Genomic DNA, 71,287 nt, shown 5'->3' with positions numbered 1-71,287 from the left:
CTTTTCATTTCTTATTCTAATTTTTTTAAGGACTCCTTAGTTTCTGGATTGATGGGCACAATAAACATAGTTTGGCTGAGCTGTAGTTGTAGTGAGAAGCTGTTTTGATAGGATCATTTAATGCTGTAAAAAGGATAACATGATAAAGAAGGTTCCCTGTTCAGTTTACAGACATCTTTATTTCTGTGGTCTTAATTTTCCCAGTTATTTGGTGTAAGATTTTTTTCTCTTGTCTGTGTCTCTTATGTAAGAATGTAACCTACAAAATTTTGCAATTCTCCAACTATATTTGCTAAACATGTTTGTTGAAACAAAGTTCTGAGGCTGTTTGAACTCTAGATGAATGGAATTCGATTTTGAGAGAGGGGAGGCATTTAAACGTCACAAATATGGACAGAATAGAAAAATAGTTATGTCAACAGGAAATATATCAGCAAGACAGCTGACACATGTGAAGTGGCTGGCATACAAGAGAATGGCAAAAGACTGTTTGCATCTCTTAATCCGAAGGGCTTGCTCCAAGGAAGTGTATCATTACTAGGATCTGTGCACTGGCACTACATTTCTATAATGGGACTAGCCTTATTGTGCTAAAGGGGGTGTGCCTGTTGGAAAACTGCCACAAGTAGTTACAAATCTCAGGTTGTGTTCAGGTAAAGAATAAGAACTGTTAAAGTATTGTTGTTATTCATACCCACTGGATGTTTTTTCCAGATAGGTGATTTGTTACTCTATGGCAAGAAATGAGTTGTTCTACATTTAGTTTCTCTTCTCTAAGGGGAAGTTAATTATTTACTAATAATGTAGAAGAACAAGTAGAAAAGGAAGGCATATAAGAGAGAGGATGTCTGTGGTTTGGATGGCAAAATGTAGCTTGAGAGAGGAGTTTTCTGTTTTGTGGTAATACAAATTTGCTGCATGTGCAACTCGAGTGAGTTGCTTAACCTCTTTGTGTCTAATTTCAGAAGGGATGCTGGGAGCATAGCTCAATATTTATGAGACAGATGTCCAAAGAGCCATATTTGTAAAAAATACTTGGCTAAATATCCATCCCAAATGATTTCAACAAATTTAGATGCCCAAGTGTATTTGTGTGCTTCTCTGTGTGCCCACTGCTAATAAAAGGGCAATTTTTAAGGCACTTCTCTGCAGCCATAAAGATTCTGTGCATGTATCTCTTCAACTGAGTAGGAGATTTTTCCCTTCCTTTTCCAGTACTCTCTTCAAAAGTAGACAAGGATCATAATTGGATTAATCCTTTAGGAAATTCTCCCAGCATGTCTGGGACAGGATAGTTCCCACTGAGCTGCTACTGTTCTGAATCCTCGCTACTTTGCCAGGAATATGTACTCTGGTACCATGTTTCACATAGCTGGGGGTTGGACCAGGTGACCTCTGGAAGTCCCTTCCAGCCTCAAGCATTCTGTGATAGTTCTGTCCTATGCATTATTTATACATCTCCGTAAAGATGGTTTTAATTTTTTGTGAGGTATATCCCAGATTTCTTTTCTCTTTCCACGGTCATTCTTACTGTGGCACATCTTGTTGACCCGCCAAGTAGTTCTGTTACATTATTTGTCATAGTGTAGCACCTGAGAACCTCAGTGGTGGACGGGAGTGCTGCTATGTTAGTTGCTGTGCACATATAAAGTCAAAGACATTCCTCATGCTGCAGAAGTTACCATTCAAAGAGAGATGAGGAAAATAAAGGAACATGTTAAGGCAGTATTCATCAGCACAGTTAACAGAGGTAGCGGGCCAGCGGTGTTTTGGGTATTGTAATATTTTTGGGTAGAGGGTTTAGGTGTCAAGACAAAAGAGAGTTCATGGAGAACAGTTTTAGAGAAAATAAGTGAATTTGCAAATTATTTCAATGGAGTTTGTCTAAGGCATGAGAAAAAGCATGCATGTTTGAACTTAAACTAATAACCACTTTGGCCAACTGAGCATGGGAGTCAGCGTGTCATCAGCAGGAGGATAGGCCACCAAATGCTTTTAAAATGAGGAGAGGAAGTTTATATTATTTGCACTTAGAAAGCAGAAGGGAGCTGAAGGATCTTGAGAAAAAAATTGGAAGGGTCAGAAGAATAATTTCAAGAGTGTCTTGAAACACTGTGCTGAAAAGATATGAATGATGCAAGACTGGGTTGGTCAAGGAAAAGAATTCTGGATACAATATGAATCTGGATGAACAGTCTCTTATGGAGGCTATACAAGAAGATGTGGGGACCTCTGGAATGTCAGGATGTGCAAGAAGGCTGGGTTTGCAAGATTACTCGCACAGTAGGCCTGACTAAAAGGCTGAACGTGGCCTTCAACGTTCCCTCTGACAGGGGAAGCGTTGCAGCATCTGTTGATGGTTTGTTTCTTTTTTTTTTTTTCTTTTGCAGGCAGAGGATAGAATGCTGTAGAGTTAACCACCCGCAGGGAAATGTTACAGAAGCAGGACACAAAATAGCGTGTGTTACAAAATAGAGCCTGAAATAGGCAGTTATAGGAGTTAGCTGAGTGAAGACAGTGAGTAATGTACTGAAGTTGTTGTACAGCCTCGAGGACTCCCCACATTTAGCAAAGAAGGACATCTGTGAAGATGATTCAATAATGCTTTTCAAGCTGTAATAGTATTTTTTCCCAGATCAGTTTTAAGATTCTTGTTGTGACTTAAAATGGTGTTTAACAGAGAGAGCTACCTGAAATGTAGTCAGAATCCTTTACGACAATATTTGATAAGAACATCTCAAGTACATATATTTACACTGAGTCTTGAACCTTATCTGGCAGGGATCAGCATAAGCCTGAACTACAGTGCAGTTATCAAAGAACTAGCTCCTAGGAGCCTCAAATTAACAACAGAGGTTGGAAGGGGACATCCCATACTCTGGGGAAGGAAGGAGGGGTAGAGAGAAGTAGTAGGAAGATGATGGGAAAGAAACGGTTCCACTGAGGGAATACTGAGTATTGCCTTTAATTGTTGAAAATTAATATCGCCAATAGTAAGCTAATAATCAGATATTGTAGTCATACAAATGCATTAATACATCGTTTCGTTTTCCAGTGTACATCAGCATTCTGTCTACAGCTTCTTGCAGCTTGCCTGGTAAGAGTGTTTATTGTCTTTCAAATGCTTTTCCTAACACAGGTAAAAAAACTTGCATGTTGTCACCAAGCATAATTTTAAAACTTCGTGTTTTTTGAAGAAAGAACTTAACAGAAATATAATACAGGAGGACAGTCCTTTGCATTGTTGTTTTTATTGTGCTGAATTCTGTTATATGGTTGCTTTATTTCTGGCAAATATTGGGCTGCTGTAATTGGGTTTATTGATTAGAATTGTTGCAATCTCACATTTGTTTGTTATTCATGTTGGTGGGTTGTTTTTGGTTTTTTTTTTTTTTTCCCCTTTCTAGAAAGGTTTCTGGGAGGGCCAGCTCACAACCTACAAATGAAATCTCACAATTTTCAGCACATTTTGTCCTGGCAGGCAAAAAGTGATCCAACTGGGCCAACATACTATCGTGTGCTATACACTGACCGCAGGCAAGTCTTATTTTATAAGACACAGATTTTACTTTTAATGTTTATTGACTCAAACTGTTACCGAAATCGGGAATAAGCCTCGTAATACTGATGTAGTGTTAAAAGGCAGGCATTCTTTATTCATGGTGCCAGATGCACGGGGAATTGCTCCTCCTAACATGCATACCTTACACACCTTTCACATGTGATTTACATAGACCAGAAATATATGTATTCATTTTATCCATACATAGTCAATATTATTCTCTTTAGTGATTGGCACAAACTTGTTCACTTCATGTGTAAATTATTGCGCAGACTCAGTTGTCTTTTCCCATTGTTCTCTTTTGGGTAGGTGGTCTGTGAGTTGGTGGTCGCGATCTCCCCCTGCCAGAATTACCTTTTACCTACTTGGCTTTTAATCTTGGCAGTCCTGGCCAGTTTTCTCAGACCACTACACAAAACCACATTTTGTCATCCTCTTCTGACAGAAGCACATTGTCTATTTTTCTGTTCACATTAATGATAACCTAGAGACTAAAACACAGATCAAAGAATACACTGACTGGTATACTCCATGTCTCCAGACTTAATGTCCCATTGGATAGGGCTGTACAAGGAGTATAGCGACATCCATGGTTGGTTAATTCCATTGCTCTGGTTACAAAAGTACTAAGGCTGGGGTTCTCTGGCTTGTTTGTCTGTTTTGCCACTCAGAAATGCTTTTCTCTTCCTCCCCCCACCCAGTGCTTTCATGTATCAGAGAATTCAGAGAGATTATTTTGATTTTTTTTAACTTGCTTTGATTTACAGGAACTGGAAGACTGCTGAACAATGTTCAGCTATTACACAACTTTCTTGTAATCTGACAGATGATTTTAAAGATTTGTCAATCGAGTATTCTGTATTTGTTCAGAGCCTCATAGGAACTGAAGAATTCAATTCTTCTGTACTTCGTTTTCAGCCATACACTGACAGTAAGTTCTCTGCCTGCATTTGCTCATTTGAGTAGTTTTTATTCGTAGCTGATGCGCAATATCATTTTTACAAGCTTTACAGTAAGACACTCCAAACTAACTTGGTTGGTAGCTTATTCCTTTATCTAAGAGAATATGAATTTGTATATAATCTATCACATATTAGTTACAAGACATAGAATATACAGACAGCTTTCTAAAGTTAGTGGCTACAGTAGTTCTGATAAGTGGACATGGCTTTAATTTTGAAATAAAAAATATATATAAATATAGAGGAAATAGCATTGTGTCAAGCATTGACAAGCACAAAGTAAAAATCTCTAAGTGCATAAGATGCATAACTTAAAAAAAAAAAACATTGTTTTTATGTCTTCAAGTAGTCAATGATAAGAGTTAAAGAAATACCATGTCTGCACTAAGTGTAGGGGAAGAGATTTACTTGTTTGTTCATCAACCTGCTCTTTCCCTTTCCTTGGTGAAAGAAGGTGTTTATCTCCTGTGACATGCTAATGTGGCTTCGCCCTTAGTTTGCTTAGTATTCAGTTTTGAAGTAACAGAGACAGAGATTGAAGAACAATTGGAGGACTATGGAGGAGAAACAGGTCATGTCATCTTTGAATTCAGCACAGAGGTAGCTGCTGCTGTGTCCACTTACAGGCTCAGAAATGATGAAAAAGTGGAGGGCGTGGGGAGAAATAGCCACAAGGATAGCTGAAGGATTTGAGAACATCCCTCTGAGGTGGAGGCCTTCAGTCTTTCAGCAGTTAGTTTAATAAAGAGAAGGATCAGAAGGTGCATTGACCACTAGTTAGTATGATGTCATGCTTCTTCAGTCTTGTAAACAAAGCATAACAGCATGCCCTGACTGGAAGCTGAAGCTAGATAACTTTTATCTAGGAACAAGAGGCATATTTTGAATTGACCACTGGAACGGTCAGGTGCTCTGACTGACTGGCCATCACTGGCAACTTGTAAATTGAAATTGGATGCTTTCACAGAGAATTGCAGAATGGTAGGGGTTGGAAAGGACCTCTGGAGATCATCTTGTCCAACCGCCCTGCTTGAGCAGGGATGCCAAGAGCAGGGGGCACAGGAACGCATCCAGGCGAGTTTTTAATGTCTCCAGGGAAGAAGACCTGCCACCCTCACAGGAAAGAAGTTTTTTTCCTCATATTGAGGTGGAACTTGTGCCCATTGCTCCTTGGCCTGTCATTGGGCACTATTGAAAAGAGCCTAGTCCCATTGTCCTGACACCCACCCTTTAGGTATTTATAGGTATTGATGAAATCCCCCCTCAGTCTTCTCTTCTCCAGGCTGAACGAACCCAAGTCTCTCAGCCTTTCCTCATAACAGAGATGCTCCAGCCCACTGATCATCTTGGTCGCTCTCCGCTGGACTTGCTTAAGCAGTTAAAAGCAGTGTGCTAGTACTCTAGTTCAACCCAGAAGCAGTTAAGTCATGTTTTCCAGGGCACAGGACTTAGATGAACCCTGTAGTCCTTTTTTGGTTTACAGTGCCTAAATAGGAAAGAATCAATATTCTGAGATATTTCCTTACTGGGTGTAGTTGATATCTACCTTCTAATACCTATGGTGGAATCTCACGCATGTGACAGACAGATTGAGCAAAGGCAGAAAAGCTTCATAACAAAGAGCCAGGAGAATAACCACGTTTGGCTGTAACCAGATTTAAGCCAATGTTTATTTGTAACTTACTCCTTTCTAATCTTTTGTTTTAAGTGTGCAACCATTTGACTAGGACATGCTTTCCTGTTTGAGGGTAGATGAAAGTGCACATTTGTTCTAAGTATTAAACTTTTTTTTTTGCCTTCAACCCTATTTCAGGAACAGAAGTACTTAGCAAAGGTATATTGTTTTTTTTTTTTCAATTTTGCAGAAGTTGACAAACCAGTCTCCACCTTGAACAAAATGTCCATGTTTCTGGAAAAAAACAAAAGTGAAATGCAAACTTTTAATTTTTGTGTGCTTTTCCTCCACAATGCACTACGCAGAAGGGGGGGATTATGGAGATAGTTTGTCCTCACACCGTTTTCCAACATTCCTACTTCTTTCCTGTGCTGGAGAAAAGAAGATTTTAGACTTGATTCACTACAGAAGTTCCTCTGATCTTGATGGATGTGTAGTTTTGGAGAGATGAGACAATTGGTGTGCATGGCTCTTCAAGCACATACATGTTCTGAGGACCTGAACTTGAGAGATTACCTTGAACTCAGTGGAAGTCTCACAGAGGTGTAACTGTTTCGCTAGGTCCTCTGTCCCATTGTCAGTAGAGTTTTTAGTCTTTGGAGCTCAGCTGTCAAGTTTAGACATATAGCCTTCCTTGCAACCAGTATGAATGTGTGCAGGTCTACACACTGCTGAATTTCTACAAAGATTCCTTCCAGGGAGTGACTAGAAGATGATGATGAGCAAGAAAGTAATCAGCTTTTCCTACACATCAACCTCAGCTTTCCTCTCATGTAGATAAAAAGCTCACATCTCTGTGGATCTGAAGCAAAACCTCTGCCACCTTTCTTCTTCTTACTGCCCCTCCAGTGCTTTCTGTTTTTAAAATCTAGTCATGTGGGAAAAGATTGTTTGACTGTGGAACTTAAATGTTGCAAAGCCTTGTGGATTTACAACAGTGACATACTCTGGAATTTGATTAGTCAGCTATATATCCATCACCGAAATAGAACTGGTACTGAATGCATAGTGTATATTTTTTCCATCATTTTTTTCTCTTTCTTTCTTTCTTTCAATAGCATCCTTGGGACCACCAGAAGTGAATGTCAGTTCCTGTGTAAACTGCATAAATGTCACCATAAAGCTGCCAACCTCTCACGTCAGAAACAATGAAAAGTTACTATCTTTACTTGATATATATCAAGAGCTTGATTATGGTATAACACTGAAAACACTTGATGGAGAGCATAAGGTAAAGAACTTGTTGTTTTATTTGTGCTTTAGGGGAGAAATACAGAAAGCATAAAATGGCTCTGATGGTTAGCAGATTCACAGAAGCAAATGTGTGAATAAAAGCTACTTAGAAGAAAACAAAGAGGATGGCCAATGTGATCTTAGCTTCCTTTTACTGCAGAGAGGCAGGCCTAGAAGAGGAATGCTAGTTGTCTTGTATCCTTACTTGAAATAAAGCATAGGGCACTGGCTTAAGTGATTATTCTCTGGGAAGACAAAGGAAAGACAGTTCAGCAGAAACTGCTAGCACATGTATACACGCCTGATAGGAAACTATGTTCAGAAAACAGTTTCGTTTTCTGTCAAACTGGAAAAATGTATCTGGTTAGTTTCTGAAACAACCTGTTCTGGGTCTGGTGTTTTTTTTGTGTGTGTGCTGAAATAGAGAGGTAGGTAGGCATGCTTGCAACTTAAAATGATCCTCACAAAATGGAGAAATAATCTTAAAATAATAGGAGATAATTCAATAAGGACAAGGGCAAGGCATAACACTTAAGAATAATCGTCTCTGTAGTAAGTAGAGGCAGCAGTTTTGCCAGAAGAGATGAAAGCATTCTATAATATTACAAGCTAGACACGACTCACGTGTTGCTGAGAGATTAAAAAAAATACATTTTTATGTACTCAGTGCTTGTAAAGCCTACCTACCCCATACCAGTCTGGGGTTCAGAAAAGGCACAGACCAGTTGAGCAGGATCCAAAAAGGAACAGTGGGGACTGTGTGGGACCCTGACAGGTGACCTGTGAGGAAATGATGGAATAATAAGGGACTGCTTAGTGTAAACAAGCAAAGCACAGTTAGAGGCCGGAGTCTCTGGGTATGTAAACATTTACTACAGAAAAGGAAGAAATAAACCACACTGTGACTGTGACCAAGAACAGTGAAGTGAAATGAGCAGTTGTGCAGACTTTAGGTTAAACATCAAGAGAGACATTAATACCTGGGCTGGCAAAGCACTAGAATAAGTTGCCTAACTAGAGCATGGATGACTGCCTATACTGGAAGTTTTGAACAGCAGGACAGAGAGGTATTTGTTGAGAATTTAATCTAATACATTCTGCCACAAGTCACAGAAGAAGGACCACAACTTGCCTGCCATGGATGTTCTTCCTCTGATTGCTGAATCAGAATATCGCTTGCAGTTTCAAATCTGTAGAATCTATGTAAGGCTACTTCAAGGGGACGTCTAACGACCAACAGTTGGAGACAGAAGGCAGTTTATCTTTGACAATACGATATTTCACAAACAGGCCCAAGGTAGGCATCTTGACATCAGCTAGAGCTAGAGATGAAGCAGTTGTCTAGGTAAACCACTGAGTTACTCAGTTTTTGCATTTTCACATGCTACTGCATTTCTCTGAAATAGCCATGCTATTTTGTCAGTGGCTAGGGATCTCTTTTTAGGTAAACAGCTAACTTTAAAGCATTGTCTTTCGTGGCAGCGGCCAAGTGAAAGAATCACTGAAGAAATTTTTAATACTGTCATTGAAGAATTGTATCCAAATAGAAATTACTGTGTGTCTGTTACGGTCACTGCACGTCAAAGCAAACATTCCATCCCATCAGCCTGGAAATGTGTAACTGCAGACTCTGTAGCTCAACAAGGTAACCGCTGCGGTGCAGGAACGGATTGTCTGACTTAATTGTGTGCAAGTGTTTCCTTTTTACGTAGGAAGATTTACAAGTCAATTAATCCCAAAAATAATAAGAGATAAAGTATCTTCAAAGTTATAAACATTGTGGGGATTTATAAGTGAAATATAAAAACCCATCCACTTTGGGGCAACAAATCTGTTGTTAATCCTGTGTGCCATACAAATCTCTACTAACTGCATAAATAGTTATCAAAGATGGTGTAATTTCTTTCCTAATTCCTGAATCTAATTTGAGATTTGGTCTTGTTTTGACTTTGGACCAGATGACCTCCAGAGGTCCCTTCTAACCAAAATTATTCTGTGATTCTAAATAGCTGTTCTGAATGTGAAGTATGAAACGTGGTCATTGGAATCTTCATTCATGTATGTCTGTTTGTATTTCATTTGCAGATTATCATATAGTTGCAATCGCAGGTGCTATATGTTTTTCACTAATATTAGCTGGTGCTGTGAAGTGTATGCATACAGGAGGTTATATTCTTCAAAATAAATCACTTCCACATATGTTGGTATGTATAATTCTCATATTTAACCTTCTTGGTTGGGAGGAGGAAGTTTACCACCTGAAATTTCTAATCCTGTGCATTAGGTGCAAGTTATTTAAGTACATATAATGTTTTCATTTGCAGTTTACTTATGTAAAAGGTAGCCACTAAATCTTGTCTGTTCTGTGGAACAAATATTCAGGCTATTTCAAAACCATTTCTTGCTACTTCTGTGGCAAGTTACTAACAGAGATAGAGATGTGATCATCCCACCCTACTCAGCGCTTGTCAGGCTGCACCTGGAGTACTGTGTCCATTTTTCTACAAATGTATCCAGAGCAGATTGGTATCACCTTTTTCTAAGACTTTTTTCCTCATGTTTCTGTCCTTTGCTATGGCATTACTTTCATATCCCTAAGATTGCTGGACGTGACTTTGCCAAGTGGTGTCTAAGGTTAATTATTTCTATTGTCAACATTTTCCTCCTAATGCTTTGACTATTCAGTAATCCTCAGAAGTACAGAGTAAAACAGAAAACAGGGCTTAGGATGTTACATAGTGAATTGCTTCAAATGGTACGTTTCTAAAGGACATTAAAATTGGTCAGTTGCAAGACTCGCTTCAAGATGTATTTCTAAAATGGGCATTTAGTCTTAGAAAGACATATCAAAAATTAGAATTAAAACACTTCATACCTGACACTGCTTGGCACTAGTGTAATTTCTCTGAGGCTGTGCAATGCTGTGTGTGTTGATTTGTAGTCAAGGCTGTCATATTTACAGGAGTGGAGAAGAGGGAACAATCCCAGATGCCCTCAAATCTGCAGAAAAAGCCAAAAATGTGGCACAGAAGGAACCATTTGTTTGACAACATCATGATAGGGGGTATTTTTTTCATATGTTTTCTCTGCATGTGTGCAAATTTGGCTGATTTTTTTTTTTTTTCCCACTTTGCAACTTTAGGTATTTATCAGGACACTAGCCTATTCACAATGGACATTGGCACCTGAAGAAACAGCCCCTGTAGAGATCGTTTACAAAGAGGTTAAAAAAAAGGCAAATGAATCCAGTGGTGGTGTCAGTGATGAAGATGACAGCGATGACAGTGACAGTGATGCCATAAGTAATCATGACTATACAAGGCGTGATATGATAAGTAGAGCACCACAGTCCTCTGGCACTCCAGATGTATTCGTGCAGTACTCTACAAATAGTACATGTGACGATAGCAGCAGCCAGGCAAGTGAAAATCCAGACACTAACCCAGAAGATTTTGAAGAGCAGGAGGTGGGCATTAAAGATGACAAAGACGCAAGTAGCGAGTTACTTAATCCTTTGTCTGAGGTAAATTGTAGCTATTCTGCTAGGCAAAGGAACAGTGTTTGCTTTACCATTAACTTAAAAACTGTGCTGTTGGGAGCCACTGAGGAGAACATGGATAGTTCTGCAGCTCTTCTTTCTTCCCAGGAAGATGCAGTTGAGTGGCAATGTACTCGTGCTTTTGAATCAAAACTCCTGGGTGACACAGAAAGTGTGCAGAAGCCACACTGTCGTAATGGCTCTCATGAATGGGAAAATTCCTCTCTTTCATCTGCAGAAAGTGACTCATCAGATTCAGATGTGGACCAAAAAACTGAATACATAAGAAGATGAATAAATGAGAACCACTATTATTTTGTAACATAGGAATTTATATTGGCCAACTTTATTTCTGGACTCAGCATTACAGATCTTGTCTTTTTATTTTTTTAGCATTCTGTGAGTATATGCCTTGGAACACTGAAAACATGCAACTCTCATTTTTACAAATATTTCTGTCATCTCTCCAGGTTGCTCCAGGTTGTTCAGGTTGGGTTATCCACAGAGAAACAAAAATGACTGTTCAGATGCAGCAGAAAGAGTAGTTATTTCATTTTGCAGTTTGACAGTGAACTACACCTTTTAGCTGTTTCAGAGTAAATCTTTTCTATAACTCAAGTGAGAAGTTAGTTTGTAGTACTGTGAGCTGTGAGTGGCTAGTCTCTCAACCAGACGACTTTTTGAATTTAAAAGGACTCTGCTATTATTCTTTAGCTCTGCTGATGGATTACTCTGGAACCCGTTTTGCTGGTTGGATTGCTGTATTCAAGTCAGTGAACTAACTTCTACGTTTCTGCAGAGAAAGCTGTTCAAGTAAAGGGGCAGAGATAAAGAATGCTCTGCTTGCAAAAGAGTTCTCTTTACAGCCAATCAAGTCATTAAATGCACCTTTTTGTATTTTTAATATAATTTTGTGCAATTATTGAATACTACGCTTTTTAAAAAGTCTTTTTATGACATCTAAAAGTTACTGCAGTGTACAATTTAACGTTCTTCATAAAAAGGAAAATTTTTCATACGACTGTCTGAATTTTTACTGCGGCTCCTATGTGCCTTTGAAAAGCTACATGAGTTAGCCTGCTCTGAATTTATTCCTTATGGGGTGGCTTTTAGGTGTCACATAGCTGAAAACAACAGCTTTTTTTCACCTTGTCTTGATCTGCTTAGGTACTACTTTTCTGCCCACGAGCAGTTTCTGGCCCCCACGCCTGGCAGTCATTCTTTTGGTCAGGATAGCAGAGTAATTTCTAAGGCGCCGGAATATATTCCGCTGCTGCGCCGCTGTTACGAAGGAAGTAGGTGTACGTACGTACCTGACAGCTTGGACCTTGACAGGTTAACTATTTGCAGAGTTACGCAGCCCTAGAATTAGTGGCTGAAGCTTCCCCCCGCGGTGCCCCTGTAATGCTCGGCTGTTTGTGGGGTGCAGCTGGGGCGGTAGGGGCCAGGGGAGCCGCGCGTGCATAACCGACGGCTGTGGGGCTGCGCCCAGCCCAGGGAAGCCCAGACCTGCCTCGTGGCCTCCTTTAATAACAGGAGGTGATAAATGGGCCAGAAACAAATGTATTAAACCCCCACAAAGAAACTGGTGTTTTCGGCTGGCAGCAGGAATAGCTTGAGAAAGAGCGTGTTATACATTATTTGTTTATCGATCCACTTTCTGCTGACCTCCCATCTCCTGCCAGGCTGTGTGCCAGGCGTCTCCAAGGCACGGTAAACCTCCGCGCCGCGGAGCAGCTTTCCCAGCCCGCGGGCAAGGTTGCGGTGCTGGGCGCCCTCTTTACGGGAAAGGGGAACGCGGCCCCGGCGAGCTGGGGGCGGGCGGCAGGGCTCCGCGAAAGCCCAGGGCGGCCGCCGTGCCCCCGCCCCGCTCCGCCCCGCCGCGCCGCGCCGCGCCGCGGGAAGGCGGAAGGGTTTCGGGGCGGCCCCGCTCCTCCGCCTGCGAGGGCAGGGTCCGGGGTCATGGCGTGGTGCCGCCGGCACCTCCGCTTCTGAGGGAGGCCCGCACCGGGAGCCGCCATGGCCGCCGCCCTCCGCTGCGCCCTCTGCGGCTGCCTCCTCCTCTGCGGTGAGTCCGGCGGGGGGGGCCCGGGGCCACTAGAGGCGGCCGGCTTGCCTTCTTCTCCTCCTCCTCCTCCTTCTCCGGGGCAGCGCTGCCCGCGAAGCCGGGGCCGGGGGGCGCAGTAAGATGGCTGCTCCGCGCCGGGACGGGCCGAGCGACACCGACAGCCTGGCGGGGGGCCCGGAGCGGGGGGGTGCCGGGGCCCGGCGGGGCGCCCCGCTGGCGGGGGCACAGCTCTCCCGCCCAAGGCCGTATCCGCGCTGAGGGACTGGAACACTCCTTTTCTGTTTTGGGCGCCCGGGCACCTGCCGGCGCGGTGACCCCGAGCCGTGGGGGCGTGGGCGCGGCTGTGCCGGCCGGGCTTCTACTGCTGCGGCCCCGGCGACGGCGCCCGGAGGGCGGCCGCTTAAACTGGCCCGGGCTATTCGTTGCCCAGAAGAGGCCGTATCTTAAGACCGTGATGCGAGCTGCGTGCAAACCTTTCATTTACAACGTGCAAAACCACAGGAATATTTTCGCATCTCTTTGGGTCCACAGTGCTGAGTAAAATACTTTACCTGGAGGCTTTTCGAGTAGGAAATGCTGTCAGGGAAGCGAGCCTTCAAAGGCATCGTGCTTTCTACTGGGAATTTACAAACCTACCTCAGACCTTTGGAGGGAGCTTCCTCAAAGCGCGGGCGGGAGAGGAGAAATCAGATGCCTCGTACTAGCCAGATTTTTTTTTTTCAGCCATGTTGTTCACGCTGAGTCTTTGCAGTCTGTTACCTGCACCCATCTCCTTAGTGTTCTGCATACCTGGGATTTGGCAGGTAGGAGAAGGTGCGGGAGCAGGAGGCCAGAGGTGTCTGCAAAGGGACACGGGACAAGAGGAAATGGCCTCAAGCTGTGTCAGGGGAGGTTTAGATCGGATATTAGGAAAAATGTCTTCACTGAAAGAACGGTCAGGCATTGGCACAGGCTGCCCAGGGAGGTGGTGGAGTCACCATCCCTGGAGATGTTCAAAACACGTGTAGATGCGGCACTTCAGGGCGTGGTTTAGGAGCCATGGGGGTGTTGGGTTGGCAGTTGGACTTGACGATCTTAGAGGTCTTTTCCAACCTTAATCATTCTATGATTCTGTGATTCTACAGCCTGTGCACAGGCACACATCCCTGGAGGCCAGTGCCCAAGGCGGGTACCAGTGAAGGCACGTACACACAGGGACGCCATCTCTCAAGGAGGTCCGGGTGCAGGGGAGCAAGCAGCTTCTGCTTTTGTGGTGCAAAGTGTGCTTGAGTTGATTTGCTGGGTGTGAGGGTAACATTGTAGCAACTGAGCTGTGAAATAGTGTTTATGCCGGCAGGGTTTAGACTTACAACTCCTGTCTGCTAAAGGTGGGTAACCAGCACGTTCATTTCATGTGTTTATGCATCAACTCATCAACTATAGACATATAAACTAGGTTATTTATCTTAGAACATATGTCATTAGGTTTTACTCCTGTGACATTTAAGCACCAATCTGATCTGGCAGGGTTTGTTTGCAGTAACGGGCCAAAATCTTTTCTATTTTAGCTTCAATAACAATGGTTATTTTAAAATAATTAAATCGTATTAGTAATGGACTGTTAATCGATACTACTTTAGGGTTTCCCTTTTTCAGTTTCAATAAAGCAAAATAATTGTGTTTTCATCACTGGTGAAGAGTGCCAATTAATGATACATTTATCTGCATGGTATATTTAATAACTCTCTTGCCTTTGAAGGTACTTCTTGTTTATCTCTGCCTTTCAAAATGGTGGCTTAATAACAGAATGAGTAAAACATTTTAAATGGCAATGTTAATCCATGCAGTGATGATATAAGCGTGCCTATGGTGGGTTTTTTAATTACTTCAGTATTATACCCAGGTCTACGTAGAAAGACTGGTTTTGCTTCTCTTCAGGAAAAAAGAAAACAACAACCCAACAATCCACACAGCCATATTATTTCCATAGTGCCACTAGACCACTATTAAAAAATTTTATATGACAATCTCAGTGAGAGTTCATGCATGTAGCCTAATGGGCCCCAAGACTTAGGCAATAACAAGTCAGTCATGCATAACAAATGATGATATCATAAAGACTGTACTTACTGGAAATCATTGATGATGGGTAATTTGTTTTTCTTGTGTAAGCTCAGGTGTTAATTATATTAAAGTCTGCTTTAAAAGAAGTCTCTGAGGCAAGGAAGAAAGAGAAGGCTGTATTTAAGTTTTGGATGACTGAGAAGTCGCTGGAGGAACACATGGGATCTCATCACCATGTACCAGTACTTAAGGGGTAGCTACAAAGAAGACGGAGACTCCCTTTTTACAAGGAGTCACGTGGAGAGGACAAGGGGGAATGGACACAAGTTGCTCTTGGGGAGATTCCAACTGGACACGAGAGGGAAATTTTTCACAGTGAGGACAGTCACCCATTGGAATAATCTCCCCAGGGAAGTGGGTGACTCAGCCACGTTGGACACTTTCAAGATTCAGCTGGACAGGGTGCTGGGCCATCTTGTCTAGACTGTGCTCTTCCTAGGAAGGTTGGACTAGATGATCCCTGAGGTCCCTTCCGACCTGGGATTCTGTGAACACATACTAAAATGTTTGTTTGTTTGTTTTTGATTGCTCCCGCAGTATCTGGAATAGTGCCAAAACCCCAAAACGCAAGAGTTATGTCAGTTAATTTTCGTAGCATTTTTCAGTGGGATGCACCTAAGTTTTACAAAGGGAATATAAGTTACACTGTCCAATCTAAGAGGTAAGTCTGCGGGAGTTGTTCTTTCTTTAATTCATTCACATTTTACAGCTGCATGTGTTTGTGATTTGTTTCCTTTTTTTACAGGAAGATCAGTAGCTGTCCCTTTTTTTTAGCCTGTGAGAGGCTTATCTTCTGAGCTAAATAACAGGGCAAAGGCACTGTCTATTCACACCCAAGGCAGCTTTGTACATACTTCTTTTGGAACCAGAAACATATTTTAACATTGGCTGTTATTAGTGGGGTGTGCGTTTTTCCCTCTGTCATGTAGCTGTTACCTGTGATTCAAGAGACTAGTCCTGATGAGTGTTAGGACCTTATCTGATCTTTCACTCAGCAGCGTTTTGTGCTCTGCCACCAATGCAGCCAGCTTGCCTGCGCCCTTAGTGGAAATGCCCAATGAACTGCAGGCTGGTGTCTCACCCGTTCAGTGCCTTAAACTGAGGACACATTTTCTGAGGTCTCCTTTTGTCAGTTTTGGTGGGTTGATTTAGCTTTGATTTGGTTTTGCCACTCTGTCCTTCCGAGTTGGTCTTTCCTGTTGGGAAACTGGTCTCTGCGGTTGTACCGAGGAAGATGGCCGCTTCCCCAGCCCAGCGGTGGGCTCCCTGCCTGCCTCCATGCTTGACAAGGAACCACGTCATGGGCCAGAGGTCTCGCGTTCCTGCTGAAGGTTGAATTCTTTGGCCAAGATAGGGTAGGATGTTAAGCGGAGATAATGGCACCCACAGGCAGCTGCCTGCTGGGGAGAAATCTCCAAACTGAGGGTATGGGCCACCTTAGTCAGAAGGTGGCTTTTCAGGGTTCTGGTAGCAATTACCTGTTGATCACTACATTCCTAGGTGGGTCTTTGATGCAAAACAGAAAGAATATAATTTATTATATGGTTCCCAGTCAGTTGTCAGGCTGTTTTCTCTGGCTTTTCCTTATATGCATATCTTAAAGACGGTTCTGCACAAAGTCCGAGTTAGACGGCAAAGCCATGCATAGTGATATTGTCTTAATATTTGCAGACTTGCCTGATAACTACTGTCTGTTGAATCAAGTTCTGTAACCACTGTTAAGAAAGGGGCATCCATTTACTGAATCATAATTTTAATCTCTAACTTTGTCATGGATTTATAGATGCATATGAAACGCTTAGTGTGTGTGCACACACTAGTAATGAAGTTTCTTATACATTGGATTTATTTTTTTCTTGTTCACGAGTCATAATTGGTTGTATTAAAGAAGAGATGTGCTACTTTTCCAGTTAACTAAGAGGAAAGACGTTTAGTCAGTTATAATTTACACATCATATGCATTTTGTTTCTCTTCCATACAGCAACGTTTTCCATGGAGGCACATATGAAAAAGAGATCACAAACCTGAGACTCACAGAATGTGATGTCTCTTTTCTGTCTGCGTATGGAGACTATATTTTACAGGTCAGAGCGGAGTCAGAAAATAACCATTCAGACTGGGCAACCATCAGATTTAAGCCTATGGACGACAGTAAGCCTTTTCCTAATCTTCCACAAAAAATATTGTCTGCTATTAATGCACCTTTACAACTTGTCTCTATAAGAAAAGCGATAGCATGCAGATCATTTTTAAATTTAATTATATTGAACTATAAAATTTTAGTTGCAACACTTTAATTATTTGAAGGCAGAAGTTGCTGTCAGAAAGCATGGTAGGTTCACTGTTATAGTAGATGTTAGTATTGGTAGTTGAAACATCTTTTGAGGAGGTTTTTAAAAAAAAACTCCCTCGCCCACGCATAGAATAAGGCTTTGCTTATTTTTTTTCAGCCAGGGAGAGCTTTTCTTCAGGAATTCAGACTTCCTTATATGTAAATAAGTTCAACTCCTTTCTTCATTGCTATGTCAGGCAAAAAGCTTTCTTTTTTTTTTTAATTTAAAAGATTCACAGTGAAAGATTAATTTTTAGTCAAGAAGTCTTCATCACACAACATTGTCATTCTCTTAGTAGCGCTTTTCAGTTCTCTGTGAGAGATGGTTAGACATTGCCTTGCATTAGAGTGCACAGCAGAGGTGTTAATCATGTTGCTGTGACCTGAGCTTAGGAATGAGGGAGTGTTTTTTACCAATGAGTGTCCTTTATTTTGTACGTTTTTACACCACTCGTAAGCAAAAATGAAATTATTTTAAATTATGTAGTCAATGTTACCCGAGGCTTTTTTTCTCCTCACAGCTGTTAACACAAAACCTGCAGGAAGCTTCTGTTACACCTCATCTTTGAGCAAAGACTTTTAAAAATCATTTTCTTTCTTGTTCTGCCTTCATTTGCTTGAATTTCATCATTCTGTTCCTTGGATTTCAGCGTGTAATTTTACAGTTTACAGCCTTGTCTTTCAGAATGCTTTTATTGATGATGTCTCGACAAAAGCATAGTCTTGATATAATTTAATCTGCCTAGAATAGAAGCACTGAAACATACCATAGAAAAAAGTTACAACATTGCAGTTATAAATTACAACCAAAAAAAAGTGTAATATAAAAAGTATGGGTGGACTCTCAGAGCAGAGAGCAAGCGTGTAAATCATTAACAGAATTGTAGTTTGACATATATTTGAAAGAGTGTATGGCCTTCAGAGCAGGCTTGGCTTTGGGAAAGGAGCTTATTCCTGAACGGGGAAAATATGGATATAAAACTACCTGGAAAGAAAGACATGGGAGTACTGGCCAACTGGCCAAATCGCTGAGGAGGACATGAGGATTTTTAATGTTGTCATAGCTGATATGAGCAGGGCATCATGGTAAAAATATCTGGTATTCCTTTCTGTGTTCTTATTTCTGCTAGTGCTTTTGTTAAGAAATTCCACACTGCATTGTTGGAGTACCCTAAGTAAACCAGAGTGACCAAGACCCTCCTCACTTTTTTTTTTCTTGCAAGTTCAACAACATATTAACGAGCATTACATGAATGCATGGTCATTTTAGTTTTAATTAAAGAAACACGTATTTCTAGAAGAATGCAAAATTATCTGTATACCAAGCTCTTCCTTTCTTACACACTTTATAGTGTGGCTGTAGCCAGGCAGAATTGTAGTAGGGGCAGCCAAGGCAGAGCTGTTTGTTGGAATTACAGGAGACTTTAATGAAGAGCTCATTGCAGACATAATGTAGTTGATAACTAAGCTACTCAAGAGTTAATCTAGGTAGTGACATAGAAACATACGGACAAGCCATTTTCAAAATACAAGAACAAAATAGTCAAAGGAGCTCAATCTTTAAGATGTGCAGAAATAATTCAAATGTTTCAGTTTTTCAAAGTGATCACAGTGAAAGAAACATTAAAATACTTTGCTAGAGGGTCTCCTCAGAACAGGCAGATGTTGCAACATCTTGGCCCAGAAGGAGAAGTGAGTAGTAACCTGTAGAAATAGTCCTTCCTCTCCCAGGAGTCACCACAGGTGGCAAAAGAGAACTGAGTATGAGAATTTAATGTATGAGAAATGTAGTCTGCAAAAATATCCGTTATTTGACTGCAAAAATAAATCCCTTTCGAGACCAGTTCTATAAGGAAAGGATTTATTTATGCCTGACCCATGAAAGGAAATTACTTTCTTTTAATGGATAAAATTATTTGAAGCATGAATTGTGATAGGTTGCATAAAAATGTCAAATTGAAAACAATGTGACACTGAATCGCATTCTTTCTTCTCTTCCATTGTGCTAATATATAGCAGTTGTTGGGCCACCTGATGTAAAAGTGAAGTCTGAGTCTGGGTACCTGCATGTGGATTTCATAGGCCCTTTTGCTGAACATGAACATGACAGGTGGCCTCTAAAGCACTATTACGGCTCATGGAATTACAGAATACTGTACCGGAAAAAAGGCAGCGATACAGAGGTAAAGTCTGCTTCCTGCATGTTGTGACACCATGACTTTGATAGATGCTGTTCTTGGTAAAATGCCATACTGATGAAGTTCTGAAAGCTAACAGTATTGAAGTAAAAATGTATCTCTACTATTTACAGCGTAATAAAGTCTAGTCACAACAACTGGTATTCAGAGCAAATAGCAGATAGCTGTGTCATTAAACAGTAGCGTGGATATAATGGCTATAATTTGCTCTTCCCGTAATTAGAAGTAACTGCTACGTTATGAGAGTTTATTCCCTCAGTTGATTTATTTGTGATGCCGTCTGCCCCATCAAATCTCTGTATTTCACACATACAAAACTTAGAAGCTGTAACATCAGCAGTATCTGTGATCATGGCAATAAGCTAATGTAGATTCAAATCTCATGTCATTCAAATATTTGTCATCTTCATGGGACTCTGGATGTTGAACACCACCATGGCTGGGGCCTTATGTTAACTGTGGTCACCTTCACCTCTTCAATTTCTGTCAGCTGTAATTTGCTTTCTTCCTCTCCTGGACAGCCTCTTCCACAGACAGATCTGGTACTCAGCTCAAAAGACTTCTCCATACAAAATGCATGGAGAAAGATCATAAATAATAGAATAATCATAGGCTCATGAGATCTATTACAGGAAAAAAGAAAGCCCTTTACTGAAAGGTATCAGTCACAGTATAATTAGTGCTGTGTACACCTGTACAATTTTCATATAATAGGACTCCACTATATATAATTCTGATTTGTATTTGTTACCTTGCAAAATTCTTTGGCATTCAATTCCAGAAAATGAGGGGTCATCGTTCCCAAAAAACAGATTGGTTGTCAATTCCCAAACTAAAAGAAATGAAGGTATTTGTATGAGAAATAGTGTGGCCAGCAGTAGGGCAGTGATTGTGCCCCTGTACTCGGCACTGGGGAGGCCATGCCTTGACTACACTGTTCAGTTTTGGGCCCCTCACTATAAGGACATTGAGGTGCTGGAGCGAGTCCAAAGAAGGGCCACAAAGCTGGTGAAGGGTGGTGAAGGGTCTGGAGCACAGGTCTTACGAGGAGCAGCTGAGGGAACTGGGGTCGTTTAGCCTGGAGAAGAGGAGGCTGAGGGGAGACCTTATCACTCTCTACAACTACATGAAAGGAGGTTGTAGAGAGGCAGGTGTCAGTCTCTTCTCCCGAGTCACTAGTGATAGGATGAAAGGAAATGGCCTCCAGTTGTGCCAGGGGAGGTTTAGATTGGATATGAGGAAAAAATTCTTCATCAAAAGGGTTGTCAAACATTGGAACAGGCTGCCCAGGGAAGTGGTTGAGTCACCATCCCTGGAGGTATTTAAAAGATGTGTAGATTGGTGCTTGGGGACATGGTTTAGTGGTGGACTCAGCAGTGCTAGATTAACAGTTAGACTCAATGATCTTAAGGGTCTTTTCCAACCTAAATGATTCTAGGATTCTATAAATTTCCATAGGGATCAAAGAAGCAAAAGGCATAGACTATGTAACTTCATAGGCTGTATTTTGAAGTGGATCCTTGCGTAAAATGTTGAAACCTAGCTATAGAGTCTTCTTACCCTTGAGAAAGAATCTGTTGCTACGTAATGGGGCATGTTGTAGGGATTCCTATACTCTGCAGGGACTGTATGGTTACAGGGACGTAACCAACCATGCCTCTAAACAGAAAGTTGCATCTTCTGTCAGTCATGTAATAGCTTCCACAAGCCTTTTTCTTTCTCTGTCTTTCGCTTTCTTATGTCCAGATCATCCAGCCTACTTGCTCCATCTCAAATTAAATGATGTTTTACTATGACAGCACTCTTAGCTGATCTCATTTAGTTAGGCAGTTATTTCTGCAAGCAGATCTCGTTTATCATATGTCCGTAGGTCTCTTCAGCCTAGAACTTCATTAATGCTGCTAGAAGTAGCCAGAAAGTCAGCAGTATGAGTGGTCTCACACTCTTAACAACAGGTGAAATCAATGTCAAGTTATCAGTTACGTGACACAGGTAGGGCACTTCATTCTACCTTTAAAAGCCTTATTCATATGGCAGCTATAATTGCTTGGATTTGTCCTGCTAAATGTGATTTTAATTACTTAGCTAGTCCATTCACTGGACCAGTGCTCTTCAGATTTTTTGTATTCTTCTTTGTTACTAGGTAACTCATGTAGATACTAAACATAACTCTGAAATACTATCTCAGTTGGAGCCGTGGACAATATATTGTATTCAAGTGCAAGCAGTTATCCCTGACTGGAACAAAACAGGGGAACTGAGCAGAGAGCTTTGTGAGCAGACAACCCACAACGGTAATACCTGGTGCATCACAATGGGACATGCGCTGTAGGGAACTAGGAAATGTGCAAAGCCGTTCAAAATGAAAATCGGTGTAACGTGTAAACCTTCCAAAAATGGATGTCTTTGTTACTTTAGTATTGTTTGCTGGTTAATGCCTGTGCATCTTTGGAGCGGAGGAGTTGGAAACGAAGTGAAAACTATAAGCAATATAGCACCAATGGCGTGATGCTTTACTTTGCTGAAGAGGCCTGAAAATCAGAGTTAAATGGAGCATAGGCTCTTCACTAATCATACTGTGTGCCTGAATTTCTTTTACCATTAGCTGTATTCATTATCCTGTGAAAGCCTTTGTTCTGTATATCTGTAACTGAGAAAGAAATTGGACCCTGTGGTGCAGTCTGCTTCATCTGTGGCGACGTTGCCAGTCTGCCATGAGACTAGGCCATGATGTGCTTTCTCTCTGACACACAGCAGTTATTAATAATATAAATAATTATATAAACAATTCTTTTGTCTCAATGCTTTCCTTTTCATTTTGAAAGTAGTTAAGTACCAAAGCACTTTCCTTTTCCAGCCGTGCCACCTTAGCTGCAGTCTGTGGAGTCCAGCAATAACCACCACACGGTGTGACCCTGTCGTCTTAGCAGGGAACTTTATGTCGCTAGTTAAAAGAAAGGATAGAGTCCTAGATACTGTCTTTTTCACAGGAATAATGTGTATTTCAAGTAACTTACACCCTTGGATAACTTGTGGGAAATCAGAGACACAAGTTGATGAGGAAGCCATCTGGGGGAAGCCTGGGAAGGCTACAAGTCTCACATGTTTTTTCTCATAAAATGTTTCCTCATATATTTTTCCCACATGTATATTACTTGCATGCACTGCAGTTGAACTGCAGGTGCATTTTTGTGGTGGTGTTGCTTGCTAGTTCGTGGCTAGAAGAGTTCTTAGCAAGCGTAGGTTGGTTTAAAACACTTACACAGTGCTGTATGGATACATCTTTATTCCCATTGCCTGTTGTGAAATCCCCCTGCATGACATAATTTTTTTAAAGGCTCAGTAGTTCAGAATTTTATAGAGTTTTGCTCCCTGCTGTCTTTACTTTGCTGCCATTTTTACAGATTTCTTTAAGAGAGAAGTGGCAGTCTATACTCTGGTAGTGTTATGTGTCAACTCCTACACTTGTGAAACACCAGAAAGTGTGCAGTAGCTTTTCACATATCACTTTGTGGGTGGTTCGTTGGTCTTTTTTCCTTTAATCATTTGGTTAGTATTGCATGTAAAGTCACCAGTATATGTAACTGCAAAGGTGTAAACAGGATGGCTTGTAAGCTTACTTTAGTGAGAACTTCCTTAGCCTATCCATACTAAAAATTTGAGCTAAGAGGTATTTTGCATCTGGAAACAATTACTTATGTCTGCAGTTACAATTTTGTAATAGTTTGGTTTTGGGTGGTTTGGTGTGGTTTTTTTTTAATTCCATAGAGAAAGTGATAATTTGGAAAGAATATATTCAGAAATTAATAATCAGAGATTTTTTTTCTTATCTCTTGCAGGTGTAACTCCCGTGTGGATAATTGTGACCATTCTAATAGGATCAACATTGGTTGTTGTAATATTTGTTCCTGCTTGTTTCTTCTCCTTTTTGTATCTATATCGACTCACCAAACGTGTTTTCTGCCCTTCATATCTTTTCCCACAACACTTGAGAGAGGTTTGTTTTCCACCTAACACAACTAAAATCAGCCTTTTCCAGCAGAACCGCCTGCCTTTCAAAGGCTCTCTGCAAAACCTTTAGAGCTTCTTTTATTTTGCCTTCTTTCATTTGCACCTGATTGCCAGCCGTCTGTAAAGCACAGATATTCTGAGCGGGTTTTAGACTGTGAGGAGCAATGCTGGTTATCTGTTGTTATATAGTTATTGTGTATGGTTAAACTCAACTCACTCTTCTGCCAAACATAAGAAGCCATTAAAATAAGCATAAATGATGAAGTCACGAACTTTGGAAAAAGCTGACAAAGGAAGGTACTTTTCAGTGTGAGAAAGGTGGTGGAAGTTAGTTCATTTCATATTTAAATTCTGGCATTATAAGGTCATAAATTTTGCATTAATGTTACCTCATTTTTTGTCATGTTTTGTGGTGCTGCATAGACATAAGTAAGAAGCAGTGAAATAAGACTTCCTTTTGAAGTATACTGATGTATAACGAACTCTAAAATACTTTCATTCTGAATTGTTCTGCACAGAATGGTCCAAAATATTTAAAAGCTGAACAACTTAAAAATTTGGCATAGACTTTTAACCCGAAAGCAACTGCCTAATTTGTAATATGAAGCTCTAGATGGCTTAGAAACAGGATGTTTTCTTTTGTTCTGAATTGAGAGAATAACAGGTGTTAACCTTCAATTCCTCATTTTAGGTAGTGAACAACTATTTGTCTTCACTGTCTCATTTTAGACTTAAAATTGGACGTTTGTTCTTCTGAAACAAAGTCCTTTTGCAAATATAATACTGAGTTTTAACTTAAGTAAAGAACGCAGTGAAATCTGAAAATTCAAGATGAAACAAGAGCAATGAATGTTAGCCATTACTGGGGGGGAATACCGCTGGCTGACCCTGTTACCCCTATAGCAACTTTAAAAGGCTATATCAGAATCTCCTCCAAGAAACAAGGCTATACAGAGTGTTACGTGGGCTAAAGTTAGCAACCTCTACTCTTCTGAGTTTTCTGCAGTTTCTCTGGGTCTTTCATTTTGACTCATTTAGAGTTCCGCAGACTAAGGCTTTGCAGCTGACCTAGCAGTCTGTCTTGTGCTTCAAGTTGAGCGCATGCTCAGCACACAGTAGTTTGCTGAACCTGGAGCTCAGCTGTTGGGAAGGTAGCATTCCTCTGATCACCACAGGATATGGTCAAATTTCATTTTGCTTATAGGTTTCTCACAGAAAAGGAGAATTTTCATTTTGTGCTAGTGGGTTATAGTGCTTAATCACAATAATCAAAGGTCAGTCGTGCTTACCTAAAATGATACTTATCAAAGGCAGTGGTTTCACTACATGAACATCTGAGATTGCAGGTTACTGACAGAACATTTCAAATCACAGTTTGCTAGGAAAAGGTCTAATAGTAATAATATTAGTACTTACTTTTGTAATTACCGTGAACTGGACTCCTGAAAGAGCAGTTTGTTTCTTACGTAAAATGCACTAAAGTAATAGACAGGTCACAGAACAAAATGCAGTTGTACTCCTCCAGCCACTACCAATAAAATGAACTGCCACTTCAGCTGCCAAAATGAGTGGTTGACATGTTATTACTGTGTTGAGTAGGTGTGCTGTTCTTGTGCTGACATTCAAAATAGAGTCAGGACATCCTGTGAAGTCCATGTTGATTCTTGAGGCCAGTTCCATGTTATCAGTAGAACAGGGAGTGGGAGGAAGTTGTGATATTTCGGTACTAAAATTAAGTCATCTCTCTCTCACTGACTGCATAGCCCTGCAAATCTCCCTCCTTCTCCTTTACTTGACTAAATGGTTATGGTTTATGTTGACATTTAAAGCGTCACTATTTGATGTCTGAGCAGAGAGCTCCCTGAGAAGGCAGGAACAATTCACATCTTTAGGAGCTATTTGACAAATCTGTGTGCAAACTCCTTCACCTACAGTCATGTCACCGTTTTTTGGTTTTGTTTCCAAACAAAACCTAGGTATTTTATTTTTTTAAGAAGGTTTATATTCCAAAGAAGTCGCTAACCCCTGGCATATCTTCTTGCAAATACAGGCACTTCCAACTCGCTTCCAAATCTTGCACAGGATGCTTAAGCTAGCAGAGAGGTTATGACATTGTTGCCACTCTAGGACTTCTAAGGTTTGAGAAGGCCAACCAATGTGTGGAAAACAATATAGAATGTATTTCTAAGCAAACAGGATAGTATGGCTGGTGCAGCCTAATTCTCATTTCCTCTTTCCTTCACAGTTTTTGAGCAAGTCTCCCAGTGGGTCACAGTTTTTTTCTCCTCTTCCACAAGAAGAGCATGTTTTTTACGACAAGTTAACTGTCATTTCAGAAGAATACAAAAACCAAAGCAATGAGACAGGGGATGAGGCCAGCAAGACAACAGAGCACCTTCAGGACTCTGAACAAGAAGATTCTGATTCAAGAACAGTGCCAGCCTCAGAAAAGGCTTAAATGCACTCCTCATAGGTCACTCGGACCAAAAGAAAAGCCAATGTGCTGTTGAGTTTATCTTCTTATTGCTGAATTCTTAAGACAGTAAAAATTCGTAGATGATGATGTGTACACAGACTTTTGACAGACTTTTTTTTGTTTTCAAGTACAAGAAACTTGAATATAAATGAGAAATTAAATGATACGTAATTTTTGCCACTGTTTGGAGTGGCTCACTGTTAAGTTGTAGCAATACCTAGGACTGTATTATGACATTAATTTAAAAAGCAAATATCATAGATCTAATACTAGTTAATTTAACTGTGATGGACTATTTATTGCAAAAGCTACTCAAAATGACATATACTATAAGATTAGTAAAAGAAAATACTATTTTGTAAAGAAAGACCCGATCTAACTTTTTTTAAATGAGAAATTGTGTGTATTTCTTAAGGATATCCCTGGTGGCATAATCTTTCTCTTGAATATTTTTCTACCTGATGCAAAATTGTGAAGTTACTATGATGGTATGAACTTGACGTGAATAAACCAAACACAAATATTTAGTGTGTTTTGCATCGTGGGGTGTCGCTCATTCATCACTAAGGATAATGGGAACATACCAGTGCTCTGCCAGGTAGCCCTGTATATTCACACGTTGCTCAGTTCCCTGAGCCTCTGCCCTGCAGTTTCTATGACTAATTAAATTTTGCATACCTAATCCAGAGTCCACAGAAGTCTGTGGAAAACTTTGCAGCTAAAGCGGGAGTTAAAAGGTAGGTTTATTTTATTTACCTACTGATATATAATTCAAAAAAAGTAAATCCAGGTTGATATTACTCCTACGCTACATAATACAATTTCACCTGCATAGCCTTGTTCATGCATGTGAGTGTTATGTCCATGCCACCACTGGGGCATATAGTGTGACCTTTGCACTGTGCGCTAATTTTGTGAGTGACAAATTTTTTTGTTGTGTAGTATTACATCAAAATGAGTGTGAAAAATCAAATTCTGTCAGCAAAAGTGACTTGCCATAAGTGAAGTTGTGTGTAAATCATAAGTTGATGTGGGAATTGCAGAATTTTTGTTTATGGTTTTGAGGTTTGTTAATCCATAAACATTCACTTCTTGGGAACTGTTGCAGGAAGAAAACATAAGGCATTGATTCTTTGTACCACCCAGCTATATCACATTTTCTTCTGTACTTTTTAATTTTCATCATATTTTGGTTTAATGTGGAATATGGAAAAAATGGGGAAGCGTTTGGATTTTGGTTTTTTACGGTATTTTGTTTCATTGATGCTTTTTTTCACCTCTCACCAAAGCTGCTCTGTGAGTGCTGATCCTAATGTAGGCCCATGTCCTGTGTCTGGTACACCTCTCCACTGTAAAAATTCAGCTCCCTGTGTGTTCCCTATCCCTTCTTCCACAGTAGCAGCTGCTTCTCTTTTTTTTTTTTTTTTTTTTTGGCTTTGAGAAATGCAGTGCATGTGCTAGCTGGCTGGCCAGCTGCTGCCAGAAGAGAAGACGGTTGAGATTTGCCTGCTTTTTCCTCACTCTTTTAGTAGAGCTGCTGTCATCTCTCTGGTGGCTGACTTTCACGGAAGAGCAGGGAGTTACTGTCTATCAAATGTGACTGAAATCAATCAGCTGCTTCAAAGGTTATGATGATGGCACAGGTAAGGCAATCCCATGTGCCATGCCACTTTATTACAGGCTCATTGGTAAGCTAAATCGGGAGAAAGAAAAAAATATTTGTCTTGGCTCTTCAGAGATACTGTCTTTTCACATTAAAGCAGGAAGAATGTGTGCAAAAACGTAATCTCTGAAAGTTTAAGAGTTTGTCCTCCCCTATTTAAAAAGAGGAAGCATTTCCCCTCATGTCTTTGCCAATACTGACTGTTGTGCTACCCATGAGAGGAAAGGGGAGGATTCTGTTCTCAGAATACCACTTCCTCTTTCAACACAGCCAGACGTGGGGAGAGGAAGGATTCATACTGACCACTTTGTTTAACTTGTCTTTGATATGGAACACGGTGTCTTTAAAGAAACAGCTATTTTAAGTTCACATGAGCCCAACATTAACCTACTGGCTATATCATTATCAAAAAGCCTTTACATAGCAAACTCCAAAATAAAAAATACATTAAGATTCCAGCTGCACCATGACTAGCATGAAGTAGGAATGAATTCCTCAACTCTGCATCTCAATAGGTTGCCGAAGTTTCCAGAAAGTCCAGAGACACCTGTACAACCCTAGCAAAAGTTCAATCCTCAATCATACCATGCTCCAGTTGTCTGAGGACATCGAGCTGACAGAGCTGTTAGACCACACCATTGCTAGCGTTATTCTAATGCCAATAACTTGGTAAATAAAGTTAGGAGGCTATATGCTACACAGAACAGAAATGAAGGCTCTGATGCAGAACATATTTAATAAAGATCATCCTGAAAGGGCAGAGAGACATTCTGCGAAATCCTGATTTGATTATTTGGTGCCAGAAGTATTGCTTTGTGTAGAGCTAACCTTGTAGTCAGGGCATCCTCTAACACTGATGTCTGCTTGCTTGTCTGCTCTCCCTTCAGACATATAAGCATCCAGAACGTGGATTTGTGCAGTGTAGCAAAGTATCGTTTGTATTCCTATTTATAAAGGAGTTTAGAAGTAATGTTAAATAATGATTTGACCTTGTGGAGAACTGTGATCAATGCCTCATTTCTGACTTCTCACCTCAGGTTAAATCGCTTAGCTGTATTGTCCTTATAATGAGGATTATGGTATGCGGATACTGCAGTGATGGGTGAGACAGAAGCCCCCTCAGTAAGCAGACGGACGTCATGTGCATAACGACAGAGCAAGCAGGAGAGGAGTGAGGCCTGTAGCTAAGATGTACAGCACATGAGAAATCTCAGCAAGGCTGTTCAGTGCACTGTGAGGAGGACAGGGGAAGCTGTACATTCAGCGACTGTTAGAAGACAGATTTAGCTTGCTGAACCAGGCAAGACATTTCTTGGATGGCTCCTACTTTCTTTGCTAAATTTCACTCTTCTGACCTCAGAAGAGGGTTTATGACTAAAAAGATGATGATAAGCAGTACTTTGGAGCTCCTACATGTGGTGCTCATTGAGACCTGACTTGCGGTGAATGTGGAGTGTGTTCACCTCCAGGCATGATCCACAGCAGTTGAAGCAACCTGCCACAGACAAAGGAGGTTCCTCCTCCACACACGCAATGGACTTCATGCAAAATTTCAGGCACGTGATACGAAGCAGAAATACAAAGCAATGCAACAAGGATAGGAAGAATTCACAGCACTATGAAAAGGGAAAGTCCGGCTCATTTTTCACTTCTGACTTCTCACCTCTGATGTGTTTTGTTCACCTCATTTTGTATTAATCTGACTAAAACCCAGCTAAGCCATTAATGTCTACAGCTTTTACTCACATGTTGCTATGCATCTAATCCTGGGGATTTCAGGTTTTTCCAGTTTTTTGTTATTTAATGATCTAAGACTCAGTAAATCAGTTACAGTTAGATAAAAGGACTAAGTGACACGGGGTGATGCATTCAGAAACTCTAATTCTAGCCCCATGAGGCCAATCCTTCAGGCTCTCCCAAGACAGTAACTCCTTCAGGAGGCAACTGCCTGGGATCCTTCTCTGGAAGAGTATCTCTCTCCTTGGTGACTACAAAAAAAACCCCTAGGCTACTTTTTCCTCTTAGGCAATGTTAGTCCATACACATACCTCTTGGACATCTTGTATTCCTTCTTTCTGTTCTGCAGGGAAGTCAGGAATCTAATTGTGACCGGCACTGAGGCCAGGCATGGCCAAGGTCAGATATCACAGTGCCACTTGAGAGGAATTAAGCTGACTTCTGCTTTTAAAGGTCAGCCTTTCCCAAGACCTCCTAAAAGCAGTCAATTTTTTTTTTCTTCAGACTGACCTGCAGTTTGGTTTGCTTCAGAATTCTTCCTGTTCCAAACTGAGTCCTCACAGGAAGGCATTTGTTAGGTGAGAGCCCTCTTCTTCAGCCACAAAAGCCACAGCTTCACTGAGATGTGTAAAATGAGCCAACAGGCCTAGGGACAAGGCACAGCCTCTGGCTGTACCCAAATAGGCTGCTGCATGGCCCCACAGGTACCCCAGGCAGTACATGGTACCCAGTGCCTCTTCAGAGGAGCAATAATTTAGAGGAGAGTTGATCTTGAGCTAAGCTTGTGGAGAGTATGATGAAAATGAATCAATAAATAGGTGAACTTTAAACTGCAAAGTATGGAAGTATGCTGCTAACTTTGGCACAGCGTGCCAGGGGTTTTGGCAAAGTGATGAGTAAAATAGACTACTCTGAAGACCTGGGAGTTATTGGAGAAATATTTTAGACATGGAATGCAAAGCAGAGCAGGATGATTAAGGAATGGAGAAATAGGGGAAACTGAGGGAGCGCAGTCTAGGCTTGTGGTGAACAAGACAGATTATAGAAAAGGACAATAAGGTAAGAGAGTAAGAGAAGGAACAGGAGTTTAGCAGGCTCCAGTCAAGGGAGTGGAGTGAGCATTTCAGGGAGAAGGGGAACAGCAGAGCCCAGGGCTAACCCAGGGACTAGGGACGCAATTACCCATCAGCTGCACATTTTTCTTTTATCTCTCCATATTGGTAACTTTGTGTCTTCCCTCCCTAGCAGGTCCTGGAGGCATCAGGGAAGGCTGGCTTGCTGCAGAGCGCAAATCCACATCTGCTGGCTACCTGGCCAGAAAGAGCCCTGCTGAATGGCATAGACAGAAAGGCTTTCAGAAACTTTAACTCTACATCCATTACAAGCTACAGAAAAAGCTTTTAAATAGATTCTTAACCAGAAATACAGCATAAGAATTTGTGATATTAACTTACCCATTTTCTTCTGAGACAGGTTGGGAAATGACCATCATTACTCGGCAAAATGTAATTTTCTAGTAAACACCGGTTATTGAATAAGTGGTATCGAGTGTCTGTGCAAACCAAGAATCCTTCCGTTGATATTGCACTGTCATGAAAAAGAAAGGTCAGAATAGCTGTTTTACAGAAAGAACTGTGAATAACCAATAGGCTTAGCTGACCATCTATATGCAATATACTGGAAATTGCTCATTTGCACTTCCTGATATGGAGTCTTTTCTTATTTCTTCCTTACAAATTGGATTTCCTTAACTTAATTTTGCATGCTTTCACACAATTACTATAAAAGACTGAAGGCATGGAATGATAATGATACCAAAAAGACAAATAAGAAAATGCTGGGGAAATCTTACACAGAAAATCCTGGCTCCAGCAGCACTGACTGCTCCAGCATTCACTAATGTTAGGATTTCATCCTGGAGAAAGCACCAGACCACAGAATCTGTTTAATAACTTTCAGCTCTTCCACTTTCCCACCACTCTGACATGGCGTCACTCAAGTATTGTCTCTCATTTCTACTCCCTTCCCTCAGCTCCTGTTGTTTACATTACACTTTTCAAAACTAGACTGCAAGGTCCTCAGAGCAGGGGCTTTCTTTTCCAATCTATGTAACATAGTTACAAAGACAATGTAAATCACAACTGAAGCTTTGCACATGGGTTAGATTTTTCAGACATGCTGATGTAATGGTACAACCAGGCTCCAAAACTCACCCTAATCAAGCACAACTTGCTAATCACTATGAAATATTATCTATGAAGATGAAAGCTGTAGATGTATTATAGTTAGGCATTTTGGAGATACTAGATAGGTCTCCACAGGCTCTAAAGAGACAGGTTAACAGCAGGCTTTCCACATTCTTTCAGCCTGGTTGATGCAAAATATGACACCTCTGTCCCTCAAAACCTGATGCACTGTTCTGACAAGATACCTGTGTTTTATCTACCTGAGTTTTCTCATGCGCTGAAAATATTCAGCTGTCTCATAGCTAAAAACATTTCTGATGCACAGAGTGTATCTGTCCCAAACCCAACTTTGTAGATCTTAGGGTAGAGGGTCAAAAGAAAAGGGCAAGAGCTGAACCTAAGGGTCTTTCTAGAACTTAATGAGTGTGACAATAAAATACTAATGCAGGAAATATTCTCTGAAATACACTTAATAATAAAGTCCTGCAGTGTAGTGCTATCAGCTCTGAGCCTGACCTTGCTCATTGTATCCTGCTCCTTTCTGGAAAATGATAAACTGGTGCCTGCGGTGCAGTACGTCCAGAATACAGCAAAGGTGAGGCCAGAAGGGTGCACAGAGCAGACACATGGTGTCTGCAGCATCCATGTTTGGTTAACTTCATCACCCTGGTTACACTCTCAGCACCAGAATGGGAGCAGCTGTGAGAAACAAATTACTTTAGCTCTTGTCTTTGCACCGAGCCTCTGCAGAAGCAGGGACTGAGGCCTCCTGACTCTTATGCAGCAAGAGCCACTCACCACTGCGGAAGCCTCTCCTGTAAGCGAGACCTTGCTCACATTTTTCCTAAAGAGAGAGGGCAATGTGCTAGAGCAACTAATAAAAAAGATTAAGACTGGTGTCAGGCATTGTCCTCCTTACCCTAGAGGACTCGCTTGCTCCTCTGCTGGTGGCTGAAGCCTTTAACAAGACACCTGGACCATACGGAGGAATTCTTTACCCCTTAAGAAGCTGCAAAAGAAAAGGAGGTGTGGATTGCAAGCTAGAGGATAAGCACCCCCTGGAAGGCTTAAGTTAGCTGATCAGTTCTCATCTCAAATTATAGCCATGTCCTGGACAATACCAGCAAAAGTCAGGGAGAAATTCCCACTATGGTACAAACATGCAAAGATACAGAAACCAGTATCAGAAAAAAGGGATGTAACACCCCACCTTTGCCACAATAAAAGCCCCAGAGCAGTTGGCCAGACTGAAGTGCAAATCAGAATGAGAAGGGACATGGAAATATTTTGGAAAATTTGAACGGCTGTTTTGTAGCCTTCCGTGATATGAAATACCCAGTCCCAATGAGATTAAAGTCTCAGTTTGTTTGTGGCACATGAAGGAAGAACTTTGACAGAAGAGTTTACTTGTGGAAAATTCCTCAACTGTAGCCTTGCTACGTGCTCATGCCATGCTATTTGGAAGTGGGGGGGAGACTCACCTACTTTTCTGAGGTGGGGTTTCATGTGAGCACAGCAGCCCAACCACACTTTGTCCAAGAAATGTGGAACAGAACCCAAATGTCCAAAGAGGGAGCTGAGAAAGAAGCAGGTGGGTTTTTAAATATATATTTCACTTGTAATGTTTTTGGCTCCCAAAACTGTGTAGAAAAATTATCACTCAGGTGCAGAATATTAAAAAAAAATTGATCTAATTGCTTTCAGTGAATGTCAATGAACTTTGTGCACAAGGCAGAAGTGGTAGGTTATAGTTTGCCTGTAAATGAGTCAATGTCTCACTATTGTGAAAGAGGCAAATGCCATCCAGGATACACAAACTGCACTAGAGTCCATGAAACATGTAAAATAATCCTTCCCGCTATTTAGCACTAGTAAGGCCATGTGCAGATCTATATCCAGTGCTGGAAAAAGTCAGGAGAAGGACAAAAAACATGCTTTGTGAATGGAGATGGTATCACGTGGGCTGGCAAAAAGAAGTCTGATGGCAACATAATGACAGTCTTCCAAAATGTAAAAGGCTTCTGAAAACAGGAAATGAATAATGTCATGTACAGCCATGACAGCGAGGAAAACAGTTACAAGGCTACTACAAGAGAGACACAAGGAAAAGTTCCCTGTGATGAAAACAAAGAAGTATGGGAGATGTTGCCTGAGAAGTGGCATATTAAAAAACAAAACAACAATGACTAGATACAGCTTATGCTGCCTTGGGGCTGTACAATGAACCACTGAACTCCTCACGGTACTTCCTTCCTGAATCTGCCTTTCTACACAAGATGAAACAAGATGAAATACTGTATTTGCTCCTTTTATCCTGTTCCAGAGTTGACATGAGAAGAAACAAGCAAATGATTTCTCCTTTGCCTGTCAGCCCACTAAAATAAATTCAGTGGAGCCTGCATGTCTTCGTTTCCTCCATCACATATATGTTTTAGTATTGACACTGATGACCACAAGAGCACACATTGTCTTCCCTTCTGTTTGGTTGCTTGTGTACTGGAGATATCTTGTAACAGATTGTATCAACACCAGTTTCTGGTTCTTTCTTCTATAATATCAGAGAGGAAGTTGTATTCACACATATTTATTAAGTTACTAAATACTTCTAATGGTAACAAACCAGTAAGCTATCTGTAGCTCATGATCTAGACCACAAAATGGTTACCCTGAAGTGTGGTTTACATAAATAACTTGCCATAAAAATGTTTCCCTATGTTCCTTAAATGTTTCCCTAAACTGCCTGAGCACAAGATAACAAATTATCGTAGAATAAATCTGACTCAAGGTCAGAAATGCCCTGCAAGAATATATCCCCCTAAGCATCGTGTTATATCCATGGATTTATCTTACATAGGCTCAACCATAATGCATCACTGGGTTCAGTACCAGCCCACTCTTGACATGCAGAGTGGATTTTTTTTTTTTTCTGGCAAGGCTTTCATAGCTGAGCAGACTTCGTCATGATCAGCTCTGCCTTACAGATGTTTTTAACCTAACGCATCACTTAGTATAACAGTACCCTATATCTTGCAAGAACACATTTTGCATAATGCCTGCAGCCAACTCGTAACTTTACAGGGCATAGTTTTCTTCCCACTAAGATTGAAAAAAAATGTACCAAGTACACCTCTCAGCTTTTAGCACTTCACCACTGTGCTGGCCAAGAGCTGGCAGTCACATACTCTCAGCCACCAAAATCTTCAGTTGTCCAAAGCCTTCCCCTCATCATGTATCAAGAGCTGCCACCACAGCCTGTAGCTTTGGGCTCCCTACCTTAGTTTCAAGAGTATCTCTCTGTGTGGGAAGCTAAGACAGGCCACAGGAAACACTCTGATAGAAGCAGCCTGCTTCTACCCACCCTTCTTCCAGGTGTTGCTCAGTTCTCTGGAGCAACAGGCTGCAGGCACAGAAGCAGCATGCTTCTTAGAGATGTCTGTGTTCCGTAAGTGTGTGTGCACCAGAAAATAGGATGCTTCCAGGAAACAATGAACCTTGTGTTCATGTACGTTGTACACACGGTCTGCACATGTACAGCAAATCCAGCACTCCTGGGAAAGGGTGGAGTGACCCTTGGGGACAAATCTGATGCTTATACGCAATAATTCCCATTTTATGATGGGAAAGAGCTGTCTAGTATTGGCTCTGTTTGACCCCACGAGACAGTGGGTGTCTTCCTCAACTGGAGAAGCATAGCATCAGTGACACAAAAAGTGAAGGCCTGTTTGGTGTCAGCCATTAATGCTGTGGACATAACAATAAGTTATTTGGGTTCCTTCTCAAGAAGCAGCCAAGCTGGAGAGCCACCAGAAAGGTTTGTCTCCTGAAAATAGCATTCCTAATATTTAAGAGCTAATAAAAGGTTGCCATTTCACTCCATTTATCAAAAAGCACTGATGGTAAAATAGCAATGCTGAATGTTGCTTTGAAATCCTCTTGTTGAGATTTCAAAGGTACTTCAGCAATACTAATATACTGACTTTTTTTTTTTAAAAGCTTCAAAAAAAGGATAAATAACAGCCTTTGTCTTAAGGGGCAATCAGTTTACATAAAATTACACAGGAAGTTGTGGTGAAGCTGACTATTTCACAGATCATGTCCTACTGTGTTACCTTCATCACAACATGCTTTCTCCTCACTGTCTATTGTATGATGATCATGACAGACATGATGGCTCACACAGAGTGGTACTTAAGAGCCTATTATTCATTCAGTTCTGTTACACAATAAATATACTTCTGCATTATGTATTTATTGCATTGCATATTTATTGATCCAAATAAATTAATAACAGAAACCAGAAACTAAAATTACATTGTTTAAACAATCCATAAACTATTTTTTCTTTAAAGAAACTGTGCTAGGTACAGGCACCTGTAGCATACTAGACAACATCAGACACCATGTGTTCCAAAGGGCATGGTTACCCACAACCTCTTGTCCATGGCCTGCACTGTAATGGCATCAACCTCTTCTCAATCACCAGTCTTTTTGATAGGACAGGTTTGCAGCTTTTACATCCCTGAGTTAGCTAGTGCTACATATATGCTCATTCATTTACAAGAATCAACAGCATTTGCATTTCATAAGCACAGTTAGATACTAATAGTACTGGCTTTTAACAAGCAAAACTGACATTGTGGTGACCTGTTGATGACCACCTCAGAAAAAGAAATAATTGAAAGGTTGTCACATAAAAGAGGATGATGCAAACCATAGAAATATTCTGTCTGGATCAAATTCTGCCACCTTAGGCAGTACTAGTGATTTGACTGCCTCACAGACTTGAGAAGTATCCCTGCACTTACAACCCAAAATAAAGTTAATTTTGTTGATTTTTGTATCTTGCCCTTTAGCAATCCTCAAACATCTCTTAAAACTGACAGGCCAAAAGAATTAAAGTTCCATTTATGTATATCTTCATTGGTGTCCCAGGAGAGCCTCGGCTTAGTAGACATGCTCAGAGTATGTGTAGCACCTCATAGCAAAAGAGGCATCAACAGTAGCTAGGAACACTTTCATCCAGAAGTACGGCTGGAAGGATTGTCATGACCTTAACCGACAAAAAAAAAGTAATGTTTATAGCACCTAAGATGTAGAGGGCATAGACATTTGCTTACCAGAGTTTCAAATCCTCATCTCTGAATACATTGCTATGACCACTTAGGCGTTTGCTGCTTTGAGGGGGTAGGAAGTGAAAGGTAAACCCTGACTTCTACCCTCCCAACCATTGCAGCTGGGCAGTCTCGTGAAAAATATGGAACAGAAAAAGATGAGCTCTTTAGTCATAAAACCAGAACTTCTGCCTGCAAAAAGGCGAGCTGGGTCCAAGCCCCACTTCAAAGACCATAGCACACATGCTGCATTCAATACTCACTGTAGTATTCATTCAAACATTGAAGAACTGGGGCAGACTGCACTAAAGCACAGATTTCCCCCTCCCCAGACAAGTGCACCAAGTACTGAATGAGAGGAATTATGTTCCCTCTCCATGACCCAATGCATCTTGTGGTACCATGATTTATTTTATTTTTGATTAAACCAAACGGGTCATTTTTTCCTGTGAGCTGCGTGAATAGGCCCTGCTGACATGTATAGGCTGGGATGCACAACCGCTAACCTCTGCCCTGGAGAGCAGCAGTCCTGTTGGGCCTGCAAGAACCAGAACATCAGGCACCCACCCTGCCAGTACCAGGCCACAGAGACAACAAAATTAGCTTGCATTGCTTGGTCCACGTCCTGCTAACACAGTGGCTGCCGTGTGCTGATAAGAATACAGAGTTACGCCTATGCTTGATAAAGCAACCCTCTGAGGAGGGCTGCCTGCAACCACCTGGGAGGCACAACTAGGTCGACGCAGCCTGCTGCTACTACCCGCGCAACGGGGCTTGTCCTCCCTGTTACTGCTGCTGCTGCTTCAAACGGGCCCGCGAGCAGCACCGGCCCAACGGCCAGAACCGCCGTCGGCGGCGGGTCGCGCGCCCTGTCACAGCCGGTGGGCGGCAGGACCCGGGTACACAAACCATTACCGGCGCTTTCCGCGGCTGCGGAGCGCCCAGCCTCCCCCCCTCTCCTTAAGCGGCACCTCCCATCGCCTGGGCGGAGAGAAAGGGAACAACACACTAGTCTCCCGGAGTAGCGAGTCGGTACAGGGACAGACAGACTTCGCATCCCTAGCGGGCAGCACACTGACGTTTTGCGCACCGCCTCCTCCCTGCCCCCGGCGGTAGGGCGGCGCGGAGGCTGCCTGCGCATGCACTGCCGCACAGCGTTTCCGGTAACGGTGCGGGCGCTGTTTGCGCTGGGGGACGGATGGACGAGGGAGCGGCGGCGGCGGCGGTTGGCGTGGGGCGCAGGGTGGCGGCGGTGTTGGCGTTGCTGTCCTACCTCCTGGTCGCGCTGCCCTCACGCTGCGCAGGTGGGTCCCCTGTGAGCGGGCACGGCAAGGCAGGGCGCGGCACCCGGCGGCTGGTGCGGTGCCGCTTCCCAAGGGGGAGCGTAGGGAGACGGGTGGCGCGGACTGGGTGCCCCCGACAGCCCCTCCGCCGAGGGGTGCGGCTGCGCGGCGCGCCCGCTTCCGTCCTGCCCCGGCTGCCCGGTGCCTCGGCCTGCGGCGCTGCGAGGGTCAGTGCGGTTCCGGAGCCCGCTGCCTGGCGCCGCGTTGGGGATGTAACGGCGTCCAGGCCTTGGGTCTGGATGGGTGTGTCTGCGTGGGTGAGCGGGGCTCGGTTTCCGTCGAGCGCCTTGGTCTTTATTGTGAAGTAGCTGTTTTCATTTCGTCTGCTGAAGGCTTAATTGCTCTGTGAATGGTAGCGGGTGGGGCAAACAGGTTTTTGAATAGTATTGCTTGGCTTGAAAGGCGTCTCAGTCTAGCCGGACAGACCCTAAAGTACAAATAAGAAATGAGAGAAGTAAATTTGCAGAATGAAGGCTTAATCTCACAGCATAGTAACATGCGCCTCTTCTTACATCCTGAAGCAGCAAGAAACAGCTATTGCACAAAACCTTTTCTAAAAGGGAAGGATTGTACAGCCCAGACAAGCTGTAAATTACTTTTCTGCATGTTTACAGGACATTGTGGCATGCAACAGAGAGTATGTGGGCTAACCTAGTTTGGATAATGGGAACATTACGGCAATGGGCTAGTGTGTGCATGCTGCTTCTGATGCCACCTGAACTCTTGAATTGTGTATAAGATTGTATTGTTCTAGTTTGGGATACCCAAAAGACGACTAGAGAGAGGCTGTGTTCAGGGGTCCACGCTTTGCCTTCATGGTAGGATTCAGGCAGAGGAGCAGCTCTGAAACCTCTTTGTTTTCTTTCAGCCTTTTGGTTTGTAGGTGAATTCTTTGTGCATCAGCCCCAAATCCCATCCCAAAACTGGAGTCATTGTGATAACCTGCAGATACTTTGATTAACCCACGCGTTATAGCAAATGACTAACATTCCCCAGACTACTTCTAGAGTTAGAAGTAATTGCTCTCCTACAGTAACCTTTCACCTTCTGCCTTGTCAAAATCAGCAGTTCCTCTCTGCTGCTCCTGTATAAAAGTTCTTGCAGTAAAAGTTTTCCGTGGCTCTCTAGAGCACCTTTCTGCCCATGGACCGATAACAGTTGGGTCACTTTTGGTGCGTGTTTGGTTGTGGTTTGTGGTTTTTTTATCGAATATAACAGGCTTTCTTTCCTTTCTGGGCTGGAAGGTTGAGTTAAAGTTTCCATTGGTTCTACTGCCTGCTTAATGTGATAAGCAGCAAGCCATTATGTACTCTTAATGGGATTTCCCCTTCACTGTCTCCTGAGAGAGTATATTTCTGTCTTGCTAAGACTACTCTCTTCTGTTGTTGAATGGCTTTTGTTATTCCATAATGTTATATAACTGTTATTATTTTTAACTGTTATTTATTGAAAATATTAAAATATTATAAATTAAGTAGTGATGTTTATTTATTAGAATAGTTTTCTATTTTAGTTTATTAAAATTTGGCAGGGGAAGGAAAATAGGCAATTGGCTAAAAGCTTTTCTCGTCTTTAATCTCTTCTTCCCATAAAAGTCTAATCTCTTACAATGTTGTCCTCGGCACCAAAGTGTCATCACGCTTAAATGAAGAAACATGAATTAATTTTAAACATCTGTCTTCTAATAATTAGTAAAATAAACCAGGAAGAAGTCTTGATTTTTCGATATTACTTTGCATATCTGGTTTCTGGCTAAATCACAAAATTTCTCTGGTAATTAAACTTTGCCAAGTTTCCTCCTTCATGCCTGATTGCTGTTCATTGGAATTTAAGAAATTAATTTAGCAAAGCAAACACAAAACACTTACAGGGAGTATTATGTGAAAGGATGGATGGGTGGATCACCTACGTGTGTCTGTAGTATTGAGAACAAATGTCATGGTAAACCAACCTGAATTTCTGCTATTCTAAAATAAAAGGCTATGTGGATAAAGGAGCTCCAATTGCATGTATTTTGGCTTAGTATTGCATTTGAATCTATATTGTATACTAGTCTCTTAAGCATACTGGAAAAAATAATCTGCATTAAACTGCTTCAGTATGATTTTTCCAGCTCTTAAAAAATTTTTACAGCTTACTGTCAAGAGGGAAGGATCCATCAAGTGGGGACCTGCTAATAATCTGTGTGATAGAACAGTGCAAGCTTATTAAATCCACATATAACTAAGTGGGAGGAGCTCACAACTCTTTTGAAAAGTAGACAAAATGGAGAAGTATCCTGACAAACTGGAGAAATACTCCAGAAAAAAGTACAGTGGTATTGAAAAAGGACGTGTGCAGGGCTGCATATTTAGGCAAATAGAGGATAACAAAGGATGGTCTAAGTATCAGTTGGGATGCGGGAGGAATGCAATGTTACAATGCCTTGTAATTTATGTGTACAAGATTAAGTGCTACACTGTAGAAAATGCAAAAAGTATTGTGGGACAGCAGTACTAATTAGAATGAAAAGGTTAGGTTGTGTGTCTTGTAAACTAGACTTCCATTTATTAACCTCAGCTGGAGTACTGTGATTCTCTGAAGTATACTGTTTCAAGTGAGTTTAACCAGAGTACAAAAGAGAACAATAAAAGTCATTCAGAAAGCTAGAAAATTCATCTTAAAAGGAAAGCTAAAAGAATTGTTGCTGCCATTCAGTTTTCTTTTTTATCTGTTATTAGATATTAGCTATTTATCTATTTATAGATAAATTTAATTTATTTAGATATTTGTCTATCATATCTGTTTATGATCATATCTATCCATATATCATATCTATTTATTATTGTTAGTAGTTTTCAGATAGGTCTGATGTAAAGATAATGTGCTTTAATATCCGTAAACAAAAAGTACGTGGGCTAAATGTGCTTAGAGGGGATGTAGGTTAAACTGAGTTTTACAGTCTGTAAACTCTTTGTTGTCCACGGACTATGAGCAACAACTAAGCAAGCATCCTGTTGTAAGGAAACTTGGATCTGTTCTGCAAAGACCCAGACCTCCAATAGAATCTACTAGAAAATCTGATTTGGGAGTTCTTTGCTTTTGATTTGCAGAAAGCTGTCCTTAATCTGTAATGGTAAGGAAAGTGAAATATTTCAGGAGATTGGAGGCCTGTGAAATTAGATTAAGTAGTGGTGGAAACCATAAGACTTCTACACAAATATCTGATGATGTACATAGAGCTGGCCACCTCCTTTCTTCAATGTGAAATATAGGTTATCTTGCAAGGTCTCTTCCAGCTCAGTTTCTGTGCCCCCAATATATGAATGGGTGATCAGGAAGTGTTAAAATGCAAATTGGTGATCATTAACTTTTAACAAATTTCAACCAAAGACATTCCTCAGAGTATAAAATTACATTTGGTGCTCTGATTACATCCCTCTCTTTACCTGCAACAGGAGGTGGAGTGAACAGATGAAAGAACAAAATTGTGACCTGGAACCTTCAATAAATAGGTATTTTAATTTGGTTTCCTGGCTTCCAAAATAATTTGGTTTCCAAAAGAAATTTTATTTCCTTGTGAAGATAGTTTGGAACATCAGGGTTATCTGTCAAGACTTGGGAGATCTTTCTGAAGCAATAATTTGGTTTTCTGACCAGGGCAAGGAGGAAAGTACCCAATCAAGCTTGAGATAGATCGACAGAGGTTGTTGGGGTTTGGGGTTTCTTCTTTTTTTGCTGCAATGTTTTATACCGGATGAAGCCAAAAGGCTGTCTAATCCAGTGTTCATCTACAGCAGTGGTTGGTGGTGGAGTAAAAAAGAATTAAAAAAACAAGTATATGGTGATACTTCACAATGTAGTGTTACAGCAATCTATAGTGTTGAGACTTTGTATTTGACTCTATCTTCATAAGCCAGGTAGGAGTTGAGCATTCACAGAGTCCTAGGGGAAGGAATTCCACAGATTGACTAAGTATTCAGTGAAGCAGCAGTTTCATTTGTTTGCTTAGAGCACAGCGGTGTTTATTTTGAGCAGTGTTGTTTCCAGCTTTGTGCTAAGACAGCAGTCTTTTGCCGCTTGCATTCGCCATGCCACTCACTAGGTGTCCGTAGATCCATCTCATCCTCCCTAGTGTTTCCTTGTCCAGCTGAAGAATCATAGTCTGATTCCTCTCAGGACAGAAGCTCTTCTGTACCTTGGGTTGTCCTTGTCACCGTTCTCTGCCTTATTCTGTTCTACTGTCTGCTTATGAGAGTGGCACTCTAGAGCTGGTCCTTCCCTTGATGTTATGGACATTCTTATATGTGTCCGGAGACTTAGCCCTTGCCCTCCATAAGTAATTTTATGCACTGGTCTTTGTGTTAAAAGAAAACACAGGATTACCATGAGCAAGATACAAGATCTGCTATGTGGTAAAACCTCACTGAAAGGGATTTATGTTCAATATGTTGAATTTATGGCAATAACACTTGCCATAAAACAAGTCTACTATGCTCAGTCTGTTTTGCAACCGTGAAATGACAGCATTACGTCAATCACTAGTACTTTGCAGCTGAGATCCAGATGTTGGATCCAACCACAATAAAATATTGGTTTAAATGCATTCAGACTGCTTATAATCAACCCATGACAGTGAACACAAGCCTTGAATGTTACAGCTGTATATACTTTTTTTTAAAGTGGTGTGGGGTGAAAGACTAAGTGCTGAGGACAGAGCTGTGTAGTCAAATAGGCAAAGGAGCTGCCTGATGCATAGCTCCTGAGCTATATATTGAAGTGCCTTTTGAGTACTGTGGGGTTTTCTTAACTCTTGTGTTTGTTGTTATTTCATTTCACTATAACTCTCTACTTTTTTTAACAAAAGTTATTATTAAGTTATGTACAAATTATTTATCCTAATCTTTATATACCTTTATGTTACTTTCTTGTAGGCCAAATTAATCTGAAGAGTCCACAGGATATTCAGGTCTATGTTGTAAATACAAATTTCACTCTAAGGTGGAACTACACTGGGAATGATACCGATGTGACCTTTTCAGCAGAATACCAGTGGTAAGTAGTAACTTTATTCAGAGCCAGAAATGTCTGACACTTACTTGTGTAGGAGAGCATATTAATTAATTACTATGCTTCTTGATACTGCCATGTAAAACTTCTAGAGACTTTTTGAAATCCGGTAGAGGCCAGGGAGACTTGAAATAGAGCGGAATCCTAGTGTTGCCGTTTGTTCATGTAGTGGTTTAACCCCAGCCAGCAACTAAGCACCACACAGAACTTGCCTCACTTCCCCTCCCTTCCCCTGCCACCCCCCACCTCCCCCCCCACCCCAGGGGACAGGGAAGAGAATCAGAATTGTAAAAGTGAGAAAATTAACTTTATCTCAGCCAAAACCAGCACTGTTTGTCTAATTAGTATGTAAAATTAGATTGGTCACTGATAATGACATGTTATAAATGAAGAACACACTTGGTAGTAATGCTTAATACTGGAGTGGTTCTTCGAGGAGATTCACCAGTACACTTAGAAATGTAGTATTTGGGTATATTTATTCTCTGGTTTTTGGTGGGGGGGTGTGGTGTGGTGTGGTGTGTGTTTTCTGTTTTGGTTTGGTTTTTTTAATTAAGCTACATTGTGGCCACACACAGAGAGAATTTGAGAGAACTTTCAGTGTAGCTTTTGAATAAGTTGTCAGTGTTTATGAATCCAGATTTCTCATCTGCGAATTTTAATCACCAGATGAAACAACTTATTTTTTGTTCTTAAATGTTTGCTTGGTGTTCTTCAGTTGTTTCATATACCAATACTTACATGTGCATATACATATACATTTGGTATTTTGTGGCACTTTCCTGACAAGTAAATATTAAAAAACACTTCTAAGATAAAATCGCTTAAGAAGTTCTTGATTGTAGGATTTCCTAGTGTACGATTTTGGATTTAAAAAAAAAAAGCTCACCTTCAATTTGTAGATGAGAAACAGGTGCTTTGAAAATAGTTTTATTTTAAAAATATAGTACTGGTCTGAAAAATAAGAGTTGAGGATAAACAATTACTACAAGTCTGTGCCTCTTTTGGTCACCACATTTTTTCTCTGTATGAAATTCCTCTTTCTTAAATAAGGTATGGACGTCTGTTAACTCACAAGAAAAATAGCTTCTGTAAAGCTAATTATTCCAATACTTATTGGTGAACACCAGTGTTCTCCTTTGTGTTTTTCTTTTCCCCTAATCTACATCCCTTGCTAATGTTAGACTTGAGGGCTTTTTTGCTGGTTTTATGCTCTTTTAAGCACTTCTTGCCATCAAGACTTTTAAATTTCTTCTAATGAATTATAAAATCATTGCCAGACTAGGATCATGTACTAAGGATATAATTCTGGATTTTAGCAGTTCTTTGATGCTGTTTTCTGACACTGTGTGTTTACATGGTGAATAAAGCAAACTGGTATCAGACTTTGCAGACTGATAGTTAACCTTTGGTAATAAGGCTAGACAAATAAATTAGTGGATTAAATTAATGAATTAAATGGCGATATGAATTCCAGGGTAAATAAGTAGATACCACTGATTTCGCTGGTGCTGGTGATAAAACAGCATTAAACGGTGTGGCATTTATTAGCATGAAGAAGAAATGCAAAAAGAATCTCAAGACTTAAATTTGCATATTGGTTTTATTTTTGGGGTGTTTTCTTTCTTACAGGGTTGAAAGTTTTGAGACAAATGGAACAGAATGGAAGGAGTTGCCTGAGTGTCAAAAAGTTACTTGCATGGAATGTGACTTCTCCTCAGCAATAACCAAATACTGTGATGAACATCATGTGCGTGTAAGGGCTGAAAGAGGGGAAGAAGTGTCTCCGTGGTCTAGCATTTTTGTCATGGTTCCATATTCTATAGGTATGAGCTCCCTATATACTGTAACGTTTTTAGTTAAACGCCTTTCAGCACATCATTGTAGGAAGAAATGCGTAACAACATGAGCTAGTGGTTTTTTCCACATTAACCTAATACAAGGTATTTGCAGATCATGGAATATTATGATTTTGCCTTCTATGGAAAGGGGAGAGTATTCTAAGTGATGCTGGTTTTCTGCCATAATTTTCTGTCACTGTATTTTTTTGGATTTCAGAAAAATCTTTTTGACTGTGGACTTCTCTGGAAGTTTTCTTCTGCCCTTATGACTTCTCAGTAGTTAGAGTGTAGTATGGTACTGAAGCCTTCCCTTAATGTTGGATTGATTTGCTTGAGCTAGGTTTCTTGCCTTACATGTTTCTGAATAACTTATATTGATTTTCATTGCAGATTCTGGAAAACATTCACTAGTAATATTGCATTTTAACTGTATTGCTTTTAGAACTAGGTAATGGTGTCTGTCTGTTAGGTTAGATTTCTATTAGATACTGCTTGAGATCATGAGAACTAAGATCCTATGGGCAATTACTGTGATCTTGTTACTGCCTTAAAATAATTAAAAATAAGATACCATAGGCAGTTACTGTGGTTTTATTAATGTAAATGACACTTTTGGTATTTGCTTTTTAAAGAAAGGATTTTTTTCTTTTAATATTTGCAGCTCAGATTGGTCCCCCAGGATTAAAGTTGCAGTCCACAAATGGAGTAATAAAAATTAAGGTTTCTCCTCCAGAAGCAAATCAGGTCCAAAAAATGTGGATAGATGAAACAAGTTTTAAATATAATCTGGTTTTCTGGGAAAATTCATCAAATGCAGAGGTATGATCACTTTTTTTCTTTTTAACTTTAACATAACTGTCAGAGATGTACTTTAATTGCTTCATGCTCTAGAATGGAATTGTTTAATAATGTAACTGTGTATAACTGTTGCTATGCAGTTTAAAAACTGGGAGGGGGGGTTCTTTTTTTTGGTTTTGTTTTTACTAGAGGATTGTATTAGATATGTTGTGATAAGAGTTTGGTTTTTTGTTAAATGCTGGAGCCACTTTCCGATGCATGAGGAAGAAGGTGAAAGCATCTCAGATGTGTTTGAGCAGGAGCTGCCCTCAACCAGCAGGAACAGGAAAGGGAAAGAGTTCAAGGCAGTGGGAAGAAGCATGTACAGGTCTTGCTGAGACCATATAGCTTGACTACAGGTGTTGGTACACTGTCCTGTGTCATTAACTAAGTTCTTTGGGTTTATACTTTAGGTTGGGGTTTTTAGGAACTATTTTGAGGTCTTGTAATTGTGAACTAAGTTTCCAAGCCGTAATGCACATCTTGCACAGCAGATACAGCTATTCTGTAAAGACCGAGGTAGAAATTGTCTGTCTTTTTTTTTTTTTTAAAATACTTTTAGGGGAACAGGTGCCAGCTAGTTTAGGGTAGGAATTGAAGAGATATCTGTGGTCATTTGGAAGACCTAGTCATAACCATTACACATCAGAAAAAAGGGGAAAAAGCTTTAAGTTAAGTACAAGCTGTGTGCAAAGGTCAGTCACTGAAAATTCTGGTAAACCAAAAGTAGGGAGGTAGCGGGGGTGGGGGGGTGTTCATTCAATGAAGTGAGGGACGGAAGTGTACTATTTTGTTTCTGAGTGCCTGAATATTTGTGTGGTGAGCTGTGTCATGTAGAGCAGTGCTGCAGTCCCTCCCTGCTTTCATGTGTTAGAGGAGCACAACATGTTCCTTCCTCTTAATCACGTGGCTAAGTTGGAAACTTCCCTTTAGCATTTATTCAGCTTGTATGTTGTCCCTCATTCCCTAGTTTAGCATTTTTGGCATATTATATAAATGGGCTGAAACCTGGGGAAGAAAAGAGGTACTTTAAAAAATCAGCTCATCAGGAAGAACAGTTATCCTCATATGCTGTTTGCAATTGTTTCTTACAGTTCAGAAGTCTAAGTATTTTTCCTAATGACATAATTGATGACCTTGCACCGCACACTACCTATTGTTTCAAAGTTCAAGCAACTCTTTATTTGGACACGCAAGAAGGCTTATTCAGTCCCATTCATTGTATAAAAACTACCCGTAAAGGTACAGAGTAAAGTTGTTTTATCTTAAAGTGATTACTCAAGTTTAAACTCTTGGAAAGTAAATTGTTCTAAAGCAATAGAAATAGGCAGAAGTGCCAAGTTCCTACTCATTTTGGTATAACAGCAGTCTTGACAGTTAAGTACATTTTCTATTTTAAATCAATATAAAATATGTTGCGTATCAATATTAGTGTTAATAATACAAAAAAAAGTTTTTGCTGTGAGGCAAATCCTGTCCATTAATTTGGATTACAAAAATTACTTTCTGTATTTTGGAAAACTGCATATTTTTTACTTTGTGACTTTGAATTGGGGGAAAGGGATGTGTATGTAGGCAAAACAAAAGCCTTTTGTATACTTGGCACTAAATGAATGCATATAAAGTTGAGCTAAGCTTAAACAAATATTGGTTTTATGCAAGCCTTGGTGAATTTATTCTTATAGAATCTGAAGAATGGGCTAGTGGCAGTTTGCCACCAGTTGCTTGTTTTGCATGTCTAAATTTAAATTCTTTTGTGTGCTGTTCAGATGTCAGTTTAAGTACTTTCACATGTGTATTTCAGGAAAAAAACAAAAGCATGGGAGTGTAGGAAGTCAAACAGATTGAACGGATGGTGCATCAAAATTACTTTTACTCATGTATTTTACATGTTTTTCCTCAGAGTTATTGCTGAACTAGTTTATTTCTACTAATTTCAGTGTTTCTGTACTTATTTTTTTCTGAATTGACTTTTAACTGGTTTTTTTTACTAAAGGCTTAATATGCTGTATATATCACACTTTGATTTACCATCCTTATAATGAAAACAGACAATTTTTTTAATCATTGAAAGTGTACCTTGACCATTACATGAGAAATGCCTGTTCAGTGAAAAACTGCTGAACATAACATAAAGCTTTTCAGTAACTGGGTTTCCTTTTCATTTTGACCAGTGAGTGACCCCTTCTGTGCGACAAATGTGAGCATTCTTGCTTTGAATATGAAATTTCATCTGCATTGGAATAATCAGTATAAACAATATGTGAGCTACAATGTACAGTATCTCCTGTGAGTTAAACTATTTCCATACCTTGTTAATAATGTTATGTCATTCTAAATGCCATCCATTGTATTTTCAAAAAGTTATTACAAGTTAAAGTGAAATACTTAGCAAAAGTGGTTTAATGTGTTCATTGAAATATTGCATACCTCATCTGGACACAGTGTGGCTTTTAAAAGGATTGCATATAACATCGTATCCTAGAATTTCAGGGTACTAGGCCTCTTTTAAAAGAAGTGTTGAATACCTGATGGAATGGACTACTGAATATATGCTAAGTAATGTTTTTAAAAGATGTGAAGTTTGCATTGCTTCCTATCTTTTTGAATATGAGGGAATGAGATGACTAGGGGTGAGCAAAAATGGAGGCGTTCGCGGTTTCAGTTGTCAATATATTTAATTGCTTCTGGTCAGATCCCAACATGGAAAAAATCCCATCGTGTTTATAAACCCGTATCTTAATATCCAGTTATTGGGCAACTATTGTGGCCAGCATCTAAGTGAAGAGGAGAGATACCTCTAGCATTCTTTTGGAATTCCTTTGACATGATTGAAAAATAATTGACTTAATAGAACTATGTGAAAAATCTTAAGTTGTATTTGTTTTAGATATTTTTAAAATCCATAATCAAGCCTCAGTAGAAAAATTCAAGCACGAATTTGTATTTCCTGATGCAGTTACCTTCATTGCTTCAGTTATAAATGAGAAAAGTGTTCTAAGAGGCCCATTCTTCCAAAAGTAAAAAAACCTATGTAGCAGAAGTGAAGAGACTTTGCTTTTTTTTTTTTTGAGCTCAAGGATCTCACATCAAAAACTATTAAAATATCTCTTGCAGTGGGTATCTAAAGGCATATTATGAAGATTACTCTGAGAAGTGGCTCAATGTACCCGGATGTGAAAACATCACTGATACACAATGCAATTTCTCATCTGTCATCAATATTGATGGATTTTATTATCTCCGTGTGCAGGCCATGAATGAATATAATAAATCGTGTTTATCTAATGAAGTAAAAGTGGATCCTCTGAGAATAAGTAAGCAAATGTGTTTTCTTAAATTTTAATTTCTCAACAGGCTTGTACCTAATGCTATTATTTGCAGAAAAAAACTTGCTACATTAATGAAAGGTAATGCATAATTGCCCTACAGAAACTGTGTTGGGAATCCTAGCCTCATCAAGTTAAACAGGAGTTTTTCCATTGCCTTCTCTATTTAGCACAGCCAGTATTTCACTATATTTAATCGTATCATTTGCTTTACAAAATTAAACCACAAAGCATTATGTGGCATTTTATAATCTCACTGTATACTACATTAATCACTGTGTGAGATTGTACTAGAAATACTTCTAGTCTGACTTTTGCCATTGACAGAGCACTTCTTGGTGTCTCAGAAAAATGATGCCAAAATCAAATAATTTTGGAATCCTCCGCCTCTATCTTCTTCTGCATCTACTCTCATCTCCTCCTCCTCTCTACACCTGCACAGTGCACCCCTGAATTTTGTGCTGAAGCAGTATTACATTGACATACAACCCTGAAGAGCTTAATGAAAAAGCGGTCTTAAATGATAGTGACATCTAAGTCAAAAATACGTAACACTCTCCAGAGTGAAATGGCACTTATTTTTATCTTTGTTGCACTTTTTTGATTTTGTGAGAAACACGACCTTACTAAAAATGTTTGACTTCAAACAATTCTTGATGTTTATGATTGATAACTTTTTTATCTAACATATGGGGTAATATTCCATTGCCTTCTATATTGAAGATGGAGTCAATAGCTGTTCTACATATCAGCTTTCCATTGTCCAAGCTCTTGGTAATTAGATAATTCTTTAATAAGATAAGAGTGACCCAGTGTCATGGTTTAGCCCTAGTCAGCAACCAAGCACCACCCAGCTGCTTATTCGCTCCCCGCCTCCCAGTGGGATGGGAAAGAGAATCAGGAGAGTAAAAATGAGAAAACTCATGGGTTGAGATAAAGACAGTTTAACAGGTAAAGCAAAAGCTGTGCACACAAGCAAAGCAAAACAAGGAATTCATTCACCACTCCCATGGGCAGGCAGGTCCTCAGCCATCTCCAGGAAAGCAGAGCTCCATCACGCGTGATGGTTACTTGGGAAGACAAACATCATCACTCCGGAAGTCCCCCCTTCCTCCTCCTCCCCCAGCTTTCTGTGCTGAGCATGACATCATATGCTACGGAATATCCCTTTGGTCAGTTTGGATCAGCTGTCCTGGCTGTGCCCCCTCCCAGCTTCTTGTGCACCCGGCAGATCATGGAAAAGTGGAAAGGACTGGAAAAGTCCTTGACTAGTGTAAGCATTACTTAGCAGCAACTAAAATACCTCCGCATTATCAACACTGTTTTTAGCACAAATCCAAAACAGCCTTGTAGTAGTTACTATGAAGAAAACTAACTATATCCCAGACAAAGCCAGGACACCTAGGTAAATAACTCAACAAAAGAAAACAAAACCTGTAATGCTTCTCACTTTTCAACCGTACTGTAACTGTGAAAGAGGGTTCATACCCTGATGAGATTAAGAAGTGCTAAGTCGTTTCACTTTGACTTGCACAGAGTTAATCCCACTGTGTGTATTTCATATCACTGAAACTTGCAGAAGCAACATATGAATTTGGAAAGAGAACATAATTAAAATATTTTTCAGGCCTTGAGATTCTGAATAGAGCTATTAGTCAAGTTGGACTTCTCAGAATATATTTCTTAAAAAATGTCATAGATTTAAATTATAGTATGTTGTGCAATATTTTTATTTGTATTCTTTCAGTCTTACTTTTTTTCCTCTTTTTTTTTTTTTAATGTCTTAAGATGAAATTGGCCCTCCTGGTGTAAAGGTGGACATCAGTGATGTTTTGCTCCATATCCAGATTTCTCCTCCAGGAGGACCTGAGAACAAAGCCATGAGGGACCATTATGACTTGTCTTACTGGATTCTGTATTGGAAGCATTCATCAAATAATGAGGTATGAACTAGTTAAATCCTTAAAACAGTATATAAAATTTGTTACAACTTGAGGAGAACACAGACTCGGTGTTTAAGAGGCTTATTTTCAAAAAGGCACAATGAGGGTGTATCAATTGTGCAATCAACTTGGGGTATTTTTGGGGGGAAAGAATTTTTTTTTAAAAGCTGGTCAAGACAACTTTTATCACAAGGTAATGGAGATTTTAATCTTTTTCCACTGATGTGGCTATATGTCGTGATTTGCAGAATTGCACTGAGTTTTTTACAAGCTGCTAAATGGCTCACTTTTGAATAGAAGTTGTAGGGTTCTCGTGGTGCCACCTTTCTTATGGTACAACTCTGCACTGTCTAAATCAGTGTAGCTTCTGGCCCCTCAAATTCTTTTCTTTCTGTATTTGCAGTTTTATGGCTATATGTATCATAAAACAAGGAAGTCTTGCATGCTTTTCATGTTTTGTCCTAACGTTCTAGTTTGTCCTAATGTTCATGTTTTAATGGATCTTTCCATGTTCTTTAAATGCTTCTTATAGTAAAATATTTTACAGTAATTGGTACAGGTGTATGTGTAAATGCATGGAAGGAGAGAAGAAAACTGCAACAGAAGGAAGTTTCATATTGCACACAGCTTTGAACTGTAAAATTTCAGTATGGCGAAAGCAGTTGGTTATTGCCAATTAGTGTTTCCTGAGTGTGTTTGCTAAGGAGAGAATTGTGTGGTTTTTTATTTATTTAATCCAAGTGCAGAATAGTATCTAGTTTCTTACAGAATTACTTGTTTAGCAGAGGCCAAAATTCTAATCTATTTGAATGACTCTTGTACTATTAATGTACATCTTATTCTTCCAATTTTCCTTTTTCAGGAGGAAGTCAAAATGAAAGCAATAAAACAGACAATAGGGACAGTCTCTGGTCTAACACCCTCAACTTTGTACTGTGTAAAAGTACAAGCATTCTCACAAGCTTACAACAAAAGCAGTCATTACAGCAGAGAGGAATGCATCAAAACACCTGGAGGTAGGAAGAGCTGGGGAATTGTTACACCTCTGGAAGTAGAATTGTTAGCCCTTCATAGGCCTTTGCAGGTCTTACTAGTTAAAAAATATTTGCAGCATGACCTAATGGCCTTACAGAGTTGGCACCAAGTCGGGCAGAGATCCGTATCAGCAGTCTGTCACTTTGCTGCTCTGTGTTCTTTCCTATAGCTAAACTAATAAACTGCTTCTGTTCTGACCTGATCAAAATTATATTCTGGTTATACCATGACACAACTCAGTTTAGGAATTCTCAGATTAATAACTGTAATGATAGTGAATTAAACTTACTTCTGTACAAAGACTTGTTAATAGGCAAGCTTTAATTTCCAGTTCTTTCAAGGTATTTTTAGGAGGGTGCAAGGAATCACTAAATGGTATGTTTTCGAGAATATTTTATTCTTGAAATTGTCTTAATTCTTCTGTAAATTAATTAAATTTTTAAAAGTCCTGTGCTAAAGTGTGAGGAGACAGATAATCAGACTCGTTATAGCTGAAATCTCACCTTTGTGCAAAATGAGAATACATTTGTAGATGGATTACACTTACTCAGAAAATAAGAGCAAGTTGTCTGTTGAATATCATTTGACCAATTATCTTCTATTAACAGGCTGTAACACTAGAAAAATTACTAAATATCCAAACTGACTTAAAGCTAAGAAAATGTAATAATAGTAATGCTACTTTCTCACATCTTAAGCTCTTAGGATCCATTTATGTTGTAGTCCTCGCTGCTTTGTCTTTATCCAGCCTAAAAAGAAACAAATGTTACATTTTTTTACCTCTGTAAGAGAAATTCTTTAATCTATTTTACTAGTTAGTTATTAGTCTTCCCTATATCCTTCCATTATAATGAGCCTGTTTAAGGCCAAGCAGTATATTCAAGACTCTAGAGAGAGATGCAGTCATACAGGTCATGCCCTGTACTTCCCATACGTTCTTATATCTCAGTATGGAAATCTTTCATTCTTTGAACATTCATACTAACTGGAAATAGAGATAAAAAGACCCAATTGTCACATCTTCATTCCTTGTGAAGTGTCTCCTGGTATGTATTCATTTTAGTATATTCAAACTCCCTTCAGTTTGTTTGTTTGTAAGAGATAGTGCCAGAGAATATGTTGCAAAGCAGAATAGTAGAGGGGAGAAGGAAGCTTGCAAGACTCTCAAACTTAAGCACTGAATAGCTTATGCCTATACAGATAAAACGTTTCTTTGACTACAATACCTTACTGTCAAAAGCTGGATTCTGTCATGTAAACTCCTGCTACCATAATGTCCCAATTTATGACTTGGAACTGAGCCTATCCTGTTAGAAGGCTTTCCACAGTTTCTGGGTTAATATGGGAATGCAGGACCATAGACTTATAGAATGGTTTGGGTTGGAAGGCACCTTCAAAGATCACCTAATCCAATCCCTCTCCCATGGGCAGGGCCATCTTTTACTAGGTGAGGTTGCTCAAAAGCCCTGTCCAACCTGACCTTGAACACTTCTCAATGATGGGACATCGCAACTTCTCTGGGCAACCTGTTCCAGTGTCTCACCACCCTCATCATAAGGAATTTCTTCCTTACATCCAGTCTAAACCTACTGTGTTCCGGTTTAAAGTTGTTGACCCTTGTCCTGTTGCTACAGGCTTTGGTAAAAAGTCTCTCCATCTTTCATATAAGTCCCTTTTCAATATTGGAAGGCCACAATAAAGTCTTCCTGGAGCCTTCCCTTCTCCAGGCTGAACAACCCCAACTCTCTTAGCCTTTCTTCCTAGGAGAGGTGCTCTAGCCCTCTGACCATTTTTGTGGCCCTCCTCTGGACCTACTCCAACAGGTCCCTGTCCTTCTTGTGCTGAGGGCTCCAGAGCTGGATGCAGCACTCCAGGTGGGGTCTCACCAGAGCAGAGTAGAGGGGCAGAATCACCTCCCTCCACCCACTGACCCCTTCTTTTGGTGCAGCCCAGGATAGGGTTGGACTTCTGGGCTGTGAGCTTACATTGTCATTTCATGTCCAGCTTTTCACCAACCGGTATCCCAAGAGGAGGGGCAGGCACTGATCTCTTCTCTCTGGTGACCAATGACAGGACCCAAGGGAATGGCAGGAAGATGTCCCCGGGAGTTTGAAGTTGGATATGAGGAAAAGGTTCTTCCCCCAGAGGGTGGTGGATCACTGGAACAGGCTCCCCAGGGAGGCAGTCACGGCACCAAGCCTGATGCTGTTCAAGAAGCACTTGGACAATGCCCTCAGAGATGTGGTGTAAATTTGGGGTTGTCCTGTGCAGGGACAGGAGTTGGACTTGATGATCCTTGTGGGTCCTTTCCAACTCGGGACATTCTATGATTCTGTGATTCTAAGTCCTTCTCCTCAGGGCTGCTCTCCACAGCCTGTGTTGATATTGAGGATTGCTCCAATCCAGGTCTGGGACCTTGCACTTGGCCTTGTTGAACTTCATGAGGTTCTTGTGGGCCCACTCCTCAAGCCTGTCAGGGTCCCTCTGGATGGTGTCTCTTCCCTCAGGCCAGTCAACTGCACCACTCACCTTGGTGTTATCAAGGTGATGACACCATCTTTGAGCACTGAAGTGAAATTCTTCTCTCCTTTCTATACTAAGAAATTAAAACCTTGTGCTGAGCTAGTGTCTAGACTACAGTGTAGGAAATAACTGGAATAGCCTTAGGATTGATTTCTCCTTAGATAAGTATCTGAAAGGAATAGATGCTCATCGGAAGATCATTTTTTCTCTCTGTTGGCTGCGTTGTAGTCATCTGAAGCTTAAAATTGGTGTTCCTTTCCTGTCCAAGAAACACTCCTTGCTTTTGGACCCCTGAAGACCCTGCAAGTCTAGGCACTCCAATAATTTCTTGGCCAAATAACCATGAGCCAACTTGACTACAGTCATTGCCCATCCTTACTCTATATCTCATGGGAATTCTTATTCCCATATCTCTGCCTTGACAAAAGAGAGCGCTCTATAAATTACACGTTATGTTCCTTGAGGCTAGACCCTGGACACAAGCAATAGCGCAACAGATCTCTGTACATCAAGTGCTTCATGGTAGCTATGTGCAGCCTTTTTGTCTTGCTGTCAAATAGTGACATATAACTGGATCTTGGTTCTGATTCTTCTGCAATTCCTGTGTTCCTAAATTGAATAAATATTTTGCGCTGTATTTTTAATAAGGTTATCTAAGATATTGCAATGGCAACATTTTTGTAATGTTCATCGTGGCTGGGTACAGTACTGTGGAAATGTGAAATGTTATGATAAATACTGTAGCTGATTTGGAGATAATCTGTTCTTTAATCTTTGTTGTTTATTAATACGTAGACTGAATAGGTACTATTCACTTCCTCAGATAAAATTTTACCACTGATCATTATAGCAACATTTGTAACTGCACTGGTTGCCGTCTTGCTGGTGGCTACACCACTTATTTTTGCCCTGTATCAAGCCTACAACAAAATCAAATACGTGTTCTTCCCGTCATGCCAGCCTCCTTTGAACATAGAGGTAAGACGAGATGTATTTTTCTCATTCATTAAACAGATGTATTTTTAGAAAAATTAATAGAAAATATTCTGAAAAGGTGTTTATCTGTTATCCTGTGGTCTTATGGGTATGCCAAGATTAGTTGTATAGGTTTTAACGAAGTGCCGGAATTCCTATGGAAAAAATGGGTAGTATCAATTTCTAGAATTCTACAATTAGCAAATATTTTAACTTTTATGGGTGTGCAAAAGTGCTGCTAACAGTCCTTCATTCCAGAGAGCATGCATGTCTACCCAATGTGATAATGTACTTTTGCCCTGCTGTGTGAGACCAGAAATGTTCTCCCGTTGTGTTACCTGAAAGAGCATCCTCTAGCCGTTTTGACATCCTTTAAAACTCAGAGGAGGTGAACATGCAAGCCCAATCTTTAGAGGAAGTCTTAGTGTAGCAGGCAGCAAATGCTTCTACCATCTCCTGACCTAGCAGCCTGGATGGTCTCTAAAAAAGGCAGGTGTGCAATTTCCAGCTCAGCTTGGCACAGCTAGTACTTAGTAGGGGTCCTGTTGTGGAATGAACAGGGCAACACATAAGTATAGGTGTATTTTGAAATGTAGCAAGAACCACTTTTCACTGTGCTTTCTTCTGTCTCTCAGAACACTGATGTTGAGCAGTGTGTGGTCTTCCTAATATGCATCATCTTCTCACTGAAGCTCCTAGGATAGGTAGTACACAAAGCTTTCTGAATAAAGTTGTCGTTTAAAACCAGGCTCACAGTTTACAAGGGCTAATCTGAATTTAATTTATTTGTAAGGCAGCATTTTAGCTGGTTTGTTCAGTAGAATACTGGTAACATAATTAATGCAGTGCATATTTAGAACCTTTTGTGATGGATTTGATATAAATGACCACTTCAGAGAATAGATTGAAAGCATTGTTGAGAGCTGTATAAGGCTTGGTATCCTGCTACAGCAGCTCGCTTTCTCTTTCTTCTTTCAAACTTTGCTTTATAACTGATAATGATTTGTAGACTTTGCAAACACACGCTTGTCATTCCCATGCTACCATGGGATCTTTGAAAGTGTTCCTAAGTAGGAATTTCCTTTAGTTCTTGTGCTCCCTCATAAGGTGATAATCAATGAAATATTGCGATTGCACAGATGATTGACAACTGTGAGCATAGCAAAAGAGTTAAGATTAATGTTAGAGTCATTCTTTAGTGTTCGATTATACAAATGCAACTAAACTTCATCCTAACCTTGAGTTTGTGAATTTAGGGAAACAAATGGTGTATTGTAGGTAGAAAACCTCATGATGCTACTGAATACGATGAACAAGATTTGTACAGCTGTGGTGTTAAGCGGAATCATTATTTATGTATTATGTATGAATGTTCATCTCTTTCTTTTCTGCTTCTCTTTTTGCAGGGCTTTGGAGGACAGCTCTTAAGCAGTCCTTATCTGTCAACTACAGAAGAACCAATAGAAAATTGTTCTATAATTGAGACTATCATCATGGAAGAAGTAAATCAAACTGGTTTTAAAGACTACGAACATTCTAAACAGAGCAGTCGAGACTCAGGAAATTATTCTAACGATGATGATACTTCAGGGAGCAAAACATCAGTCGGAACACTAGAAAAGGAAATAGTGTAACCGTCAAGAAAGTAAAATTCAGATCTTGGGCTTATGTACCCTCTCTGCTGCAAGCTGACTGAAGTTAAAACAGAGTTGACTCCTCATACCTTACAGCATATTGACAGACTTTTCATCATACGATGAAAAGAATACCATCTGCATAAAGAGGAGCAGATCTGTACACTTTATATGCTTGAACCTGATAACCTCAGCAAAAGCCTGCTCAGTTCCACAAGAAGTTTCTCACTATCGTAGAGATTTGGTTTGAATACCAGTGTGCACTGTGACAGAAGCCTTAAATTCCAGTATTGACTCTTACTGTGCTTACACAGGCAGAAGGAAGTTAATGCTGGATACATTGTTAAGAGATTTTCTGACGTTCTCTTCCAGCCCCCTCAAGGGCAGTGCTTTTTGGCTCAGCCCGGCCAGAGAGATGCAAAAGATGCAAAGAGACTACAGTGGCCTCTGTGAGGTGGCTTCTCTGAGCCCTCTTGTAGAATTCCTTATGGCCGTGGCTGCGGGATGCTCCCAGCGCCCGCTTGCTTTGTTCGTGTATCTGCGTCCCTGCATCAGGGTGCTCTTCTCTCACAGCACTCAGTAATCTGGGCAAATATGGGGAGGGGAAGCAGCAGGAAGGGAGCAGCACTTTGCTTCACTTTATTGTAATGAAAAATTTCATAGTGTAAATAGAGGTTGGGTCAAATTGTTTTGCACAACATTTAGGACAAAAAATAAACGGGCAAGCCAGATGTGCGCTGTGAGAAAAAACTGAAGAATACTGTTACTTTAAATGACAAGGCATGTTAAGAGGCATGTTCTTGATTATTTCCCCACACCCCCCCCAACTATGTAATCAGAAGTGTAAAGTACTTCTAACTGAATTGTATTTAGAAATGTGGATCTCTCTTAACAAGGAGGAAACTTAATTCTGTAACTAGAAGGACCCAAGTTGAATTTAGAAAATGCCTTTTAGCAGAATGGTGAGGCTGCTTGTCATTCAAAGCTGCTCCAGCTTAGTCTCATTTTGCCCACAGTCTTTTCTTTGTACAAATTACAAGGATATGCTGCAATAATGTTTCAATTTGAAGTAATTTTTTTAAATACCTTATTTTATGATGAGATTGATTTTTAACTGGTTTTGAGCTCAATGAAGGCTGTTTAACAAGCAAAGTTGGTGTTTATATTTTTTTTTAATTTTGAAGAAGTGATGTAATTTTGTACGTTTTGTGTTCATCAAAGAACTTAATAAATTTTGCACATTCACTTCTTTATCCCTTTCTTGGTTCCACGTATTTTTGAAGTAGTGATGCTGAAGCTACACCATGGATACTTAGGAAATTCCCATGCATGCTGGTTTTGGTTGGGGTAGAGTTAATTTTCTTCACAGTAGCTAGCATGGGGCTATGGTTTGGATTTGTGCTCGAAACTGTGTTGATAACAACCAGGGATGTTTTAGTTACTGCTGAGCAGGGCGTACACAGAGCCAAGGCCTTTTCTGCTCCTCACCCCACCCCACCAGCGGGGGGCACAAGAAGCTGGGATGGGACACGGCTGGGACAGCTGACCCCAACTGACCAGAAGGATATTCCACACCATATGATGTCATGCTAATGACAGTGCTAATTTGCTTTCTGAATTAGGGCTTAAAATGAGAACGCTGAATGTGAGCCCTTCCAGTCATTGCGGCCTTTGGTAAATAGCTTCTGGCTGAATTCTTCTGAGATACTTAAACGAAAGGTGGTGTGAAGTTGCCTGTATTTGTGTGGTCTCTTCAGTATCATCTAAGTTTGCTGTGAGGGTGCAACTGTTCCCCTTAGTGATTTCTGTTGTAGCTGGCCTTCCTGGATGTCTTTTCTCCTGGACAACTTCAATTTCAGTCTATTCTTCTTGTTTGTGACCTACTTCTACAGTAGAGTTTGAGGACATATTTTCATTCAGGGGATTTTCAAAAGTGAAGCTACTCTAAACACATTTACTGAAGTAAGGTGTGGTGTTTTATGGCTTTTGTAAGATGGAAATACTCATTCTCTTTATACAGTATCTAATACTCAAACTGGAAAACTAAGTTCCTAAATACCCAAGGCAGTCTGTGTCTGATATGTTTCAGATGTATCCAGAAATACTAGAAAAACAATTTGACAGAACTTTCACGGTTCACCTTCTAAGGGCAGTTTATTACAGTGCATAAAGGAACTTTGTTTAAATGTCTTTTTTTTCAATTTCCGAAGTCTTTCTAAAGAATAAGACCCTTGAACTGTTTTTCTTTTTCTTTGTTCTTTATTACGTGGTGTGGAAGAAGTCTGAGGAGGAACTATATTTGACTCTCTTCACTGAAGTTATCCAGCGGGATGAGATACAGCCCTATTAATAACTGCATTCATTTAACTGGTCAATGTAGAGTTGGTTTTGTCAGTATTGATGGTAAAAAGCACAAGCAAGTTAATCAAACCCAATGTTTTTGAAAGTAGAAGCATTGAGCCAATGTTGATATTGTGGAACAGATGTAATATAATCAGCTTTAAGACTCGGGGCGGGGAGGGGCGATGAAGCAGAAGTTTCCTCTCATGGGATTCTTAGCTGAAAGGAAACCAGCGTCTGGGAGTGATTCTGCATATTGGGTCACATGCTGTGATTTTCCCATGACTTCTGCTTTTGGAATGGATTTCGTTATTAGCATTGGGTTTACATATATTATTTCAGATGCACATGCTTGATGTTGAAACCTGGGTAAGAACGTACAGATAATAATATAGTTAGTAGAGAACCCTTCAGGGGTGAATCTTTATGGGATATTGGATCATTTTTGAAGGGATGCTTTACTGAATGGTAATTGTGCAGCACCATTAGCACTTGACTGTACTCTGTACTGAACTACTTGGTGTATTTGTAAGTGTTATGTACTGCTGTCTGACACAGGGACTGTATTTCAAAGAAAGAAAAAACTGAAGATGCATGGCGGTAGAATTATTTCTTCCTTTACCAGGAATTTCAATGTCTTTTGCACAGGGGAAAGCAGAGGAGAACTGCAGAGGAGGAATTGCAGTAAATGGCTATGTTCTATTCTTCCTATCAGTACAAGGTTTTTTTGAATGCATGCCAGTGATGATTTTCACTTTAGATGAAATTCATAGATACAGTGGTACCTGGTAATGGATAATTTCATGTAAATGAAGAAATGCAGGTAAGTCTTGGGGCATATATGTGTTTCTTAGGGATGGTTGACTTTTATGATCTACCTTTACTCAGCACTGGTGAGGCCACACCTGGAGTGCTGGTACCAGTTCTGGGCTCCTCAGTACAAGGGAGACACAGACATACTGGAGAGAGTCCAATGAAGGGCCATGAAGATGATGAAGGGACTGGAGCGTATCTGCTATGAGGAAGGGCTGAGAGAGCTGGGACTGTTCAGCCTGGAGAAGAGAAGGGTCAGGGTGATCTTATCAACGTATATAAATACCTGAAGGGAGGGTGCAAAGGGATTGGAGCCAGGCTTTCTTCAGTGGTGACCAGAGGCAACAGGCCTCTGAACATCAGGAAACACTTTTTCACGGTGAGGGCGACCGAGCACTGGCACGGGTTGCCCAGGGAGGTTCTGGAGTCTCCATCCCTGGAGACAGTCAAAAGCTGTCTGGACACGGTCTGAGTGGCAGACCATACTGGGTGGCCCTGCTTGAGCAGGAGGGTTGGACCAGACACCCTCCCAAGGTACCTTCCAACCCTACCCATTCTGTGATTTTCTTTTTGGACAGTATTGCAAAACATTTAAGATACGAACCAAGCCACTTTTTGTTCTGTTCTTTTTTCCAGATGCTCTGTCAAGGCCCCATTAAAAGTATAATTGCAGCAAACTTCAAACCATGATGTAATTGGTAAATAGCCACATGAAAGTATTTAGTCTCGGTGCTGAGCAGTTAAAACTTGAGCTAGAGGAATACCAAACTTGGCATAGTCCTCCTGATAATCACGGTTTGTTAGCGTTGCAGGTAAGCCTGGAAAATTTGACAGATAGCCTTTGGCACCAAGAGATACAATTTCATAAATTTTTAAGGAAAATGTACTCTTGTTGCAGGGTGATAGTCATCAGAATAAAATGAAAATTCTACGACACTTATCTTGCATTTCTTAACTGTCTACCTATCCCTCCCCCATATTTCCCTATCTGTAGGACCCAACTAAGAGTGCAGTGATATGCTTTAAGAATCCCAAGGCATCAGAAGACGTGCCACTTTTTGACAAATGGATTATTTGCCATTGCTGTCTGTGACAGATAATCTGAACTTTCAGACTTGCTTAAGTGACTGATCACGTACTGAGTATTCTAAGTAAATTTCTAGAAATACAAGTAGGATTGCCTGCAAGTTTTCTAGCAAGAGGTTTTTTCCTAGACCATCTACCCTTTACTTACCCCAGGTATCTGGATTATAGAACTGGGGATACATGTGCAGAAGAAAAGTCAGTCTTTGTAGAGCTTCTTCCTCTCGACGTTGCCTACGTGTCTGATACTGCAGCTAGCTGGCAAGTGACTTTCACACACATCTCAGTGAGGAAGGCCTTCCAATCACATCAGAGTAGTGGTGGCCTTAGTAAATTCTTATTTTCATCACAGATGTTTCCTAAACCCCAACCCTTAAAACTGTTCCTGTAGTCTGAGTAATATCCCATTTAAAAAAAGACAAAACAAAACATTACACTGAGGGCAGTCAGGACAAATTATTTTATTCAGCTTCTTGGAAAATATTTTGGCAAAAATTCGTATTGTCAGAGTATCTTAATGTCACAACAGGATCCAAAAGATCTTGAAATGACTGAACAGCAGCTGTTGTCTTTTTTTTCTTTGCACAGGAAACAACTGTAATACCAAGAAATCCCATTTTTAATATAGACAGGTACAGACTGTGGGAATTCATTCAGTGATGTTGAATTGATGGTGCCAAAATGACTATCTAAGCATCTGTTAGTAAGCAGAAAATTATTGTAGTTAGTGGAAGCTACCACCATAGATGCAACACATGAGCTAGTTAATCTGACAGGGAATGGCACAGAATCAAAGAAATTTCTGCTTGACCACGTACCAACATTTTGTCATAGACACACCAAACCTGGAAAATCCTATAAAGTAGTTTTTTATGCAGTTTCTGGCATCCCAGAAATAATCTCATAATTAGTACCAAATCCAATTCTGTTGCCTTGCTGACACCTTTTTCCTAAGGCAGCAAGGCAAAGCATATTCAGAAAAAAAATGGTGCCAGTGGCAGCTTTGCTTAGCTTCCAGTAACTATATTCCCTTTCCTTCACTGAGTGCCACTTGTTTACTAAACCTGCCAGGTATTCTTATCCAATCCCATGAAAAGTGAGGGGTTTTTCCTGTCATACCTTTCCAGAAGCAGGGTTGTGCCTAATGTTTTGAGCTCCCTCTGCTGGTTTTGTGAGGGTTAATTAAAAATCCTCACCCAAGAGTTAAGATGGGACAAGGATGGGGGGCAATATTCAAACAGCCTTGTAAAAATACTTTTTTTAAAAAAAAAAATCATTAAGCAGTCTCTTAAAAGGAGATTGGTTTCAAATTAAAATATCCAAACTATTTAACCAGTAATTTTCTGCCACAATGACCTTATAGTTAGATCCTTGCCCATAATGCATAGATGTATTTGTAACTGACTGGCTGTGTAGTAATGCAAAGTTGTTGATTTAAAGTACATGCGAATACTGATTTTTTTTTTTTTTGTCTCTCCTCTACTTTCAAATGACATTCAAGTTCAGTGTACAGATGTATAATTTTGTTTAAAAAACTTCTTTTTAGCTAATGACTTCTAGAAGACACCTGTACTTTATATATGGCAATTGTCTCTGTGCTCTGCACAGAAGTATCGTGAGTATCCACAGCAAACAGGCGGTGGTTATTACTCTATACTACCAAAAAGAGAGAAAGCCACAGCTGTTTGTCAGTTATTCAAACATTACCTGGCTGCTTAGGCATGTGTTTGTATACTGACTCATAAGACTTTTGACTCATTAATGGATCCTCCAGCATTGTTTCTTTAAGGATATCCACTGAGGACTCTGATATTAACTCTTCTTAAATGTCCAAAATGCATTCCCTCTAGCACAGAATCCCCGAGTCTTGCACATTTTAGCTAGATCAGACTGATATATATGTATATCCATATTAGCTGATACTTAGAAACTTCTCAGCCCTTTTGTTTCAGCATTGTCATTTTCTTGGGATTTGACTTGGGGGGGGGGAGGCGACAGTGTCTGACTAGCATTTCTACAGAAAACGCAGGGTAGCATGTTCTAGTAACACAGTAAAACTTCAGAACGAGGTTGCTTTCCAAAATAGCTTTCAGGTATTGTTTGTGAAATGACTTGCAGTGTGCCACAAGGTATATGACAAAGGAAATGAAATTTCTGTATTCATTAATACTGAATTAATACTGTGTTCACTAATTCATTAACAGGTTTCATGCGCGTAGTTCACTGTTAGCTTTGCCAGTTTCTGTCTCTTTTTTTTCTTTTTTTAACCCTTCTCTGGCTGCTTTCTCTCAGGACTCCCTCCTGCCCAGCTGCTGGAGCCCAGCCCAGGGACCTGGGGGTCTCTGCCCAGGCTGAGGGATGTGGCTACTATGCTCCTGTTTGCAGGTTCAACCAGTAGTGAAGCTGAGCACATGTCCTAGGGGCACACACATGGAGGACGCTGATGTGGCTGGCTACACAGACTGCCACAAACAAGGTACACCTACATACAGGACTCACATAAAGCATAGACAGCCACGTCCTCTTCCTCCTCTTCCGCTCACTAGCACAAGCACACACATATTCATTGATCCCCCAAGTACCAGCATGGCCCCTCTACCTTTTCAGCACACCCCTGCCCTGCTCCCAGGCCCTCTCACACAGGCTGTGACCCACAGTCCTGCTCCAGCTGCCGGTGGTGAGCCCCTCGCTTGTCCCTCTCTTGCTGGTCCACCCAGGAGCTGGTTTTCAGGACGCACACCATTCCTGCCCCAGTGGCTGGGAGTTAAAGACCCCCACTCCAGTAGCCGACACCACATACCCAGTCTTGACTCCAGAAGCTGGTAACAAATCCACTCTCACACGCGCACCTCTCACCAGTGGCTAGCACTCAGTCCTTGCCATACACAGACATGTGGGATAGAGAATGAGATGACACAGAGTAATAAATAGTTAAGAAAAGATTTAATAAGAAGATCCAAGAAGACAGGACAGACTGCAGTGATCAGGCAACAAGGTTCAGCCCGACAAGCATACAGACAGGCCTGTTTTACATGCAACCAACCCCTTTTATACCCTTTTCTGTCTACCCCCCTCTTTGTTCCTTCCTGCTTCCCCTTCCCTCTGCACATCTTCTTGTGGGTTTGCACAGCTGTTGATTCCTGAGGAGCTCCCAGCTGGGTTTCTGGGATCTCCCTACTTCATAATCAGTTGCAAATTCCAGGTTGGGACTTCCCAGTCCTGGGAGTGGTGCTTGTAGTTTCCAGAGAGCCCTTCTTTTAGTGTGAGTGGCAAGGTTTGTTTTGTCAGGTGGGTGTGTCTGTATACTTTGTTTCTGGGTTTCCTCTTTTTCCCTTAGTTTCCTAATTGACAAGGCCCCTGATCAACTAACCTTGCTGGCATAGCTCCTGGACCAGATACCCTTAAAGGAGCCGACATTCTCCTTCCACATAACCTTACACTGAGAAGATGATTAATTTCATAATATACAAAACAAACACATACTGAGCTCCCAAATGTCTAGATGTTTGAGGGAGGTTGTCATATAAGCAATCCTGGAAAAGGTCTAGCCATGGGACCCTGCTTGATATCCCAAGAAAAGTGCCTGTTGGCATTTTGAGCCGAAAGCTCTTTTACACTGCATGTAATATATATGCATAAACTTGCCAGAAAAATTCCTGCTAGGTGGAACTGGTTTTGTTTGCACCCTGGTAGGATCTAAGGTACTACCCTCCAGTCACCCCCACTGCCAAACCCCTGTGTCCCTGGCCCTGCGTTCTTATGCAACTTGAGAGTTTCTTCAAAAGGCCAGAAAGAAAAAAACCAAAAGGGTGGGATTTCATAGCTCTGTATGATAGCATGTCTCTTCCTTCCCGCACATGATAAAGATCATAGTGAGCACACAGTTTATTATCTTTCTGTGTTGAAGTAAAACACAAACAAGAAAGTTCATAGTTGGTAAGCTGAAAAATCTTAAGAGATGTTAGCAGTTTTGCGTCTTTCCCCTAGGGAATGATGATACCTCAAAACTTTTAAATCTTTCCATTGGAGGCTCAGAAAGATTTTTCTTAAATCATTGTTTCTCAGTAAGTTTGTGTGGCGTACGTACATGTATACAGAGTTAATTTCTTCCTTTCAGTTTACAGGCCCTATTCCTGCAAATGAAGCCCCAGAAAATATCTGTGTTTTCACCACAGCCCAGTCTGCAGGACAGAGGCCCTGCTCCTTTTCTAACTTGTGCTAGTGTCAAGGTTGTAAATGCACAAATGGGACACAATCTAAATTCTCCTTCAAATATACACCTAGATTTGCAGTCACGCTGAGCAACATGTATGTAGGTGCTGTACTGGCTAGACTATTCTTTACCCTGGCTGCATCACTCATTCCTGTCCATACGTGCCCTATATGTTTATAAAAGGAGCAGCATGGACTTCCTCTCAGTTGTTCTGAATTTCTTGACTGAGTCATAGCAAATTTCCTTTCACGCCTTCCTAGCAAACTGCCCTATTTTTTTGTAAGGCCCTTATTGACCTCCTAAAAGCTTATTCACTTCTCTGGTACGACCAGTTTTCCCTCATCCCCCACTTTCTCTTCATACTGATTCTTCTGCACGAGTTCTGTACGCTGCCCTGAAACTTTGGCTGCCTGTAGCCGCGTGTCTTGTAGGGGAAGGTGCTCCTCTCCTGCAGAGCCACTGCCATTTCCCTTACTGCTTTGACAAAGAACATAGAGCATGTGTTGCTATTATCAGCCTGGCTTTTCAACTAAAGGCTGAGTGTGCAAGCGGTGATGGTAGCAACTAACAGCTGAGACCAAGGATTCTGTGGTGCACTCTCCAGAAAACAGCAAGGAGTTGCTGTGGGGTTGCCTCGGAGTATTCTTCATCAGAAAACCAGATCTTACCTACCCCAGAAGCAGAGTGAGTTCTCTGATGGTTCCCTTACTTTTTCTCCGTTATCTCTCCGCCTATAGTGACTACAGGAGAGGGTCACCAGAGCTCCGGGTCCTTTTGTGTGATATCTACAGCTGTGATTTCCTATATGCTTGTGCATGATCAAAGATAAAGGCAAATGGCTCAATTAATGCTCCTTGTCCCTGTGTCAGAGGCCATAAAGGAATGCCATTGCCTATACCTGAAGCAGTGTCCCTTCTCTAGTCACAGGATCGAACTGTTTACATTGCAGAGAAACTCCACAAAGTCTATATGAGATACCAGTGGTCTGGAGACATCTTTGGCAGAAAGTTGGGTTCTCCCAGTGCCTTCAGCTCCCGTGCTACATCAACGGGCATATCAGTTGTCCTTCAGAGGCATTCTCAGCCACAAATTTCTGTTTTTAAGTGCTGAGGACTTACTATTTGCAGAAAATCATATCTAGCAATTGGAATTAAGTACTTTGTTCAACCAAGGTTTTTCCAGAAAACTATTAAGATCTTGAATTCTACCTCTAGGAGGAAAACTGCCCATTCTGTGTAGCTGCTCTTTTGTGGAAAACTTTCTCATACAGAAGCCTCTGAGATGTAAGCAGAGTTTTTGTTAATGCATCAAATTAGTTCAGCCATATTTGCACTGCAGCCCTTGACTCTAAAGAACTTTTGAGAATAACCTAAAGGACCCAAATCAATATAGTTTTCCCAGCTTTAATCACCAGTTCCCCTTTACAGTCCCCAAAGTTACCATCCCCAAAGGATGTTGCAATAAATGTCTAATCACACTTGGCGGACTATAATGTTGGACAAATAGATGGCATTTGTTTATGATGTCTAGAACTAACTCGAAGGATTACCATTTCCAAACCTATCTTGCCTAGTTCTTTTTCAGGGACCTTACTCAATATCCTGTTGGAGGAGATTCTCATAAGTAATATCACTCAGTCTGAGTGTGATGGATTCAGTTCCTATTCACCTTCAAAGAGGTGCAACAGTTGCTATTTCCTGGCTACTTCCTGAAAGAGTGGTGGTTCCAGGCTTATTTTAGATCTCAGGAACCTAAGTGCTTTTATCTACATATTTTAAAATTTGGTAGAGTTATTCTAGCATATGTAACTGCTTTCAGTAAAGGGATTAATTCACATCTCTCAGTGTGCAAGCTGTGTATTTTGACATCACATCTAGGTCTTGTATCAGAAGTATCTGCTTCAGAGAGGTCCCAAACCTTTCCCAATTTAGAGTTGCATCCCTCTCTTTGTCTTTCCACGAATGCACAGAGTTTTTGGGAGAACTGAACACTAAGTGCTCAGTTCAGGCAAAAGGGGAACAGCTGACGGGGATGACTGGCTTGCAGAGAATCCTTACCTCAGAAAATCATAAACTCAATGTTAGCTTCAAACTCCTGGTCTCTGTTTCGCTCCCCTCGTGCTCCTCGGTTTGCCAGTTGCATAGCTGCCTTGTTTCCTTGAGAATACACCTTGAGAGGCGGAGTGCTTGAGCCCTCTATGCTTTAGGAGACATGCTGCGACCAGCATGCCTGCAGTTAAAGCCTGCCAAATATTTCTTCCCCATATCACAGATGATCATATTCCAGGAATGGTACATAATATCACCGTGTTACCAGATGCGAAGTGGAGTGTGATCCCCTTAACCATGCAAAGCAGTATAGCAGTAGTCACCTTTTTGATCTATTTAGCACCCAGAGTCTGAGTTTTGTTGATGGACTTTGCGAGAGTTCTTCCCTGCAAAACTGGACATTCAGAAAATGTTTGTTTGTTTTAAAGCACATTTCACAGCTATGGACAACTAAAGACCAAGATCTTTGCCTCAGAGGTCAATAAAAATTGCAGATCGGTCTCTGCCTGCATTCAGCCATTCTAATCTGGAAAAGCTGAGATGTGAATTCTCCGCAGGTCTTTTGTCACCAAATGAGGTTAAGTCAGGACAGGAGTGGGCTCTGCAGGTGCCCATAGGGCCACAGTTTTGGTATCGGGATCTCCTAAGGCTCTCCATGAGAAACACTGGGCCTCTTGTCTTTGCTTCCAGATCTTCTGTCAATTTGCCAGGCCAAATTCTTCACCTGAATCTTAGCTTGTACCTCATCACTTGAATGCTGGAAGGCTTAGACAAAGATAATCATGCAATTCTCCTCCCCTTCCTCCCCAAAAAATCAGCAAAAAAACTGACATTCATAGGCTGGCGTTCAGTTATGTCCCTATCTGCAATGCTTGTTTCTCTTCCCTTTGGGTTACAATTTGGAATCTGGAAAAACTGTCATTTTTTCCTATGCAGTAAACAGAAGTCCTTTGACAGCTTTGACTTTTCATTCCCCATTCTGTTTAGTTCTGTTCAACTACAAGGTGGCTTTTGCAAGGCCTATCTAGACTCTTTCTGTGAAGTGTCCAGTTTCTTAACATATTTAAACACAGGCTGTCATTTCATGGCACCCTAAGGCAACCTACCCACTGCCTTCATGGTTCCCCAGACTGCAGTTTGACCTTTGTCTTGTGCCAGAGCTAGTTTCACCACAGCTCAGTAAAACAGTGGCAGGAAAAAACCCCAAAAAACAACAAGCCAAAAAACCCCCACCAAACCTGATAAAAGCAAATAGTTTCCTGTTACTTAATACAAGGCTAAAAGTGATCAAAACATATAAGGAAAGAAAAGCAATGCAATGGTAGTCAGCAGCTACATGGCCTTAGTCATGCTGCAAGAGGAAACACTTTGAGCAGCTTGTTCCCACCTTTGTTTGTTTATGATGCCTGACTTTCTGGTAGCAGTTATTTCCATTAGTATGGATGGGAGAGATTCAGGTCCTAGACAAACCTTGTTAGTTTTTTTTTTTTTCTTCCTCTTTTTTTTTTTTTTTAAACTAATTATCTGAGATCAAATTTCAAACGGAACCTAAGGTGGTGCCAGAATCTAATCATCTGGCTTGACTGAATCCATAAGTTTTCTTCTGAAGTCTTACAAAATTCAAAGCTGTACTTTTCAGCCTTCTCTTACTTCAGGCATGCTTTGTCACAGCCTGAGAACAAGGTGATTTAGCCATCCTAGTCTGTGCCCAGAGGCGGATGTCCCAGTGGAAAGATGCTTTTGAGGGAGCCAGGACAGGGCCTCAAAATCTGATTAGGATTTTGTTCCTCAAGAGCCTGAATGGTGTTGGCAACACCCATTTGAAATTCTAGTAATAGATGAGATTCAGAAGGTTGTGTCACAGATCTCCACTTGTGTTTTTCAGTAAGCATTATGGTCTAGTTCAGGGGGACATTGCTATGGGTAAGGCAGTCCTGCAGGTTGAGATTTGACCCTACAGAAGAGCTGATTTTACAGCTGTTGGACTGGGTGACTGTTGCTTCTCTTCTACCCCAGCCTCAGGCCTTCGTCTCCCAACTCCTTTCTCAGTCCCTTGTGTTGGATCTAGTAACTACATGGTGCCGGGATGCACCAGTTCAACTAAGCCCGAGAAGAATTGTGTCAAACGAGCCAGGTGCTCAGCAGGCTAGACCAGTGCCATGAGCTAGAGAGCGGACACAGCCTGCTCTTTACAGTGCAAGTGACTGTGGGGTTAGCTTGGCTTTTGCTCAGGTAGGAAGCCAGGGATTCTCTCTCAGGCATTTTAATGTGGTCACTGCCTGTATTTGCCCACAATATAAATGTATATGTTAGACAAGAACTCAAAGGGGAAAGACGAATTATTTACATTCAACTGTTTTGGGACACTCATGTTTTCTAGAGATGCTTTTGTAAATCATCTCCCAGGGCTGCAAGCCTTCCAACACCAGAAGTAATATTTGATCAGGTAATGTGCCTTGAGGGGGCGCTCTTCAAAGAAGAATGACTTACAGAATTAATCTGTTTTAACCTCTTACCATGTCCCCTTGAAAATTCCCACACCAAAAATTGTATCTTCCAAACAATTCTGCATCTAAATGTCAATAGTTGAGGAACTTGGTTTTTTCTGTCACTGTGATCTCTTTGTAAATACAGCTATTTACAACCATCAACAACATGCCCAGGCATCTTAAACTAATGATCAATTTCAGACATCAAGACATGCCTTGTCTTAGAAATAATGATCTGAGAGTTGAGTTTATCTATAGCAGTTATGGGGGGGTTTATCTAGCCACATAAACACACCTCTGTTTCAGCTGCTTGTGCAAACTGCTCTAAGTAGGCATGCCATGCCTAACTGATTACACTTCCTCTCTGTTTCTAGGGGACTTTATTTCATCAGACAGTTACTGTAAATGACTCACTACAACTTTTTTTTTAAGTTTAAGCACCACAGCATGCTGAAATCCATGTACCACAATGGGGTCAAATCCATTTGCCTCTAGAAAAGCCTATTCTAGTTGTTCAATTCACCAGTAAGCATCCTAAGTAATGCTCTAATTCAGCGTACGCAAACAAGATCAAGGGAGGGAGGCATTTCTGTTTTTTCTTCCTGACCTCTTCATCTTCTCTCCTTTTGACAGGTACAATCAGTATAACCTGAGCCTCATATGAGTACAGCTTGCTGCTGTGTCTGTGAGTGGGAGAAGACAACCTGCAGAGTTTAGTGGGGCTGAGCTGCTGCTGTAATACATTTGTATTAAATACTAAACAAATAAAAATATTTCTGACCTTTTGCCTGGATATTAACTGCTAACTGATATGTCCTGTGACTAAAAGTCACACTTCCCTGTGCTACAAGATCAAAATGCACAGCATGACAGCACCAACTTCCAAATTAAAACTCAAAAACTAGCTAAAGCCCAAAGCAAGTCTCTTTACTGGTG

At 40.8% G+C, this 71,287-nt stretch overlaps 3 protein-coding genes across 8 annotated transcripts in view; all 3 read left to right on the top strand.

The window, feature by feature from the left end:
* Positions 1-11,988, top strand: part of IFNAR2 (interferon alpha and beta receptor subunit 2) — a 15,529-nt gene extending 3,541 nt beyond the window's left edge. For all 5 annotated transcript variants that reach the window (XM_075100710.1, XM_075100727.1, XM_075100701.1 and 2 more), the window contains 7 exons: positions 3,056-3,097; positions 3,408-3,537; positions 4,330-4,493; positions 7,258-7,430; positions 8,915-9,077; positions 9,518-9,636; positions 10,575-11,988. In XM_075100710.1, coding sequence (XP_074956811.1) covers positions 3,056-3,097; positions 3,408-3,537; positions 4,330-4,493; positions 7,258-7,430; positions 8,915-9,077; positions 9,518-9,636; positions 10,575-11,264 — 1,481 coding nt within the window. In that variant the 3' untranslated portion in view covers positions 11,265-11,988. The remainder of the gene's footprint in view (positions 1-3,055; positions 3,098-3,407; positions 3,538-4,329; positions 4,494-7,257; positions 7,431-8,914; positions 9,078-9,517; positions 9,637-10,574) is intronic.
* A 790-nt stretch (positions 11,989-12,778) lies between these two features.
* On the top strand, positions 12,779-26,692 carry IL10RB (interleukin 10 receptor subunit beta). The gene is made up of 7 exons (XM_075100689.1): positions 12,779-13,038; positions 15,679-15,802; positions 17,124-17,293; positions 19,491-19,657; positions 21,816-21,966; positions 23,512-23,669; positions 25,929-26,692. Exons 1-7 carry the CDS (start codon positions 12,990-12,992, stop codon positions 26,139-26,141), a joined length of 1,032 nt encoding a protein of 343 aa, XP_074956790.1. The 5' UTR covers positions 12,779-12,989; the 3' UTR covers positions 26,142-26,692.
* Positions 26,693-37,843: 11,151 nt separating this feature from the next.
* Positions 37,844-58,618, top strand: IFNAR1 (interferon alpha and beta receptor subunit 1). Of its 2 annotated transcripts, none has more exons than XM_075100677.1 (11): positions 37,844-38,160; positions 43,113-43,233; positions 44,881-45,074; positions 45,751-45,908; positions 47,021-47,168; positions 48,101-48,215; positions 49,044-49,243; positions 51,044-51,198; positions 52,061-52,214; positions 55,607-55,734; positions 57,138-58,618. In XM_075100677.1, exons 1-11 carry the CDS (start codon positions 38,055-38,057, stop codon positions 57,363-57,365), a joined length of 1,707 nt encoding a protein of 568 aa, XP_074956778.1. In that variant the 5' UTR covers positions 37,844-38,054; the 3' UTR covers positions 57,366-58,618. The 2 variants fall into 2 exon arrangements, with proteins under 2 accessions (XP_074956778.1, XP_074956767.1); XM_075100666.1 differs by having other exon boundaries at positions 37,876-38,160; positions 55,580-55,734.
* The last annotated feature ends 12,669 nt before the right edge of the window (positions 58,619-71,287 follow it).

The sequence above is a fragment of the Phalacrocorax aristotelis genome, chromosome 1 (genome assembly GCF_949628215.1).
Source record: "Phalacrocorax aristotelis chromosome 1, bGulAri2.1, whole genome shotgun sequence".
Taxonomy (NCBI): Eukaryota; Metazoa; Chordata; class Aves; order Suliformes; family Phalacrocoracidae; genus Phalacrocorax; species Phalacrocorax aristotelis.
This window is presented reverse-complemented; position numbering and strand designations above follow the sequence as displayed.

Excerpts from the sequence above, each read along its gene's own strand:
- IL10RB (XM_075100689.1), top strand. The coding sequence starts at position 12,990 with ATGGCCGCCGCCCTCCGCTGCGCCCTCTGCGGCTGCCTCCTCCTCTGC. Across the intron at positions 15,803-17,123 it reads TACACTGTCCAATCTAAGAG|CAACGTTTTCCATGGAGGCA; the intron begins GTAAGTCTGCGG and ends TCTTCCATACAG. Across the intron at positions 19,658-21,815 it reads AAAAAGGCAGCGATACAGAG|GTAACTCATGTAGATACTAA; the intron begins GTAAAGTCTGCT and ends CTTTGTTACTAG.
- IFNAR1 (XM_075100666.1), top strand. The coding sequence starts at position 38,055 with ATGGACGAGGGAGCGGCGGCGGCGGCGGTTGGCGTGGGGCGCAGGGTG. Across the intron at positions 45,075-45,750 it reads CATGGTTCCATATTCTATAG|CTCAGATTGGTCCCCCAGGA; the intron begins GTATGAGCTCCC and ends TAATATTTGCAG. Across the intron at positions 48,216-49,043 it reads TACAATGTACAGTATCTCCT|TGGGTATCTAAAGGCATATT; the intron begins GTGAGTTAAACT and ends TATCTCTTGCAG.